General features: G+C 42.0%; 1 protein-coding gene across 5 annotated transcripts; it reads left to right on the top strand.

Annotated features, from left to right (window-relative positions):
* The first annotated feature begins 30,968 nt into the window (after positions 1 to 30,968).
* On the top strand, positions 30,969 to 64,801 carry HMGN3 (high mobility group nucleosomal binding domain 3). Of its 5 annotated transcripts, none has more exons than XM_040239073.1 (7): positions 30,969 to 31,166; positions 52,078 to 52,128; positions 58,201 to 58,230; positions 61,476 to 61,526; positions 63,656 to 63,772; positions 63,891 to 63,977; positions 64,316 to 64,801. In XM_040239073.1, exons 1-7 carry the CDS (start codon positions 31,152 to 31,154, stop codon positions 64,352 to 64,354), a joined length of 390 nt encoding a protein of 129 aa, XP_040095007.1. In that variant the 5' UTR covers positions 30,969 to 31,151; the 3' UTR covers positions 64,355 to 64,801. The 5 variants fall into 5 exon arrangements, 3 of the variants coding, with proteins under 3 accessions (XP_040095007.1, XP_040095008.1, XP_040095009.1); XM_040239074.1 differs by having other exon boundaries at positions 63,891 to 63,990; XR_005720879.1 differs by having other exon boundaries at positions 30,974 to 31,166; positions 63,359 to 63,772; positions 63,891 to 63,990.
* The last annotated feature ends 7,288 nt before the right edge of the window (positions 64,802 to 72,089 follow it).

Raw genomic sequence — 72,089 nt, 5'->3', positions numbered from 1 at the left:
GTTAGTTTGATACAGGCTAAACTCTGGAGGAGGAAATGACAACCTGCTCCAGTATTCTTGCCTGGAAAATCCCACGGACAGAGAAGCCTGGCGGCTACAGTCCATAGGGTCATAAAGAGACACGCAACCGAGCTCACACACATGTCTAAAATCAAGGGGAAGGTAAGGCTAATTTCCTTTATGGAAGCCCAAGAAGGAAATCTGTTTCCCTGCCTTTGCCAGCTTCCAAAGTCTACCACCTGTATTCCTTGGGTCACGGTCCTCTCTCCATCTGCAAAGCCAGCAACACTGCAGCTCTTTCTCTGACTCTCTTCGGCCTCCTTCTTCACTTATTAAAAAAAATTGAGATGTACTTCTATATTATTAAATTCACTATTTTAAAATAGAAAAGTCAGTGGTTGTTAGTACATTTACAAAGTTGTATAAGTATTACCCCTAATTCCAAAATTTCTCCATCACCCCCAAAAGATGCCCTACCGCTCTTAGCAGAGATTCTTTATTTCTCCCTTCCGCAGCACTGAACACCACTAATTTACTCTGGACTAGTAGTAGCTAATCTATGGATTTGCCTAGTATGAATATTTCACATAAATGAAAGCATACAATATATGGCTTTTTTGATTCTGGCTTTTCACTTAGTTCATTCATATGGTAACGTGTATCAGTCTTTTACCATGAACTATAATATTAGCTGTAGCTTATTCACAGATGCCTTTTCCTAGTTGGAGGAAATTCCTTTCTGCCCCTAGTTTGTTTTGTATTTTTGTCATGAAAAATATTTTGGTTAAATGCTTTCGGGTTTTTCTTTTTTTCTTTTTCTTTTTGCTTCTGTTGAAATGATCATGGGAGGTTTTTTTCTTCTATGTATATTTCATCAAGTCATTTTTATATATTGAAATAACTTTGGATTCCTAGAATAAATCCCCTTTGGTCATGGTGTATATTCCTTTTTATATATTGTTGACTTGGTTTACTACTAGTATTTTATTGAATATTCATAAGAGATATTGGTCTGTAATTTTCTTACAATGTTCTTATTTGGCTTTGGTATCAAGGTAATATTGGCCTTATAGAATGAGGCCTTATAAATGGCCTTTCTCTTCTATTTTTGGGAAGAGTTTGTAATGGATTGGTGCTGCTGCTGCTGCTGCTGCTAAGTCGCTTCAGTCGTATTCGACTCTGTGCGACCCCAGAGACGGCAGCGCACCAGGTTCCCCCGTCCCTGGGGTTCTCTCCAGGCAAGAACACTGGAGTGGGTTGCCATTTCCTTCTCCAATGCATGAAAGTGAAAAGTGAAAGTGAAGTCACTGAGTCGTGTCCAACTCTCAGAGACCCAGTGAACTGCAGCCTACCAGGCTCCTCCGTCCATGGGACTTTCCAGGCAAGAGCACTGGAGTGGGTTGCCATCGCCTTCTCCGGGATTGGTGCTAATTATTGTTAAACACTTGGTGGAATTCACAGGTGAAGCTATCTGTTCCCGGGCTTTTCTCTGATGAAAGGTTTACTGATTCAATCGCCTTGTTACAAATCATACATATTTTCTATTTCTGATTGAGTCAGTGTTGGTAATTTATGTCTTCACATAATGAAATGTGTCCATTTCATCTAGATGATCTAATTTATAGTGTTATTTATACTATTTCATTATAAGCTTTTTTATTTCTATAAGGTTGGTAATAATGATCCCTTTTTTTCATTCCCCCTATTAGTAACTGAATCTTCTCTCTTTTTTACCATATTTAATCTACCTAAAATTTTGTCAATTTTGTTGATCTCTTCAGAGAACCAATTTCTGGTCAGTTTCATTTCCTGTATTATTTTTCTACTCTCTATTTTGATGATTTCACCTTTAATCTTTATTACTTGCACCCCTCTGACTGCTTTGGGTTTAATTTTTTCTTTTTATTTTTTTCTCTTATATCCTAAAGCAGAAGTTTAGGTTATTGATTTGAGATATTCCTTCTTTTCTAAATGTAGATACTTCAAGCTATAAATTTCCTTAGTGTAACAGGGATACAAAGGATTCACTACTTTTGTATCCTACAAGTTTTGGTATGCTGTGTTTTCACTTTCATCCATATCAAAGTATTTTCTAATTTCCCTTGTGGTGTCTTCTTTGTATCATTGGTTCTTTAGATGTGGGTTGTTTAATTCTCCCATATGTGTGAATTTTCAAAATTTCCTTTTGTTTTTTATTTCCTTCTATTGTGGTTGAAAGGACATATTTTATACGACTTCAATCCTTTTAAATTTATTGAGACTTAATGGCTTAACATATGGTTTATCCTGGTGAACATTTCCTGAGTACTTGAGAAGAATGCATGTTTCGTTGTTTTTGCACGGCGTGCTCTACAGATGTCTATTAGATCTAATTGGTTGATAGTGTTGTTCAAATCTATTTCCTTGCTCACCTTAGATCTAGTCCATTATTCATTATGGCAAGTAGGACATTAAAGTCTTATTATCAAAGTGTTATTAAAGTGTTAAATTAAAATATTACTGTGTTGACTATTTCCCTGTTTAACTTTGTCAGCTTTTGCTTCGTATATATTGAGTTTCTGTGAGGTACGTGTATGTTTGCATTTATGATATCTTCCTGGTAGACTGACCTCTTTCACTATAAGATATCCATCTTTGTCTCTAGTAATACTTTTTGTCTTTGAGTCTGTTTTGTCTAGTTTTAGTCTCAGTTGATTACTGTTTGCAGTTATCTCTTGTCCTCCCTTTTATTTTCAACCTATTTAATATCTGGATCTAAAGGGAGTCTCTTTAGGCAACATATGGTTGGTTTATGTCTTTTAAAAATTTATCTGCCAATGTCTGCCTTTAAATTAAATGAAAGCTTTTAATTAATTTACATAATGCAATTATTGCTAATATAGAATTTATTATCTATAGGTGTCTAATACTCTATGCATAATAAAATCTTTCTGTTTTGCTATTTGTTTTCTATATGTCTTATGTCTTTGGCATTTCTCAATTCCTCCATTACTGCCTTCTTTTGTGCCAAATAGATATTTGCTAGTGTAGGAGAAGGTGATGGCACCCCACTCCAGTACTCTTGCCTGGAAAATCCCATGGACGGAGGAGCCTGGTAGGCTGCAGTCCATGGGGTCACGAAGAGTTGGACACGACTGAACGACTTCCCTTTCACTTTTCACTTTCATGCATTGGAGAAGGAAATGGCAACCCACTTCAGTGTTCTTGCCTGGAGAATCCCAGGGATGGGGGAGCCTGGTGGGCTGCCGTCTATGGGGTCACACAGAGTCGGACACGACTGAAGTGACTTAGCAGCAGTGTAGTATTAAAATCTCCTTGTGGTATTTATCTTTTACTATATATTTCTGAGTTTTCTTAGTGGTTTTTCTGGGGATTATCACTGATATCTTTTTGGTTTTGTTTGTTTGCTTTTTGTTATCTGCCCATCCTATGCTGCACAGCATGTGAGATCTTAGATCCCCAGCCAGGAACTGAACCTATGCCCCCTGAAGAGGAAGCACAGAGGTGTAACCGCTGGACAACTAGGGAAGTCCCTACCATTAATATCTTAAGATCAGCTAATTAACAACCTTAATTCCACCTGTAACTTTAATTCCTCTTTGCCTTGTAACATCATTTATTCACAGGTTCCAGAGGTTTGAATGTGGAAATTTTGAGAAGACCATTAGTCTATCTACCACTGAAAGTCAATATATCCAGACCTTTTCATTAAATGTATGCCCACAAACATATACACTAATAGACTCCACAAAATAAACAACTAGATGACAAATCCCTGGGTTCTTCCAGTGCTTCCCAATCAAGTGGCTAGCTGAATCACCTATGTTGTTGTGTAAACTAGACCTTCCCCTCGCTCCCTCTTCAAATCCCATTTATCATTGGACCCTAGAGATTCCCCATCCCTCAATTTTCTGTATTTCTGCATTTCTACTTTCATCACCATAATCTAAACCACTTTTATTCATCTTTATCTTATTATTATGTTTCAAGAAGACCTTTTAGACACTTTTTCTAATTTTTTCCTATTGTTCCACCCATGAAATGTAAATACCACAAGTATACTGGACAGCTGTGATTTATATATAAAAAGAGTAATTATAAAGCTTACTCTTTATATTCAGTAGAGGATTAAGAATGGCTAAGAAAAATGCCCAAGTAAAAAGGTCAGAAGGGCTATCATCCAAAAATCAACAAACCAAAAAGTTTGCAAATAATAAATGCTGTAGAGAGTGTGGAGAAAAGGGAATCCCCCTACATAGTTGACGGGAATGTAAACTGGTGCACCCACAATGGAGAACAGTATGGAGGTTCCTTAAAAAACTAAAAATAGAACTACCAAGTGACCCACCAATCCCACTCATGGACATATACCCAGAGAAAACCATAATTCAAAGAGACACATATATCCCAATGTTCATAGCAGCATTATTTTCAAAGGTTAGGACATGAAAGCAATGTGAGTGTCCATCAAGAGATGGATGAATAAAAAGGATGTGAGATTACACATACACAAACACACACACACACACACATATATATAGGGGAATATTACTCAGTCATAAAAAGGAATGAAATAATGTCATTTGAAGCAACATGAATGGACCTAGAGATTATCATACTAAGTAAAGTCAGTCAGACAAATATCCTATGATATCACTTATATGTGGAATCTAAAAAAAATGAGACAAATGAACTTATTTACAAAACAGGAATAGACTCACAAACATAGAAAATGAACTTATAGATAGTCTCTGATTGTGCCTAATTTATAAATTAATCTTTATCATAGGTATGTATATATAGGAAAAACCTTAGCATATATAGGGCTCAGTACAATCTTAGATTTCAGGTATCCACTGGGGGTCTTGGAATGTAGTCCCCATCAATAAGCGGGGGGGGCGGGTGGTCTACTGTACCTCCTTCTTGCCTCTCCGATCTGTTCTCTCCTCACAGTATAGAATGATTTTCCAAAACATAAACCTAGATCACACCACCTCCTTCAATGCCTTCAACAGCCCTCAGAATAAAGCCAAGATGCCTAACACTGCCTATAAATCATTCATGACCTGGTCTTAATTCACATCAATCTCATCTAACAGCTTCCAAACTTGTCTGCACTTCAGCAACACTGATCTTCATTTCACTGAACCACCCTCTCGCCACAGGGCCTTTGCACATACTGTGCTGCCTGAAAGCCCCTTCTCTGCTTTTTTCACTTACTTAAAGGCTATTTTTTCAGACTTTTGTTTAATCATCGCTTCCTCAAGACACCCTTTTCTGTTATCCCCAGTTTCATCAAATCTGCCTTTAATAAACTGTGATATCACCATATCCTCCCTTAAGAAGCACTCATCAATGCATAATTTTATACTTACTTGTAATATAAGTTCTATAGTCTTTACAATTTATGTCTTTTTTTGCCACTATCTAGCATAAATCTGGCCCATAGTAAATGCTCCATGAACATATTAAATGAATGCATAAATGATGAATATTTTCATGAACTCAGTAATTCAAAGAAGTAAAAAAAAAAAAAAAAAATCAAGGAAAGCCATACCATAATAGTCAACAAAGGCTTGATGAAGCAAAAGTAAAACTATTATAACAAGTATAAACTATAAAAACAAGCATTATGACTCTAGGCCTTTAGTCTTCATTTAAATTGTATTCCAGAAGTCTTCAAGTCCGATTAAACAACTGTGTTTGGTTGCTGAGTTGCCATATTGTCACCTTAGAATGCTATCATATGCAGTAAATGCTGTGAGTGTTCCAAATATAATAACTCGTTGATCCTGCATATTGTATCCTGGAGACCTGCAGTGCCTTGGGGACATCATTTGCAAACCACTATCATCACAGCACAACTCAGCAGTCACGGACAACGCCAGCTTTTTACCAGGGATCTGTGAAAAATGCTGCAGCAGTATTTTGCTTTGCAGTCTTCTGCTGTGTCTGGGCTGACGACTGTGCCCTGGAGTACGAGCTCAAGCTCTCACATGCCTTAGGCGGTGAAGACAGCCACGAACCTCCACCCACAGAAAATGACCTTCGTGCCATTTACGGCACAGCATTTAATGCTGTCCACTCTGAGGACAGCACTAATGAAAAGCATGGCAGGTTTTAGTTAGAAATTGGGAACAGTCCTGCCTCTGTCATTAACCAGTTGCATGACCTTGGAAAATGCATTTGACCTCTTTAGACCTCTGTAGAATGTTAAACCAGATAAACAGTTGAAACATTTTCACTACTGAGCTCTTCTGCTAATAATTTTTAACCATGAATTTTGTGTTCCAAAATATTGTATCTAGAAAAATCACTTAGTGAACAATAATTAAATGTTTCATTTTCTGTTTGTTTGTTTGTTTTAATTCTGACAAATCTCTAAGGGGAATTAGAAATGGTGGTGACACAAAAATGGGTGAAATAGTAAAAGGCACAGGGTAAGGTAGGTAATTGGGCCAGAAGGACATGTCAATTTCATCAGGTAATTAAGCAACAATTCGATGTCCTGTTTTTATGGAAGAAAGACCTATAAAACTGTGCACATTGTGGGGAGGGAAAGCCCAGCAATAGTATGATTGCATTTTGCAATATCGAAAATAGCTCCTGACATCCATTAACTACTTTTGTAATTATTTAAAGATCAAAGGCTAGATAGACCTCACTGCACAAGGTGATCCCCAAAGTCCCCAGGAAAAGCGTGCTCCAAAATGAAATTTTATTAAATGAGTTTTTGGATCACTGACTTTTGTAATCAACTTAGGGAAAACTTTTTTAGAGGGGGGCAATTTATCCCTTGTGCATATAAAACTACATATAAGAAGTCAAAATATTTTAAATTATACAATTCAAGGGGAAATATGTCTTTCTTGCAAATATTCACTTTGTAAATATTTTCTATGAGTGGTATAAGGGCTTCTCAAGTGGCATAGCTGTTTATGTTTGTTCCTCATGCTCTTGTATGTGAGTTGGACTTTCAGAACTAAGTAAAAATACTTTCTCTTTCATTATTTAACTTGACAAAAATTGTGTGATACAATTTTAATGATGTCAAGTGCTGAAAAGAAAAATGTCAACAATCTTGGCATGAATATCCAGCAACTAAATTAAAAGTTATATTTTCATATCAAGCAAAAGTCTAAGCTTAATTTTAAACAGCACAGGGAAATACAGTCCAAGCAAGAATACTGGAGTGGGTTGCCATTTCCTTCTCCACATTATTTTATAATAACATTAAATGGAGGATAATCTATAAAAGTGGTGAATCACTACACTGTATACCTGAAACTAATGTAATATGTAAAATCAACTATATTTCAATAACAAACTTAAATATTAGAAAACATTAAGTTAATGGGGGGAAGGGATAGTTAGGGAGTTTGGGATGGACATGTACAAACTGCTATACTGAAAATGAATAACCAGTAAGGACCTACTATATAGTACATGGAATTCTGCTCAATGTTAGGTGGCAGCCTGGATGAGAGGGGAGTCTGGGAGAGAATAGATATATATACATGTATATGGATGAGTCCCTTCTCTGTTCACCTGAAGTCGTCACAACATTGTCTGTTCATCAGCTATACCCCAATACAAAATAAAAAGTTAAAAAAAAGCTTACTAAATAATTAAGAAATAATTTTTCAATAGCTTTTTTTTGCTAGAAAAATAACACTTTTGAGTGATTAAAAAATATTCAGTTACATTGCTATTATCATTATGTACATATAATATATATTATTACATATATATATATATACACACACACACGTATGGGCTTCCTGGGTGGCACAGTGGTGAAAAGTTTACTCGCCAGTGCAGGAGACACAGGAGATGTGGGTTCAGTCCCTGGGTTGAGAAGATCCCCTGGAGAAGGGAATGACTACCTGCTCCAGTATTCTGGCCTGGAGAATCCCAGGGACCGAGGAGCCTAGCAGGCTACAGCCCATGGGGTTACAAAGAGTCAGACACAAGTGAGCCACCAAGCAAGCACATGCACACACACACGTACACACAGACACACACATATACACACACACAGACACACACGTATACACACACACACATGTACACACACATATACACACACGTATGTATACATTATGTATACATATTTAGGATCTGTCCCCTCTATGGAATTTAGTTTGTTTAAACTTCTTTGCACTCAACAACCATTTATCTTTTTAAAATGATTTTCTTAGTTTATCTAATTTTTTTTTCTTTAAAGATCAAAGTGATTTTTGTCACAACTTTCTACATCCTATCTGAGGCAAAATGCCATTTATTTTAATTTTGCCAAGGAAAAGGGAAAAAAATAAGTGGTATCCAGGGATTGGCTGGATGGCATCACTGACTCGATGGATGTGAGTCTGAGTGAACTCCGGGAGATGGTGATGAACAGGGAGGCCTGGCGCGCTGCGATTCATGGGGTTGTAAAGAGTAGGACACGACTGAGCGACTGAACTGAACTGAACTGATCCAGGGATTTTATGTTCAATTTAAGCCTTCAGAGCATTGGTGGTTCAGTGGTAGAATTCTCACCTCCTATGAGGGAGACCCAGGTTCAATTCCCAGCCAATGCATAGTCTACAAGTACTTTTGGACTTCCCTGGTGGCTCAGAAGGTAAAGCGTCTGCCCGCAATGCAGGAGACCTGGGTTCGATTCCTGGGTCGGGAAGATCCCCTGGAGAAGGAAACTGCAATCCACTCCAGCACTCTTGCCTGGAAAATCCCATGGACGGAGGAGCCTGATAGGCTACAGTCCATGGGGTCGCAAAGAGTAGGACACGACTGAGCGACTTCACTTAAGCCTTTAAGGCAGGAGGGGCATGCCAGCATCTGAGATGAGGATTACTTCTCCAGCCTAGTAACACACTAGGAAGGTTACTCTGAAAGGGGTCTTAGGACATGGAAGTATCCAAAATGAAATATTTATAAATGGGTTACAGAGGGAGGGGAAGGCAATGGCACCCCACTCCAGTACTCTTGCCTGGAAAATCCCATGGATGGAGGAGCCTGGAAGGCTGCAGTCCACGGGATCGCTAAGAGTCGGACACGCCTGAAGCGACTTCACTTTCACTTTTCACTTTCATGCATTGGAGAAGGAAATGGCAACCCACTCCAGTGTTCTTGCCTGGAGAATCCCAGGGATGGGGGAGCCTGGTGGGCTGCCGTCTATGGGGTGGCACAGAGTCGGACACGACTGATGCGACTTAGCAGCAGCAGCAGCATAGCTGATTCCCGGATGGCGCTAGTGGTAAAGTCTCTGTCTGCCAGTGCAGGAGATATGAGATGCAGGTTCAATCCAAGGGTCAGGAAGATCCCCTGGAGAAGAAAATGGCAACCCACACGAATACTCTTGCCTGGGAAATCCCATGGACAGAGGATCCTGGAAAGCTACAGTTCATAGGGTCACAAAGAGTCAGATACAACTGAAGCAATTTAGCATGCACGCATAGATAATTCACCTTGTTGTACAGCAGAAACTAATACAACATTGTAAAGCAATTATGAAAAGTGAAAGTGAAAGTCACTCAGTCCTGTCCGACTCTTTGTGATCGGCCAGAATACTGGCGTGGGGAGCCTTTCCCTTCTCCAGGGGATCTTCTCAACCCAGGGATTGCATTGCAGGCAGATTATATTATACCCCAATAAAAATACTAAATGAAATAATAAATGAAAACAAAATGGGTTACAACACTGGGAACCACCGTGATGCTCAGACTGTGGGGCAAAAGCTCTTCAAATCCTTCTTACATAAAGTCACTTGATCCTCAGCTTATAACTAACATTTCCCCTGGTTTCCTCTTAGGGCAACATGAAGCCTTTTGAGAGCCTTTTCTCTTTGGTCTAGTAAGAGATGTTGGTCAAAAGAGTATAAAATGTCAGAGTAGATTAAAGACCTCAAAAGGGGTTTCTAATGTCCCTACTGGGTGGCCCTGTGTGGAGCACAGGTTATAAAGGCCCAGAGTTAGGCAGAGGAGACTTGGGAAGTGGTGTGATCATTTCCCTGAACTGATACATTCTTGTACTCCAAATAAAGTGATGAGTTAGCTGAAAACTGAGTTTAAAAAACTCTGAATAGGAAAAAAAATACATAATCATTTTGCTATATAAGTAAGATTTGATTTATTTATAACCTCATTCACACTAGAGCTTTAAAAATTTTGTTGGGAACCGCTGTTCATTTCTCAAAGCTTCCCTTCAAGACCAGTGGCATAAGTAAAGTTCTATAAGCTCCTATCCCCAATACTTTGGGAAACGGAGGCCGAATGAAACTCCGATTTTGTTTAGGGTCCAAAATACAAAAAGTCCTTCTCAGTTCAGTCCCTCAGTCCTGTCCAACTCTTATGATCCCAGGGACTGTAGCACACCAGGCTTCCCTGTCCATCACCAACACCCAGAGCTTGCTCAAACTCATGTCCATTGAGTTGGTGATGCCATCCAACCATCTCGTCCTCTGTCGTCCCCTTCTCCTCCTGCCTTCAATCTTTCCCAGCATCAGGGTCTTTTCAAATGAGTCAGTTCTTTGTTCACATCAGGTGGCCAAAGTATTGGAGCTTCAGCTTCAGCATCAGTCCTTCCAATGAATATTCAGGACTAATTTCCTTTAGGATTGACTGGCTTGATCTCCTTGCTGTCCAAGGGACTCTCAAGAGTCTTCTCTAACACCACAGTTCAAAATCATCAGTTCCTCAGCACTCAGCTCTCTTTATGGTCCAACTCTCACATCCATACATGACTACTGGAAAAACCGTAGCTTTGACTAGACGGACCTTTGTTGGTAAGTTAATGTCTCTGCTTTATAATATGCTGTCTATGTTTGTCATAGCTTTCCTTTCAAGGAGCCACCGTCTTTTAATTTCATGGCTGCAGTCACCATCTGCAGTAATTTTGGAGCCCAAGAAAATAAAGTCTTTCCATTGTTTCCCCATCTATTTGCCATGAAGTGATGGGACAGGATGCCATGATCTTTGTTTTAAATCAGGTTTTTCACTTTCATCAAGAGGCTCTTTAGTTCCTCTTTGCTCTTTGCCATAAGAGTGGTGTCATCAGCATATCTGAGGTTATTGATATTTCTCCCGGCAATCCTGATTACAGCTTGTGCTTCATCCAGCCCAGCATTTCACATGATGTACTCTGTATATAAGTTAAATAAGCAAGGTGACAATATACAGCTTTGATGTACTCCTTTCACAATTTGGAAACAGTCCACTGTTCCATGTCTGGTTCTAACTGTTGTTTCTTGACCTGCATACAGATTTCTCAGGAGGCAGCTAAGGTGGTCTGGTATTCCCATCTCGAAGAATTGTCCACAGTTTGTTGTGATCCACACAGTCAAAGGCTTTAGCATAGTCAATGAAGCAGAAGTAGATGTTTTTCTGAAATTCTCTTGCCTTTTTATGATCCAGTGGATGTTGGCAACTTGATCCCTGTTTCCTCTGCCTTTTCTAAATCCAGTTTGAATATCTGGAAGTTCTTGGTTCACATACTGTTGAAGCCTGGCTTGGAGAATTTTGAGCATTACTTTGCTAGTATGTGAGATGAGCGCAACTGTGAGGTACTTTGAACATTCTTTGGCATTGCCATTCTTTGGGATTGGAATGAAAAATTGACCTTTTCCAGTCCTGTGGCCACTGCTGAGTTTTCCGAATTTGCTGGCATATTGAGTGCAGCACTTTCACAGCATCATCTTTCTGGATCTGAAATAGCTCAGCTGGAATTCCATCACCTCCCCTAGCTTTATTTGTAGTGATGCTTTCTAAGGCCCACTTGACTTTGCACTTCAGGATGTGTGGCTCTGAGTGATCACACCATCGTGGTTATCTGAGTCATTGAGATCTCTGTATAGTTCTCTGTATTCTTGCCACCTCTTCTTAATATCTTCTGCTTCTGTTAAGTCCATACCATTTCTGTCCTTTATTGTGCCCATCTTTGCATGAAATTCCTGTGAGATCTCTAGTCTTTCTTATTCTATTGTTTTCCTCTATTTCTTTGCATTGTTCACTGAGAAAGGCTTTCTTATATTTCCTTGCTATTCTTTGGAACTCTACATTCAGATGGATATATCTTTCCTTTTCTCCTTTGCCTTTCATTTGTCTTTCCTCAGCTATTTTTGAGGCCTCCTCAGACAACCATTTTGCTTTTTTGCATTTCTTCTTCTTGGGAATGGTTTTGATCACTGCCTATGGGCTTCACTGATAGCTCAGTTAGTAAAGAATCCACCTGCAGTGCCCGAGAAAGTGAAAGTTGCTTGGTTGCATCCAACTCTTTGCGACCCCATGGAACTCTCCAGGCCAGAATACTGGAGTGGGTAGCCTTTCCCTTCTCCAGGGGCTCTTCCCACCCCAGGTCTCCCACATTGCAGGCGGATTCTTTACCAGCTGAGCCATAAGGGAAGCCCAAGAATACTGAAGTGGGTAGCCTATCCCTTCTTCAGCGGATCTTCCAGACCCAGGGATCAAACTGGGGTCTCCTGCATTTCAGGCAGATTCTTTACCAACTGATCTACCAGTGAAGGATCCACTCCAGTATTCTGGTCTGGAGAATTCCATGAACTGTATAGTCCATGGGGTCGCAAAGAGTCGGACACGACTGAGCGACTTTCACTGTCACTTTCTTTCACTTTCCTGTACAATGTTATGCACCTCAGTCTATAGTTCTTCAGGTACTCCGTCTAGCAGATCTAATCCCTTGAATCTATTTGTCACTTCCACTGTATAATCGTAAGAGATTTGATTTAGGTCATACCTGAATGTCTAGTGGATTTCCCTACTTTCTTCAATTTAAGTTTGAATTTTGCAATAAGGAGCTCATGGTCTGAGCTACAGATCATGTTTTTGCTAACTGTAAAGAGCTTTTCCATCTTTGGCTGCAAAAAATATAATCAATCTGTTTTTGGTATTGACCATCTGGTGATGTCCATGTGTAGAGTCATCTCTTGTGTTGTTGGAAGAGGGTGTTTGCTATGACCAGTTCCTTCTCTTGGCAAAACTCTGTTAGCCTTTGCCCTGCTTCATTTTGTACTCCAAGGCCAAACTTGCCTGTTACTACAGGTATCACAATTAGGCGTAATTTTTTGCTTTGGCTCATCCTCTTCATTCTTTCTGGAGGTATTTCTCCATAGCGACTTCCCTGGTGGCTCAGATGGTAAAGCGTCTGTCTACAATGTGGGAGACCCGGGTTCAATCCCTGGGTTGGGAAGATACCCTGGAGAAGGAAATGGCAATCCACTCCAGTACTGTTGCTTGGAAAATCCCGTGGAAGGAGGAGCCTGGTAGGCTACAGTCCATGGGGTTGCAGAGAGTCGGACAGAACTGAGCAACTTCACTTCACTTCTCCATAGCATATTGGGCACTTACCAACCTGGGGAGTTCGTCTTTCAGTGTTCTATCTTTTTGCCTTTTCATACGGTTCATGGGGTTCTCAAGGGAAGAATGCTGAAGTGGTTTACCATTCCCTTCTCCAGTGGACTATGTTTTCTCAGAACCCTCCACCATGATTCGTTCATCTTGGGTGGCCCTACACAGCATGGCTTATAGTTTCATTGAATTAGACAAGGCTGTGATCCAAGTGATCAGTTTGGTTAGTTTTCTATAATTGTGGTTTCCATTCTGTTCTCCCTCTGATGAATAAGGATAAGAGGCCTGTGAAAGCTTCCTCATGGGAGGGACTGGCAGTGAGGGAAAGTGGGTCTTTGATGGGTGGGGTCATGCTCAGTAAATCTTTAATCCCATTTTCTGTTGATGGGTGGGGCTGTGTCCTCACCCATAGTTTTGGCCTGAGGCCAAACTATGGTAGGGGTAATGGCAGTAACAGGGAGCTCCTTCAAAAGGGCTTATGCCAGGATGGTTGTATTCAGTGCCTCTGACCCCACTGCAGGCCACTGCCAACCCACAACTCTGCTGGAGACTCTTGGACACTCAGAGGCAAGTCTGGCTCAGCCTCTTGTGGGATCACTGTTCCTTTCTCCTGGGTCCTGGCACACACAAACTTTTGCTTGTGCCCTCCAAGAGTGTTTCCCCAGTGCTGTGGAAGGTCTGTAATCAAATCCCATCAGCCTTCAAAGTCAAATTCCCTGGTGGTTCTCAGTACTTTTGCCAGATCCCCGGTTGGGGAATCATTGTGGACCATAGAACTTTTGCAACAGTGGAAGAACTTCCTTGGTATAGCTGTTCTCCAGTTTGTGGGTTGTCTACTCGACCACTCTATGGTGGGTAACACCATGTGACCCAGGTCTGCTGCAGCCAGAGCCCCTGTCCCCGTGGCAGGCCACTGCTGCCCCATGCCTCTGTAGGAGACACTCAAACACTCAAAGGCAGGTCTGGTTCAGTCTCTTGTGGGGTCCCTAGGGCCTGGTGAGCACAGGGTTTGTTTGAGCCCTGCGAGCATTTCTGAACAGTATGGAGTTTGATTCTAAACGTGATTTTGCCCCTTGTACTGTCTTATTGGGGCTTCTCCTTTGCCTCATGGGGTATCTTTCTTTGGTGGAATCCAATGGTTGTACAGTGGTTAGTTGTAATTTTGGAGAAGAAGAGTGCACATCCTTCTACTCTGCCATCTTGAATGGATTACAAAAGTCCTTCGAATGGATTACAAAAGTCCTTCTGAACTTGACCAAAGTGCTCAAGGCTTTCTCCATGTTAAGAGAAGCCAAAAACTTGTTATACTGTATCTAGTATTACATGGTTGGACCTGATATTAAGGAACTCTCCTGGCATCTGGTCCCCTGGGCAGTCAGAATGATGTGTGTGACAGTTGGCCATGGTGAAGGTCACTGTGGCTCTTATACCTCAGTTTTGGAGAATTTGTAAACTAGGAAGCACACTGTCTAGCTTCCATGAGGTCAACAATTAAAGCAAAACCCATCAGGGTCTTTGGGAAGCTGCCACGCACAGCCCAACACCTCTGTTTCTATATGCCCAGTGAATTAATAATCTTAAGGTTTGAAGAAAAATCTTAGTAGTAGTTTAGTGGCTAAGTCATGTCTGACTCTTGCGACTTCATGTACTGTAGCCTGCCAGGCTCCTCTGTCCATGGGATTCTCCAGGCAAGAATACTAGAGAGGGTTGCCATTTCCTTCTTCAGGGGATCTTCCTGACCCAGGGATCGAACGTGGGTCTCCTGCATTGCAGGCAGATTCTTTATCCACTGAGCTACAATGGTAGCCCTAAAGAATAACCTAGAGGCTTAATAATTATATCTAGACACATATGGCTATTATTAATTGCCAATGGAATTAACTGAAAGTAAATAAATGCCTATCAAGCATTTGGGAGAAATAGATTGTCAAAGAAAGAGCAAACTTAGAAAACCTCAAACTGTTTAATCTGCAGAGCAATCCTTGGGCACTCAAACCCATGTCAAGAAAAGGTGGGATACCAAAGTTTATTGTTGTTGTTGTTCACTCACTAAGTCATGTCTGACTCTTGTGATACCATGGAATTCAGCACACAGGCTTCCCTGTCCTACACTAGTTCTCAAAGTTTGCCAAAGTTCATGTCCTTTGAGTCGATGATGCCATCCAACCATCTCATCCTCTGTTGCCACTTGACCTCCTGTCCTCTATCTTTCCCAGCCTCAGAGTCTTTTCCAGTGAGTCAGTTCTTTGCATCAGGTGGCCAAAGTATTGGAGCTTCAGCATCAGTTCTTCCAATGAATATTCAGGGCCGATTTCCTAAGGAAATCAACTGGTTTGATCTCCTTGCTGTTCAAGAGACTCTCAAGAGTCTTCTCCAGCACCGCAGTTCAAAAGCATCAATTCCTTCCTGCTCAGCCTTCTTAATGGTCCAACACTCACATCCATACATGACTAGTGGAAAGACTATAGCTTTGAATATACAGCCCTTTGTCAGCAAAGTGATGTCTTTGCTTTTATACTAAAGTTTAGCGGCTTTCAAATGGTACGAGCTTTTCAATGCCCACATAATATCGGCCCTGGAAGACGTAGCACAAGGAAGACCTTTTCAGAGTGCAGAGTCAGGGAGTATGTAGAGAAAGTGGGCATGGGAGATCCTTCTGGATATAAGACTTTGCCATCAAGGCTGCCAGATGAGTCAAAGAACTTAGGTGCTAGAGAATGAGCCTTGTCTACCAGTAGCAATATATCAGGTGTTTGGGAAGCAGGTAACTTGGCTACATCCAGACTTGATGGAGAGGACTGAATAGCTCCAGGAGTCTTGGACTTTGAGCTGGACAATGTAAATGGAAGAGATGGATGGAATTTGAGAGGTTTCTCCCAGAAAGTGAATCTGTTCTGTGTGTGAAGAAAAGACTGGACATGGGTGTTTGGGTGGCCCATGGAGGGCATTGTGGCTGAGATGCTAATGTGTTCAATTTCTACTGTTGCTGTGACAAAGTACCATAAGTTTAGTGGCTTAAGACAAGGAGATTATGATCCTACAGTCAGGTCAGAAGTCCAACTTTCTTGCCACTGCACTAACGTTAAGGTGTTCCTTTTGAAGGCTCTGGGGGAAAATCTGTTCCCTTGCTTTTTCCAGTTTCTAGAGGCCACCTACATTCCCTAGCTCGTGGTATCCTTCTTCTTCAAAGCCTGTATGGAATCTCTGACCTGCCTTCTGACCACAGCCAGGAAAAGTTCTCTGCCTCTTAAAAAAATTTTTTTTTACCTACTTATTTATTTTTTGACAGTGCGGGGTCTTCATTGCTGCAGGGCTTTTCTCTAGTTGTGGCGAGCAGGGCTGCCCTCTAGGTGCTGTGCACAGGCATCTCATTGCGGTGGCTTCTCTCGTTGCAGAGTGTGGGCTCAAGGGCAGTCAGGCTTCAGTAGCTGTGGCATGTGGCTCAGTAGCTATGGCTCCCACGCTCTAGAGCACAGGCTCAGTAGTTACCGCTCACAGGCTTAGCTGCTCCGTGGCATGCGGGGTCGTCTTGGGTCAGGGATAGGACCCGTGTCTCCTGCATTGGCAGGCAGACTCTTTACCATTGGGCCATCAGGGAAGCCCAAGCTCTCCACTTTTAAGAGTCTATGTGATTATATTGGGCCCTCTTGGATGATCCAGGAGAATCTCCCCATCTTAAGGTTCCTACTGAAAGGTCATTTCTCCATAAACAGTAACATATGCACAGGAACACCCTGAGAACTAGGATATGGGTAACTTTGGGGGATAATTATTCTGTCTACCACAGGCATATATCTCAATATCTATTTTCCACTTCTTCAGAAGTAAGACCTCCATGTTATTTACCAAAAGCAGGGACTATCACTGCCCAGAGCAGAGATCACGTTGCCCAGTTTCCTCTGATATGTTTAACATGACTGAATTCTACCATGTGATGGAAGTGGAAGTGATATGTGCAACTTCTGGAAGCTGCCTTAAAGAGAGAGGGCGTATCTTTCCCTTTCTTTTTATCCTTTCTGCTGGCCAAAACACACACTTAAAGAATGACGCTGGATCAGGCATTGTGGAATACGACAGAGGAGGTGCATAATGAGGATGAGAGAGTCATGGGAGACTGCATCCTAGTGGATTGTGAGCTATCACATTGACCCTATGTCATTAATGCAAGCGGCAGGGCGGGGGGAGGAATTAACATCTATCTTCTTAGCTTCTCTTATCAGGGGGTTTGGATGCTCAATCAAACCTGCTCCTATCAAATACACAGGATGCAAAGATGCTGCCAATCCAAAGTATAGGAGACGAGGTAAATGAAAAGGAAATGAGAAAAAGGGATTTGAAATTTCTCCAGTCTTAGGCCAGCTGAAGAAAAAGTCATGAGTATGACAAAAACAAAACAAAATCTCAAGAGCAAAGTGTAACTGAAGAGATACAACAGAAGAACAGGGTTCAAATGAAGCTACATTGGGGGAACCTCTGATCAATGTCTCTCTCTGCAAACTTTGCAGGAGTTAAATTATCATTTTAAAAGTTAAAACCTTACCAGTTTTCACTGGGGGAAAAAGGACCCCAAGATCTTAGTGCCTTAAAACAACAAAGGCTTATTTCTTGTTCACTGCACATGTTCAGTGTGGGCCAGCATGGAGCACCACTCATTTTAATAATTCAGGGACTCAGGCTGAGAAACGCTCATCTTAACATGTGCCTTTTTGCTTGTCACAGCAGGAAAAGGGGCTCTTAAAAATGGTGCTCAGCAAATCAGAACTATTCACAATAGTCAAGAGGTGGAAGCAACCCACATACCCACTGATGGATGAATGAATAAACAAAATGCGAGAGACACACACAGTGGAATACTATTCAGCCTTTAAAAGGGAGGCTATCTTATCACATGCAACAATGTGGATGAACCATGAGGACATTATGCCAAGTAAAAGAAGCAGTCACAAAAGACAAATACTGTATGCTTGATTCCAGTTACGTGAGTTAGCCAGAGCAGTCAAATTTATACAGATGGAAAGCAGAATGGTGGCTATATGGGGCTGAGGGGAGGGGAGGATGAGGAGTCGCTGTTTAATGGGCATAGAGTTTCAGTTCTGCAAGATGGAAAAGTTCTGGAGACCTGTTTTGCCAACATTCCCATGAGTATTCTTCACACTACAGACATGTACACTTCAAAACGGCTATGATGGTAAACTATACACTACCGGGTTTTTAACCACAACTTAAAAAATGTTGCTTAGGAAAAGTGTGGCTTCTGTTCACAATTAATTAGCAAAGTAAGTTACAGTAGCTGCGCCTGACTTTAACAGTAGGGGGAGGGGCGGTATAAACCTAGCATGGGGCCATTAGCGGTAACGCAAATCCATTTGGTGAACAGTTATTTTTAAAATAATTTTATTTAGTTTTGGCTGTGCTGGGTCTTCGTTGCTTCACAGGCTCTTCTCTAGTTAGAGCAAGCAGGGGCTACTGTGGTTGCGTGCACGGCTTCTCCCGGGGCACAGGCTCTAGGGTGCTGAGCCTCGGCAGCTGCAGCTCCAGTTTTCTACAGTACAGGCTCAATAGGTGCTCAATACACCCTAACCCTAACCCTAACTAAGCACATGGGCTTAGCTGCTCCGAAGCATGTGGGATCTTCCCGGACCAGGGATCGAACCTATGTCTCCTGCATTAGCAGGCAGATTCTTCACTACTGAGACACCAGGGAAGCACTGGTGAACGGTATTATTATCACAAGCTCTTCTTCTGCGAATGAAATAATTCTTCTACCCTCCTTCCAGCATGTAAGATGCATTCATTCACTCGCTTTCCAGGAAGTCCCAGTGATGGCATCAAGCTCAAAGCCCAGGGTCTCTGGGTGATGCCTGGGAGTTTGTATCAGAGGGGACTGTGCAACCAGCCTTTCTCACAGGGCCAAGTGCAGCTCCTCTTGATCCACAGACCCAAGCCTCCCCTAACACACACACACACCCCAGTGGTAGAGCAGCATCAGGATAACTGTAATAAACTTTACTGACACTTCGCTGGTGGTCCAGCGGCTAAGAGAACTAGATCCGGTGAGCCACTACTAAGACCTGGTGCAGCCAAATAAACAAACAACGTTTCAAAAACTAAAAGTAAAAATAAGACAGATGGAAAACACACGGCAGTCACTGGCCTATGACAATCCTGATATTAGTCTGCACCGAAGGTGTAGGACCCCCCTGGCAGGGTGAGGAGCTTTCCCTGAAGAGGCTTCATTTGAGTTTCCTAGGAGACAGTCCCCTGTCTGTTGATCTCCGTGGGGCCTTGGATTTTCCTTTTGGGAGGCTCTTCCCTTTCCATAATTATTCTTCTTGGCCTTGTCTGAAGTAGGTATTGAGAAATACAGTCAGCCCTCCATATCTGGGGGTTCCGCTTCTGAGGGCTATAGGTACCGCAACATTTTATACAAGGGATTTGATCACTGTGGAGTTTGGTATCCACGGGAGTTGTGGAACCAGTCACCCAGTGGATACCCAGGGACAATGATTTTATCTATTGTAGAGGTTGAGCTGTCTTGTCAGCATACTTCTTACCCATTCTGATAGGAATCAAGGATCATTTTAAGTTTCAAGAGGCTCCAACTGCCTTTAATCCAAGTTGGTACCTCTTTTAACAGTAAAAGTTTTTCAGATTAAACCTTGTTTGACTTCTTACTTACCGCCATGTTTCCTTTCTAGACATATTTCTTTGCCATATTTCCCTGCTCTCTCTCCCTCTTTCTCTGCCTCCCTCCCTAATTGTGGGTTCCTTGAGCTCAGCAGTGAGAGCAATATGTCTTCCCCTGAACCTTGTTTAAGTCATTTTGAGCCATTTCGTCCAACTGAAGGGGATATCAGCCACCACGCCCTAATCCAATTTCACTGTTCTGATCCTCACTGCAATGCTGGGTTTTAATAGACTTCATAGCTCAAAGTATCAGTTTTATCTTTTATTGTTTGGGTTGAGAAGCCAGTTGCCTTTCCAACCTTGTAAGTCCTGCAAACTTTGTCTCTTTTAGGCATCTTTACCAAAACTGACCAATCTCCTCCTCATATCTCTTTCTTGCAATATCTTGTCAAATGCAGTCAATAGCAAGCAAATAAACAGTAATGATGATAATTTGCTTTCAGTCTCTTCCCTAAAGTTAGGTATGCCTTTTACTTTCCAGTTGACCGCTGGCAACACTTTACCGACTTTTTGCCCACTAGAGAACATGGATTTCCAGGGATTTCCGTGGTGGCCCAGTGGTTAGGACTCCATGCATTCACTGCAGGGGGCATGGGAAAAACTTATTTAAAAAAATAACATGGATAGACTTTCAGTCCTTCAAGAATAGTTACCTTGATTCCTTTGACCAGTGGTTAAGCCAAATGCCACATATTTTAGGGTTTATTATTAAAGTAGCAGCTCACTCTTTCAAATTCTGTGTCATTTCAGGATAATATAATTCCATGGTGACAAACTTCCCTCCCAATATCAACAGCTTAAATAAGAGGTTTCTTTTCTATTGTGTCCCAGGTCCATTGGAGGGGTCTTGAGATGATTCTGTTCAAGGTGGTCACTCGGGAAAACACAGCCAGTTTCTGTCTCAACAACTGCTCTGTTAAGCAGAGCTCTGGAGGAAGAGAGGGTGCCTCTTAGAGCTGGAAATATTTGGTAAGCAGCAATCCGCCTGCCAGTGCAGGAGGTGCAAGTGACACGGGTTCAATCCCTGGGTCAGGAAGATCCCTTGGAGTGGGAAATGGCAACCCACTCCAGTATTCTTGCCTGGGAAATCCTATGGACAGAGGAGCCTGGAGGGCTACAGTCCATGGAGTCACAAAAAAATGGGACACAACTGAGCACACATACACAAGAATAGAAGCTCTATCGCTCTGAGTTCAGATGCAGGGAACAGAACCCACTGTATCTAATTCAAGGAGGAAGAGAGGGATTTGAAGGTTCAGTGCTTTGTGGACAATTGGGAGGAATAAAGAAATAGATTGTAGGTTGAGCTTTCAGAAAAGTCTCCCAAAGTCACACCCCAGAACCAGGTCATCAATGGAGCTGTGTCTCCCCTGCAATCAGGAGTCCACTAGCATCAGGACTCCCTGAGGATGAAAACTCTCCCTCTCCATCAGGAAAGCAGCATTGCCACTAGTTCCAGACCACACCACACCACACCTGGCACCATCTAGGTCCACAGGCTGGGTGCCGGGAAGCCCGCCTCTCAGAACCCACAGAGCTGGTGCCTGGTATCTCTGCTGATACTGTCACAGGACAAGAGAAAGTAGCAGACAGGACAGACAGACGCAAGCATGGCCTTCTAGTCTCGATTTTCTAAACCCATGCTCAGTTCAGTTCAGTCGCTCAGTCGTGTCCGACTCTTTGCAACCCCATGAATCGCAGCACGCCAGGCCTCCCTGTCCATCACCAACTCCCAGAGTTCACTCAGACTCACGTCCATCGAGTCCGTGATGCCATCCAGCCGTCTCATCCTCTGTCGCCCTCTTCTCCTCCTGCCCCCAATCCCTCCCAGCATCAGAGTCTTTTCCAATGAGTCAACTCTTCGCATGAGGTGGCCAAAGTATTGGAGTTTCAGCCTCAGCATCAGTCCTTCCAAAGATATCCCAAGGTTGATCTTGTTCAGAATAGACTGGTTGGATCTCCTTGCAGTCCAAGGGACTCTCAAGAGTCTTCTCCAACACCACAGTTCAAAAGCATCAATTCTTCGGTGCTCAGCCTTCTTCACAGTATAACTCTCACATCCATACATGACCACAGGAAAAACCATAGCCTTGACTAGACGGACCTTAGTCGGCAAAGTAATGTCTCTGCTTTTGAATATACTATCTAGGTTGGTCATAACTTTTCTTCCAAGGAGTAAGCGTCTTTTAATTTCATGGCTGCAGTTACCATCTGCAGTGATTTTGGAGCCCCCCAAAATGAAGTCTGACACTGTTTCCACTGTTTCCCCATCTATTTCCCATGAGGTGATGGGACCGGATGCTATGATCTTCGTTTTCTGAATGTTGAGCTTTAAGCCAACTTTTTCACTCTCCTCTTTCACTTTCATCAAGAGGCTTTTTAGCTCCTCTTTACTTTCTGCCATAAGGGTGGTGTCATCTGCATATCTGAGGTTATTGATATTTCTCCCAGCAATCTTGATTCCAGCTTGTGTTTCTTCCAGTCCAGCGTTTCTCAGGATGTACTCTGCATATAAGTTAAATAAGCAGGGTGACAATATACAGCCTTGATGTACTCCTTTTCCTATTTGGAACCAGTCTGTTGTTCCATGTTCAGTTCTAACTGTTGCTTCCTGACCTGCATACAGATTTCTCAAGAGGCAGGTTAGGTGGTCTGGTATTCCCATCTCTTTCAGAATTTTCCACAGTTTATTGTGATCCACAGAGTCAAAGGCTTTGGCATAGTCAATAAAGCAGAAATAATCTGATTGGCCAGATTCAAAGCACACCCAGAACTCGAGCTGCAGTGGGCTCTGGGATTTGGTTTTTAGTCTCTAGCATCTATATACATGGGGGCCCACCACAGTGAAGATGAGGTTGTTAGGCAACACATCCATCCTTTACGACTCGGCAGCAGGCCACAGGTAGGGCAGCAGGTGCTATAGCAACAAAAAGCTTGTTTATAATTTTCGCATACCCCCAGGCCCCAACTACTTTAAGAGGTTTACACTGAACATCCAAAGTCAGGCCCTTAGGGATTCTGGAAAAATTAAAATTTTTTTGTGTTATCTTTTACAGTCTATGGGGGAAGATAATATACTTTTAAAAAAACAGATTTTTGTTTTGATGTAATGTCTTTATTGAATTTGTTACAATATTGCTTCTATTTTTGTTCTGGCTTTTTGGGCACGTGGGATCTTATCTCCCCAACCAAACATCAAACTGTTGTCCTCCCCCATCTTTGGAAGACAAAGTCGTAACCACTGGGCAAGGGAAGACCTGATAATACAGTTTCATCAAACACAACATGTTAAGGACTGTGCTTCAGGCTTTTATGCATTCTCATAGTTTAGTCTCCAATTCTGACACCAATTCTATGAGGTCGTGCATCAGTGAGGGACTGTGTTTAGCTGTATGTCACAGGCACCCAGCTGCAGCAGCTTGAACAAGCAAAGTGTTAATTTTCCATATGTAATAAGCAGTCTCTATGTGTGTATGCTCAGTGATGTCTGACTCTTTGGCACCCTGTGGATTATACAGCCCACCAGGCTCCTCTGTCCATGGGATTATCCCAGGCAAGAATACTGGAGTGGGTTGCCATTTCCTCCTCCAGGGGATCTTCCTGATGCAGAGATTGAACCCTCATCTCCCATGTCTCCTGCATTGGTGGATTCTTTACCACTGAGCCACTTGGGAAGTCCCAGTAAGCAGTCTACAGGGGAATAAGCCAGGACTAATATAGAGAGCTAGCTGCCTTTCTTTTCTTTAGTTCCAATCTTCTGGCCCTGATCCTCACGGATATAAGACCACCTCCAGACATTACTAGCAACTTCCAGAATGGAAAGGGGAGGTTCAAAGGCAGAAGGCAGCAGTGGGGCTAGGTCCACCCAGTTACAGGTGGTGTTTACACTACGACCTCTTGACTTCTGCACACATCTTATTTCCAAAATAGTGTTACATAGCAACCTCTCTCTTCTGGGGAATTGGGGGACTAAAGGTTTTGTTTTGGTGACAGCTATTACCAAATCAGAATTCTGTTAGTAAGAAAGAAAACCACTTTGAATATTGGTCAGGTAACTGGTAGTGTCTGGCTCAGATAAACATTATTTTCATTCGACAACAAGGAAACCAAGGTTCAAAGAGGTTGAGTAACGTGATCATAGCTCAATGACTTGGGAATTCAAGCTCTGTCAAGTGCAAATTCAGGGCTTTCTGATAAGAATTTATTTATTTGGCAGGAGGAATTTTTTTTTATTGAAGTATAGTAAATCCAATGGACAGAGAAGCCTGGCGGGCTATACAGTCCATGGGATCAAAAAAGAGTTGGACACAACTTGACTGAACAATTAACACAGTTAATTTACAATGTTGTGTTAGTTTCAAGTGTACAGCAAAGTGATTCAGTTGTACATATACATACATATTTTCTTTTTCAGATTATTTTCCATTATACTTTATTACAAGATACGGAGAATAGTTCCCTGTGCTGTACAGTAGGACCTTGTTGTTTATTTATTTTCTATTTAGTAGGGTGTATCTGTTAACCTCAAACTCCTGATTTATCTATCCCCTCCCCCACAATTTCTTTGGTAACTATAAATTTGTTTTCCATGTCTGTGAAAGAATTTACTTTTAAAATAGTTAAATCAAAAATATTTTGACCTATAAAGGGATAAACTGAATTATTCAGAAAACAAACAAACAAAAAAGAAACCATTTGCTAAATATTCTGGAGAAGTAAAAGTAGGAATGAGAAAGGGGGAAAGGATGAGATTTTTGGTGGGAATAGCACAATCTCATGCTTAAACAATAAAAACAACGATAAAAACCCTCCATGCTTAAAAGCAACCTTAAAGATTACGGCATATTTTCAGGCTAGTTTCCCACTGTGGGTAAAAAATTCATTGCCTTGTGGCTAGAACTCATTCTGACCTGGCAGTCATTTTATTGCCTCTATTAATTCTAAACTAATGCCTGAGAATTAGAGCAGTTCTTAACCAAGCTAACCTGAAGACCTTCTCCAGTTGATATATGTGTTTTCCAGAATGATTCATTTGATTCTCATTTCCCTAAACCTAGATATTTTTATTTCTTGGTTGGTTTGTTGTGTTTTGTTTTGTTTTTGCTACCATTGAGGAAAGGAAATGGTTTGATCTGCCCTGAAAGACGGGAGCCCTGTGAGTAGTGACGGGGGTGGAGCTATTGGATGTTTTGTACAAGTTTGCAAGGATACTGAGGTTTGAAGAAAATGCAGGAGACATCAGAAATGGGTACCAAGATCCCAGCTGGGAGGACAGAGGTGGGTCTGCTTGTGAGTACATTACCCTGGCCATAGTTTGCAAGAATGTGCAACTCAGGGTACTTCCCTGGCAGCCCAGGGGGTAAGACTCTGCAATCGCAATGCAGGGGGACCCGGGCTGGATCCTTGGTTGGGAACCAAGACCCTGCACGCTTCACAGTGAGGCCAAAACAATAAATAAATAAAAATTAAGACACCAATTAAAAAAAAAAAAAGTACAGCTCTGCCTGGGAGCCTGACAACAACCCCTAGCTGGCCTTGGGCACCTGGCAGGCTGTGGCTTCTGCCTTAAAGGGATAGGATGTGTCCTGACTTGGCTGTGTCCTTGCCTTGAACCTTGGGATTCCCCCACTTTCACCAACTTGAACTTGGCTGGCTCCTGGCACAGGACACAGGGATCATCCAAGCCGAAAGGGACGGCTGAACAAATGCAGTCCAATCCCTGGTTCTAGTTACAGAGCATGGCTAATTTCTGCCCAAATAGTCTTTGGAGAACTACAAAGAGCAAATTAATTACACTCCTGTGAGTTTAAGCAGCAGCAAGAAGGAGGAGAGGTAAATAACACAGAGATTGAACCTGAAAAGGACCAGGGGGTGGGGGGAGGTTGGGAAAACTGTGTAAACCACATTTGTTGAAGGCTGGGAAAACAAAAAGGGGGTTACTGTTGGAAGATCACAGAACACACTGGGCCTCCTCGTTAATGCAGTTACAAGGTATGCTTGTCCAGTTGCTGAAATAATAGAGCCTTGGAGGCATGGCTTGTGGGGTTTTGCTCGGGTTGGGTACCCTGTGAGGGTGCGAGGCCACGGAATTTAACCTTGCCAGAGGCTGAGGAGCTGCCTGGGAAGCTGGGATGAGACGCTTTTCTAAGATCTCAAGGTGGGACATTTTTACTCTCCTTGCAGAGAAGGTGGTAGGTAGTGCCTGGCAAAACTGGAACTGAGCAGGGATGAAGCCCAAGCACAAGATGAGGTCTGGGGCGGGGATTTCACCCACAGAATGAAGGTCCTACTTTGGAAGTTAACTTTAGAGGCTTTCACAGATATACAGTCTAAGTACCAGCATTGAGGCCCAGACTAGAATTCTCAAATTCTAGTATTAAAAACACACGAGAAGCTTATTTGAAACGTATGTTCCCAAATCTAGCCATATAAGATTCTGATTCAGTAAACTGGAGTTAGAGTGACAGAACCCCACAAACATCACAAAGAACTCCAACTCTTTGTGACCCAGGCTCCTCTGTCCATGGAATTTTCCAGGCAAGAATATTGGAGCGGGTTGCCCTTTCCTCCTCCAGGGGATCCTCCCGACCCAGGGATCAAGCCTGAGTCTCTTGCACCACCTGCATTGGCAGGTGGGTTCTTTACCACTGCGTACCTGGGAAGCCATGGACTGTTCTAGTTACCTTGTAAAAACTATGGTCTCTTCCAAAAAAAGCACTCAGTCCAATTAGAGACTTGACTGATAACAATACCACCACCAACAACAAAGGAGTACTCTTCTGCTGCCTCTTGTTCATTTACTTCTGGAGTTCTTTGGCCTATTCACTGAAGAACAGTAACTTATCCAGGAATTACAGATCTATCAGGAGCAACAAAATATGATTCTACTTCTGATTTCTCCACAGTTGCCATTACTTCAAGCAAAACCTGTCTATGCCTGCCTGAAAGAGGGAAGGAGGGACAGAAAAAGGAGGTGACCTCTCCCTTTCAAATTTTCTTTCCAAGACTTGAAGATGAAGCATCTTCCCTCCATAGGAAGAAACTGCCGGAGGCCCCAAAACCACAAAATTTATTAGGGCTATTATTGTGCATCACTCAGCTGTGCCCAGCTCTTTGCGACCCCATGGCCTGCAGCACGCCAGGCTTCCCTGTCCTTCACCATCTCCCGGAGTTTGCTCAAACTCATGTCCATTGAGTCAGTGGTGCCATCCAACCATCTCATCCTCTGTCATCCCATTCTCCTTCTCCCTTTAATCCTTCCCAGCATCAGGGTCTTTTCCAATGAGTTGGCTCTTCACATCAGGCGGCCAAAGTATTGGAACTTCAGCTTCAGCATCAGTCCTTCCAGTGAATATTTATTAGGGCTGTGCAGTAGCTTCAAGATTTTTCACCAAGACCCCTCCTAAAAATAAATTTCAAGTCACAACCTAGAACACACACACACAGACACACTCCACAGATGTGTATCTAAGTGTGGCATGTGTTTACATGGAAACATATGGAAAATGGAAACACTTTCTAAAACATGGCTTGCCTTTATCATGTGATGTGCACTCTAGTATTTTCTACCCTCTGCCCTTTTTTCTTTTCCCTTCTCCCTCCCCTATTTTCTTTAATGACAGTCATGGTACCACATATGGTTTCACCCTGGTGTTTGAAAAGTGCTGGGGTCCATGTAAGATTCCAACCATTATGGGAAGGAAAGAAGGCGAGAGGAGCTGGAATTGGAAAAGAGGTCTGTTCACTCATTTTTCCTTCTTCCTTCCTCAGGCAGTAACCCTCTTAATTTATCCTTTGTCTATCTTGGCTAAAACAGCATCCACAACCCACAGAGAAGACTTTACAGTCTTAGAGGTTGATCGGTCAAAGTAAGTGAAACACTCAGAGGAATTTACTGATAAACCAAGGAGTCTTCTTACCAGGTTGGCCTTCTCGCTGACTTGCAGAGGGCATGCTCACTTCTGCTTGGCTGTCTTTACCTCCTAATCTGGAATTGCAGCTACCTGCAAAATCATTCTCCTTGCCCGCCTCCTCACGCCTAGGGCTGCCAGTGAAGGCTATTGAAGGCACAGGGAGAGCCCTTCCTTCCCTAACATCCTGCTCAGGCAGGTACAAGTGCCTTCAAAGTAAAAAGAACCAATGCTGTTATTTATTTTTACAACTAAAGCCATTATTCTCATCACTTGTAAATGAATTCTCAAAGGACCCAAGGTCCCCACAATCAACCCTCTTTATCCAATTAGCAATGCTCATTTTCAGTGAATGGCTATCCACTCCAGTACTGGAAGAATTCCATAAACCAGTGCCACTATTTAATTATATGCAGTAAAAACAGTCACAGTTGTGTTTGCTGTTGTTGGTTGAGTGGTTAGTCTCGACAAACATCAGCTAAAGCAGCCAACTTCATGAATCACTTTTCATCACAGAGGGGGAAAAATCACTCCAGTCCCACCTTTGTTGTGACATCATTTTATCTCCATAAAGAAAAACAATTCAACTCAGATTTCAAGTGCTACTCAGCATCCTTCCCACACATACCTTATTTTAAAATGTTTTCATTGGTTTAAAATACACTCTGCAAGGACTTCCCTGACAGTACAGTGGATAAGACTCTGTGCTTCCAATGCAGAGTTTGATCCCTGGTCAGGGAACTGAGACCCTACATGCTGTGCGGTTCAGCCAAAACAAAAATTTTTAACTGAAAAAATAAAAATCAAAAGCACTTTGCAAGTTAACTGTCTTTCAAAACAATTTCATTATAAGTTAATTACCATGGTAAAATTATAAACAAATTCCATCCAGTGTTGAAGCAAAGAACTGGTTTTAACCCAGTTCTTTTGAGTGTATTGTGATCCACTTAACACCTGAAAATAAGGAGTTTATCAAAAACAATTGGGATCATGTCAAAAGTATACAAGCACTAATTTGAAAAAAGTCTCTCACATTGGAGCAATATGAGTATCAAAAAAAGTAATAATGGCAACAGGTTGAAGCATGCCAAAAAAATATCCATGCCAAAAAATCCATGCATTCCTAAAGATATTACAAAAAAGAAAGTCATTGATCACTTCTGTAGTTTTCTAGGATACTAATGCATTATTGTGAAAATTAACAAAGAAAAATGTCAAACATTAAAATTAATTACTTGATGATGCTATTTAATACATATTTGTAGCCTTTGGGTAACTAAAGTGGATTTGGCCATATTTGTAGCGTAAGGTCTCATTCGTGTTTTCCTATAATGTGAACTTTTGCCTTCCAACATGATTATAAAACTAACTATGTGTAATTTTGCTTTAAAAATTTTTATGTAAGTGGAATTATTCAGTATGGTCTTTTATACTTGCCTTCTTTCACAAAGCATTTTGTTTTTGACATTCATCCAGGGAGGAATATTTTATTCCTCTTCATCAGGTTGAGTAGATTCTATTGTAGTTACTAAAGTTTGTTTAACCATTCACTAGTGCTTTTCCTGTATCTATTGAAAAACTGTGTTTTTTTTTTCCTTTATTCTATTAATATGTTGAACTACTTTGATTGACTTTCAGATGTTAAACCAATTTTGCATTCCCAGGATAAACTTCACCGGTCATGAAGTCTTATCCTATTAAGTGTTGCTGGATTTGACTTCCTAAAAAGAACTTTTTTAATTGAGGTAGAGCTAATGTAGAATATTATATAGATTCCAAGTATTCAACATAAAGGTAATTCACAATTTTTAAAATTTACATTTCATTTACAGTTAATTTACTAAAATATTATTCAAGATTTCACGTCTGTGTTTATGAAGGAATGTGATCTTTAGTTCTCTCTACTTTTGAGGTTTTATCACTGGTTATGGTATCAGGTATCAGAGTAAGAATGATTTCATAAAATAAATCCAGAGTGTTTATTTTATATTAAAATACTTTATATTTTATTTTATATATTTTATATTTATATTTAATCCAGGCATCCAATGCTTATTGAATGCCTTGCAGAACTTTGAGAAACATTAAATTGTGCATATTTGAATTGTCATTTAAATATGTTCCAAAAAATAAAATAATCCTATCTGACCTTGTTCAGTCTTTTCTAATTTCCATAGTGCTGCTTCTGCTGCTAAGTCGCTTCAGTCGTGTCCGACTCTGTGCGACCCCAGAGACAGCTGCCCACCAGGCTCCCCGGTCCCTGGGATTCTCCAGGCAAGAACACTGGAGTGGGTTGCCATTTCCTTCTCCAATGCATGAAAGTGAAAAGTGAAAGTGAAGTCCTCAGTCGTGTCTGACTCCTAGAGACCCATGGACTGCAGCCTACCAGGCTCCTCCATCCATGGGATTTTCCAGGCAAGAGGACTGAGTGGGGTGCCATTGCCTTCTCCGAATTTCCATAGTAAACACACCCTATTCACCTTCAAGCCTAGTTTGCTGGTGACTGAATTAGCGATATGAAATCAGATTTTAGGAAATTAATTATTCCTTAGCAGTTTTAGAGTTTACTGTCACTAGAAATCTAGAAGGGGAAACTGAGACCCTTAGAGACTGCCAGACTGTCTCAGAACAGAGTACCTTCCCACTTTCAAAGCTCTGCACCATATAGCACTCATTACAAGCTTTTACAGGAAACATAAAATGCTTGCTGCGTATACATTTACCTTATAAAGTTAATGTGTCCATCCTTACTCTTTTTCCTTCTTATGAAGGCCCACACTTCCTACTGATAACAATCCAAATACGGAGCAGCAAAACAATGAAACTCCAGGATCCCGTGGCTTGCGAGGGTTACTAGTTGAACTGGGCATGCTCAGTCGCCAGGCAGATTTTTCGGTGAAGTGGAAACTACAACAGCGCGTACCGTGCGCGCGGAGGTGGGCGTGCCCTCGTGGAATTTAGAACGTTGCCGCAGCCAATGGGGCCTCGCGGCCGGCTGCCGGGGCTCCTCATTGGAGGAGCGGGGAGACCAGCGAGTAGAGGGCCCCTGGAGGGAGCCGCCGAGGTTGAGGTCCCGGAGGCCGGGCTACGCCAAGACCTGCGCGTGAGCAGCTGCGGCGGCGGCAGCATCCAGCGGCGGTGCCAGTAGTTCCAGCCCGTTGCTTTACTTTTAAGCTGCACGAATACAGTCATTATGCCGAAGAGAAAGGTAAGTCTTACCCAAAAAGATTTCAAAGGCCTTCAGACTGTGAGAAGAGCAAATCTTGCCACTGCTATGGATGGCGCGGAATGCACTCGGTAGTAACTCGGGGGCGGCGATTCTCTTTGCTCCTTCAGGCTTGTTTTCAGGTGCCTGTTGCAGATCTTGCTCCCCTCCTCTGTCCTCATCGATCTCTGGATGTTACTTTCTTTCCGGCAACGCGACTTCCCTTCTTTTCGAACTCATTCTAGCCGGAATGGTTTCTACCTCGAACAAGAAGCAAAAGCGCTTTGCACCCCCCCACCCCCCACCCCCGCTTTCAGAAGGGGAGTTTTCTCTTTCCAAAACTGCCAGGTTGAGGTCAGTGTGCAGGAAAAAGCAGCGAGACCGGGGGCGGGGCGGGGCGGGCGGGGGCGCGGAGGGGAAGGGAGGGTTAACAAGTAACACGCAGAGGGAGATCGAAAATGAATCCAGTAAATCGGGCAGATGTCGGGGTTATTCCCTTGTGGGCCGTGCCCACGCCGGTGCGCCGCGAAGGCGCTCAGGCCACGGGAGAGGGAAAGCCATGTTTTAACAGAGCGCTCACCCCGCTGCCGCCCCCGCTGCAGACCCGTATGTACCCACTCCAGTGTCGGGCAGGGCAGGGCGGCTGGACCTGCGTGCAGTTGGCGGCGGGGACTCGCGGAGTTGGCCCTGCGCAGGAACGGGACGCCTCCGGGGGCGCGCGCAACTGTGTTTGCAAAGGGCAGGGGTCACTGGGTCCGATTCGGCGACCTGAACCCACACTCGGTCCGGGAAAGCGGGCTCCGCGTGCTCTCGCGCCCCTGGGTGCGGAGGGGGGACCTGGGGTCCCTCCTGGAGGACTATTATGTGTCCCCTTCCGCGCAGGCCCCGGACACCCAAGTGACTCGCACCGGGACGCACGTTTCCCTAGGAGTCCGGTTGCGACTTGTCATTGTCCCAGGGAAGGAAGGGAAGGCTTTCTTCCACCCCGAGGAGAAACTGCAGTGTGGCGGCTGTTGCTGAGAAAATACTTTGCACCCTCCCACCGCCTGGCCTCGCGTGTCCAACAGTGTTAAGCCTTGAGGGTATTAAATTGGAAGCAAAAGGGCAAATAGTATGTTGCTATATCAATTAAAGATGGTGGAATGATTTGTGTTTGTAAGTGATCTCATTGTTTTCAAAATCTTGCAGCTTTAAAAATACAGAGGCTTTTGCCTTTTTATCTGTCCTTATTTAGAAGTTGATGGAAACTTGTCTCCTCCATTTGGAAAAAGAAATATTATAATTAAAAGTTTTTTTTTAAAAAGGAGTTTATTGTGCACATACTATATGCCTCATACTGTGGGCGGAGTTTGATTTTACGTCGCATTTAAACCGCAGAACCCCTTGAGAGATGGTGGTATTGCCATTGAACTGGGGCTTTAAGACAGGAATTACCCAAGAATCTCAGATACCAATAACTAGTACCAAAGGTTTAATTAGATGCTGTAGGTTAAGGCCTTTCTTTCAGACATTGTTTACTCATTCTCTTTATTTACTCATTCATGGGTGGTGAAGAGGAATTTGAAATGCAAAGAAACACCCAGCCTGAGAAGATGGATGGCATATTAAGAGTAGTAATAGTTCAGATTCATTAGTTAAACTTAATTATTATGAAAGTACGGTTTTTCCAGTACTACAATGAGGATATTAGAATGATGCCACCATTTTCGGCATTTTAACCTTGGTTTAATGATGAGGTTGGGAATTCTAGTAGAGTCACCAAGAACTGGGTTCCAGAGTGAGTTGATATCATCTCCATTCTGGGAATTATTAACACATGTAGACAAATAGTTAGATTGTACAAATTCTTTATTATAAGAGATCCTGATGTGCTGGAATCCTGTTGTCCAGGAGTCAAAGTTGGTGAAACCATTACTCTTACTTTTTCTCACTACCCTCCTCTCTCAAGAGAACAGAAGGGAAGAACAGAAGAGCAGTAGAGAAACTGGCTTTTGATTATTGTTTTATTTCCCTAGAAAGCAGAGAAGAAGCTAGCCAGGCATCCTGGGGCTAAGGGCGGACCTGTGTGCAGGCACCTGTGTGTCAGTCTTCTTCGGAGATAGGAAACCTCTCCTTGATTAATAGAAATTCTTTTCATTTATACATACAGCTCAAAGACCTGGGTTGTTACTTGGATAGGAGCAACCACAAATTAAACGTGGCTCCCATGGCCATCCTGTTCACCTTGATGCTGCCCCATAGAACCCTGGAACTGCCTCATGCAACCCTGGGGGGTCCCTGAAACTTACATTGGAAACTATAGTCATTAGATAAAGCCCGCCTAGGTGCAAAGAAGAGAACTGGAGACAATCTGTGCTTTGCTCTTCCAGATCTGTAAAGCTGGGGTATCTGCCAAAGCATTTACATACTACTCCGTGGTATTTTTCTTAGCTAAAGCACTGCCTGTTTTACATTGTAAGTTTTCAAAGTGCCCTCACAATACTTTTTTTTTACCTTCTTGACCCTTTTTTTTTTCAACTTTTTCCAGAAATCAAGAAATGTTATTTAATGAGCACTGTTGAGGCTGCAGAGGAAGAACTGGCACTAACAAAGTCATTAGAAGCATCTGGAATCCTAGCACTGCTTGAATGCCATAGGAATACAAATTTTGCCCTCATGGAGCTTATATTTAATTTGATGAGTAATGGGCACAAAATAATTAAATAATATTAAACCTGTATATAGGTCCCAGAATATATAGTATAGATTCCAAAAACTGTAGGATAGATAAGGAAAGAGGTTGAATTAGGGCCAGTCTTGAAAGTGTATGTGTGTGGGGGAGACTCATATACAAAGAAAAAAAAAATCAGTCATTTTCTGTTTTCAGGCATTAGAATGCCTCTTCTGATTGTGTCGAACATGACTGGGTCTCAGGTATATGCCTTAAAGGCCATAGTGTCCACATTAATATAAAACGGTTTTATGGCATTTCTTTTTTAAAAATACTGTATTATTTTAAAAAAATTTTTTATCCAGTTATAAAGGTTATGTTCCATTTACAGTTAATGCAAAATATTATCTGTAGCCCCTGTGTTGTACAATACATCCTTGAGCCTCTCTTACCTTTGAGTTTTCTCTGTATCTTTGTGTGGTAGTCATAGCTACATGAAAGCAAGTGGTTTTTGGAACTGCAGTAGTATTTTTCGATGAGTATATCACTCAGTAGTGACGAGTTCTTCAGTTGGTGTTACGTCTCTTCCTGAGTCGGTGAGATTTAAATAAAGTTGTGTTTCCGGTATTTATTACCTAATGGGTAGTGAGTGACCACCCACTAATCGTGAATGGAGCAGCAGGGAAAATGATAATATTCGTGGACTCAGGTGGTGGTGGGACAGTGAGTGACTGAGTTCTAGACTGTTCCGGTCAGACATCCACGAATGCCTGATCCCATTGAATGCAGTGATCACGTTGTTATGGAATGACCTGATGGTCTACAAAGAGGCCTCAGCCAGTGAGCCCTCTAGCCATGGTCCTGGCGTGACTAGCAGCAGCGGGCACATTTTCACATCCTTCTTTTTATGTTTTCAGTCCCTCATCACCGGAACTATTGGCACTGTCCGGTGTGACACATCAGAAGTGTTCTCTAATGAGACAAGTTTCCAGGAATTTGGGATGTCAACACTAGTCCCTCTTTACCCATAAAGGTTAAAGGCGGAAAAGTCCGTCTGCCTCCAGCTTGGAGATTTGAAATTATGTTTTACCTCTTCATAAAATGGAAAGGCCCAGTAACGCTGGGCTTGGGACAGGGGATGCTTACCTAATAATACTCAAGGTTTCTGATTAATCTTTCAAAAGGAGATTGCATATTGTAACACCAGAGACAGACTCTGTAAATGAAAATACAGATAAATTTGACTACATGAAAATGAATATGTCAGTATGGCAAAGAAAAAGAAAACCATGTTAACAAAATTTTAAACCTCATGAAAAACTGGGAAAAAAGATTTCTACCACATACCACTGAAAAAAGCGGGCTACTTTAAAAAAGATGTCCTTATGAAATAGATGTATATCCTTATAAGAAAATAACAGACCCAATAGATGAAAATGTTTAACTAGAAGCCAAATAAATGTATATTATTAAGAATAATGAGATGTGAATATTTTAAAAGTCTTGTTTTTTAAAAAAAAGATTGTGTCACTGTGCAGGGTTGAGTGGCGCTGACATTTCAGCAACTCCCAAGCAATATGGATGGGGCCATAATTTCCTTAAAAAAAAAGCTTTATTGAGGTATGATGTACTTACCGTAGAGTCCATTTATCTATACAAAGTATACAAATCAGTGACTCTTAATACATTTATAGAGTTGTGTAACATTTCTATAGTCCAGTTTTAAGCCACTTCCATCACTCCAGAAAGGTCTTCTCCATTGTTTGCAGACAGTCCCTACTCCCCCCGCCCCAGTCCTAGGCAGCCACTGATTACTATCTCTACAGATTTGCTTTTTCTGGAAATTTTATATAAAAGGAATCAAACAATATGTAGTCTAATTGTGTCTGGTTCCTCTCACTCAGCACAATGATTTTGAGGTCCATCCACAGAGTAGCTTGTATCTGTACTCCATTCTTTTTTACTGCCGAATAGTAGTCCGTTGTATGAATTTTTGACTTTTTGTTTATCCTTTCACAGGTCAGTAAGACATCTGAATTGCTTTCATTTTGAATTGTTATAAATAATGCTGTCATGAATATTTATATGTAAGTCTTTGCATGGACATATTTCCATTTTCTCTTGGGCAGTTTCCTAAGGGTGGAACTGACAGGTGGTATGAAAGTCTATCTTTAATGTTTTAATAAACTTCCAAACTGATTTTGATGGTAATTGTATCATCACTGCATGAGGGTTCCAGTTTTCTCTGCATCTGTGCTCATAGCTAATATTGTTGGGGTTTTTTGCTTATAGCTTTTTAATTAGCCTAATTTACATTTCCATAATAAGTAATGATGGTGAGCATCTTTTCATGTGTTTACTAGCATAATAGATACCTTAGGTGAAACGTCTATTCCAATGTTTTGCCCATTTTTAAATTGGATTTTCGTCTTATTATTGATTTGTAAGAGTTCTTTACATATTCTGGATACAAGTCCTTTATTATAAATGATTTATAGATCTTTCCTTCCAATCTGTGGCTTTTAAAAAAGTCTTGTCCTGATGTCTTTGGAAGAACAGAAGTTTTTTTAATGTTGATGAAATCTGTTTAACGTCCTATCTAATATATCTTTGCCTAATCTAAGGTCACAGATATTTACTTCTAGAAGTTTTATAATTTTAGCTCTGATATTTAGGTCTATGATCCATTTTGAGTTAAATTTGTTAATAGTGTGAGGTAAGGGTTTCAGTTTTATATTATTTTTGGTTTGGTGTATGTGGATACCCACTGTCACAGCCCCAATTGTTAAAAAGACCACCCTTTTTCACTGAATTGCCTAGGCACCTTTGTCGAAAATCAGTTCATCATAAATGTAAAGGTTTGATGTCTGTGCTCTTGAATTGTGTTCATAATCTATATATTTATTCATATATTAATACCACATTATCTTGATTGCTATGGTATAGTAAGATTTGATACTGGTAATGTCAGTTTCTATGTCCTTTTTCAAAATTGTTTTGGCTTTCATACAGATTTTTGAATAAGCTTGTCAATTCCTACAGCATGCCTGCCATGATTTTGATAGGGCTTGAACTGAATCTGTAAATTGGTTTGGGCTTCCCTGGTGGCTCAGTGGTTAAGAATCTGCCTGCAGTGCAGGAAATGCAAGAGACATGGGTTCGATCCCTGGGTTGGGAAGACATCCTGGAGGAGGAAGTGGCAACCCACTCCAGTGTTTTTGCCTGGAAAATCCCGTGGACAGAGGAGCCTGGCAGGGTACAGTCCATGTGGTCACCCAGAGTCAGGCACGACGGAAGCGACTGAGCATGCATGCATGCCGTTCTGAGCTACCCAGTCTGAATGTGAAAGGGCCTGGCACGGAGTATGCCATCCATAAATACCTGCTGAGTTTAATTGAGTGGATACTTACATGAAACCTATATTTGAGTAAAGGCTCCAAAATGTCAGGGTTATACATTTTATTCAGCCCTTGACTCACTTCATGTGACATAAACATTTATCAAGCATCACCTTAATGCAGAGTACCATTACCTTGGGAAAGTAAGTGAATTATTGACATTACAAACTCTTTCTGAAATGAATGAGTAAAGGCCCTTGTTTTTAAGGATCTTTCAGTCTGAGAGGGTAATATAAATATGACAGTATTTATAATTCATGGCAAGAAATGATAATGAGCCACAAGAAAAACCATGAGCTCTAAACATTCAAAAGTTTGGCCAGACTGCATGTCCAAAGGAAAAACACTGACAAAAAGTTGTTTGGTTAAAAGGGTTGGGGGTTACTTTTTTTTTTTTTTTTTTAATCTCAAGGGGATCGTTGCTAGTTTGTTAATAGAGGTGGTCTCTGAAGTTCTTGGCTTTCTTTGAAGTAGAAGAAAGTTAAATTCAATGCCTGTTATATTAATAGCAGTTGAGGTTAGATTGTGCACAGTAGGTACCCTCATTGGTGAAGATTCTGTGACTTCCTGGCCCCATGCTTTTCTTGTAACCACCCTCTGATGTTTAAAAGGTGAGGACCATGTTTCTAAATTGACATATATTATTTGATTGATTACCTAATTTTGAATTAATTTTGTAGTCCTTCTAATTTCACTTGACCATGAAGTGTTTGAGGGCTCTGGTCTTTTTTTTAATCCCTGCCGCAGCACCTAGCACAGGTACTACAACTGTTGAACAAGTTCATGAATGAATCGTTTTCAAAAAAAGAAAGCAGTAACTTGAATTACTTCATGTCTTTGTTGGGGAGATCGTCCAGTTTGACCTGGCTTTACTGTTTACTAGCTGTATGTTTTAGGGTAGGTTGCTTAACTCTGTAAGCCTCTCAGGTCTCTGAGACTCAGATTCCTCATCTGCAAAACTGGCCTAAAAATATATTCTACCTTGTTGGGTCATTGGAGACATTAAATGAGATGGTGAATGCAAAGTTCTTAGCACAGCGCCTAGCATGTGTGAAACTGTCAGTAGGATGTTCCATATTGCGAGACAGGTATTTTTTTTTTTTAATTGATGTATAGTTGATTTACAGTGTTGTGTTAATTTCTCTGTATAGCAAAGTGATTCAGTTTTATGTGTATATATCTATCTTTACACATAGAAATATATATATATTTTTCCATTATAGTTTATCATAGGATACTGAATGATAATTTTTAATTGTTGAGAGAATTGCAGTGAAATAATAGTCTTGTAGTAATCCAAGCTTTCATTTTACAGGAGGACCGGTGGCACATAGATCTCACCTGTGTGTCCAATTAACTGCAATTATAGGAGTCAGTGTTCAACAACCAGATAACAAATGTAGTGTTTTTAAGAGAACACAAGCTTTCATCTGGTGCATTTTTACATGGTTGATTTTTCTCACAGAAAAAATTATGCTTACAAGGAGCAAGCATCTTTTAATTTCATGGCTGCAATAAAAAAAAAAAAAAAGAAAGAAAAAATTATGCTTAAAAATAATGCCATGTACCATTAAAATTCCCTTGGCAAATCAGTTATCAAGTGATCCACTTCTCTATTTTTTCCCCCTAAACCACTGCCTTTGTTTACACCAAATTTAAATATATTCCACTTTCCTGCAGGTTACAGTTTGGAAATGGCGACTGACATAAACACCATTTAAGCTGTCTGCTTTCAGAGTACCTAGTGTGTTGAAATACGATGTTAGTCTCCTGAGTAATTTAAAAATCAGTGTTGAAGATAACAAACCAAATAAAAATGTTGAATTTCTCCCCCGACTGGCTGCTCCTTTATTGTGCATTTCACTGCCTTCTTAGAAGAGTTCATGTATTGGTCGCTGATCAAGGTGTTTATTGAGTCCAATATTTTTATATCTTGTGGGCATATCCAGAAAACAGGGCCATTTAGATCTGCCCAAAGCAAATGCTTGTTCAGTCACAGAAAGTAAATGATACGCATAATCAGAAGTAGGGAAGTAGAGAAAAAATGTTTTAAATCTCAAAATTGGTTCCAAAATTTAATATTTTAAGAGAAACTTACCAGTAACAACATATGCATATATTTATTACCATTAAAAGTTAAATAGCTACCATTTATTGAATGCCTGGCTGACCTTTGTGCTTTATAGTCATTAGGCACCTTCTTTTAAATAAAAATATGTGAAGTTGTTAGAAAAAAACCTGGGTGGGAAGCATTATGGAGTAATTTCATATTATTTCATTTTATTCTCCCTGCAGTTCTGCAAGGCTGGCCTCGTCTCACAGAGTATGATATTGACAGCCACAATAAATAACATTTAGGTAGCTTTCTATGACTTGGGCACTGTTCCCAGCACTTTGCATTAATAACCTGAACGCACCGGTCAGGTGTGTTGTCCACAATGACATCTTCTGAGGTAGGGGGTGGCCGAGATGAGTCTCCTTCCAGAACCATGGAGCCTGCAGCTGGTCTCAGCCCCAGACACAGTGAAGGCATTTCCCCTGGGTCACACAGCTGGGAAGTGACACAACTAGGAATTCCACCCCAGCCCTCAAGCATTTTGCTCCTAACTGTGACACCACAGTATTTTGCATACATGTTCATTTCTAATAATCTCAGTGGTTGTCGTTGCTCAGTTTCTAAGTTGTGTCCGACTCTTTGCGACTCCATGGACTGCAGCAAAGACAGGTTTCCCTGCCCCTTCACTAGCTCCCTTGAGCTAGTGAATTTTTATTTAAATTCCTGTCCATTGAGTCAGCGATAGGTATTTAAATAAAGGCGCCCAATGAATGAAACAAGAAGGACTCAAGCTATGTAAATATGTGTGTCCATCTGTTTAAAATGTTCTCTTTACTAAGATATAGGCTGATGCCATGGCTTCTAGGCACCAGTCGGAGGAAGGTACCCCACAAGTCATTATTATCTGTGATCACACCCTAAGGCTGCCCTCAGGGTCCAGACCTCTGGCTTCTGAAAGATGCCCATTATCATGAAGCCTTCTGGGTATTTCAGGAACTAATGGACTGCAGGCTCCTATGCAAGGTATTTATGTGAAGTTTCCATCCCTAAGCATTGGCATCTTCGAGTACTGAAAGTCTAGAACTTCATATTTTCTCAAATTCCACCATGAACTGGTGGATTTAAAAACAAGCAGGTGCTTTTGTGTGTGGAACTCATCAAATAAAGAATAAAAGCCTCATAGCTTGGAAAAGCTGTTGGACCTAGAACTGAATGGATTTTTATTTCAGAGTTCTGGATTACCAGCTGATTAATGTTTAATTACAAAAGTTATTTTTATAAGGTATGAAGTGACATTATTTTAAAATTATATCTTTATTATTTTGATCCCATCCAAAGATAAATACAAAGTTTACCCCAAAAGATAGGTTTTTTTTTTTTTTCTTTTCTATCTTTCTCGTTTTGGGTATAAACTGTGGCTTTTTACAATACTGGACACAATTAGTTAAATTCTACTTTGTGGGAAGTTGCTGTGAGTCCTAGACCCAGTGTGTGTGGGAGGTAAACCCACCAAAGACTTAAGTGTGAAGCTTGAAAGACTTCTGACGTTCCATATATATGCCATAGAATACATTTTTGAACTGTATCTTTTATGTCTAGTCTTCATTGCTTTCCTTTATCTCTTATTTACAGTTTCTAATTTTACTGTTCCCCCTTTTAATGGTCACACATCCATCACATCAGAGCCAGCTTGATTCATTTTGCAAAAATATAAGGAGCATCATAACTTGTTTACCATTTAGTAGAAGTAAACTCGTTTCTGAGCAAATAGGAAAAATTAAGGGATTTGGTAACATCCCTCTAAAATCCCTGGTGTAAAAGTTGAAAGACTGGGGTCTAAGGTGGTGTCCCCTACTCTTTAATGGGGGAAAGTCACTTGACGTCTTTGAGCCTCTATTCTTCATCTGTAAAAATGGGAATATTGAGACAGTCCTGTGTATCTCAGTGCTGTTGAGATGATCAAATAGAGCAACAAGTTGAATGTACATAGAGAAACATAAAGTGCTATGAAAATGATAGAAATGATTTGGTGTTTTGTCTTTTAATAGTAAGATGAAAGTACTTGTAGCCATGTGTATGAACATTTAAAAACCTAGAATAGTAAATTTATATGCATCTCAACATGTAATATTTTTATTTTTTCAGAATTATCTTAAGTTTTATTTTATGATAGGTTTAGTCTTTTTAAAATTTTTATTTTTTTATTTGCAGTATAGGTTATGTTTCAGTATAGTTGATTTACAATATTATGTTTCAGGTATCCAGGAAGGTGATTCAGTTATACATGTACATATATCTATTGTTTTTCAGATTCTTTTCCTATATAGCTTATTACAAAACACTGAATAAAGTTCCTGTGCTATATAGTAGGTCCTTGTTGATTATGTTTTATTAATGTATATAATAGCATGTATATGTTAATCCCAAACTCCTGATTCATCCCACCCTCACCTTTCCCCTTTGTTTACTGTAAATTTGTTTTTGAGTCTGTTTCTGTTTTGTAAATAAGTTCATTTGTATCATTTTTACAGAGTCCACATCTAAATGATATCATATGATATTTTTCTCTGCCTGACATTTCACTTAATGTAATAATCTCTGAGTCTGTCGATGTTTCTGCAAGTGTTATTGTTTCATTCTTGTTATGTCTGAGAAATATTCCATCGTATATATATGTACCACATCTTCTCTTTTTTTAAGTCTTTATTTATTTGGCTCTGCGGGTCTTGGTTGTGACATGCAGGATTTCTAATTAGGGCCTGTGAACTCTTAGTTGCAGTATGCGGGATCTTGTTCCCAGACCAGGAATCAAATCTGGGCCCTCTGCACTGGGAAAGAGGAATCTTAGCCACTGGACCACTAGGGAAGTCCCCACATGTTTATCCATTCAAATGGACATTTAGTTCCTTAAAAAACTAAGCAGAGCTACCATATGATCCGGCAGTCCCGCTCTTGGTCATATATCCAGGGAAAACTGTAATTTGGGAAGATACATGCACCCCATTGTTCACTGCAAATAGCCAGAACTTGGAAGCAATTAACATGTTATATTTCTAATGGGAAATTGTTTTTTGTTATTCTAAAAGTTAAGTCGCTCAGTCATGTCTGACTCTTTGCGACCCCATGGACCATCGCCTACCAGGCTCCTCCATCCATGGGATTTTCCAGGCAAGAGTACTGGAGTGGGGTGCCATTTCCTTCTCCATGTTATTCTAAGAGGCTCACAAATGAGGCGGAGAAGGCAATGGCGACTCACTCCAGTACTCTTGCCTGGAAAATCCCATGGATGGAGGAGCCTGGTAGGCTGCAGTCCATGGGGTTGCTAAGAGTCGGACACGACTGAGCGACTTCACTTTCACTTTTCACTTTCATGCAGTGGAGAAGGAACTGGCACCCCACTCCAGTACTCTTGCCTGGAGAATCCCAGGGACGGGGGAGCATGGTGGGCTGCCATCTATGGCGTCACACAGGGTCGGACACGACTGATGCGACTTAGCAGCAGCAGCAGCACAAATGAGGCAGAGGAGGAAACACTCCGTTACATATTATGTGCTGCTTGCTCAGGTCTACAGGTTAAGATACTTCCCAGACTGGAACCCTCCTGCTGCCCTAATGTCCCAGATACGCACCCAGTTTTGAATCTAGCAAAGCCAGAAGAAAGCACTTAGAGGCTGTAGTGGATGAGAGGGTGAACTCTGAGCCTGTCCCCCCGGGTCTGAATCCCAGCTCTTACCCTTACCAGCGAGATTACCAGCTGTGTTGTTTCGGGCCAGTTACCTAAACCTCTCTGGCTTCAGTTCCTCATTCATACAATGGGTATGATGCTGTTTACCCGCCTCACAGGATCGCGGTGGAGGAGATTAACTCATTTAGATCACTGCCTTGCACGTGACTGCAGTACAGAGTCCATGTTTGTTGAGATGATGATGGTTGCTCTGGGTCTCTTCTCATATCCCTTTCCAAGGCTTCAGTACCTGACATCTCTGTGATACATATTCCATAGTGTGATTAGTATATATTCAAGTATCTCACTAAGTCAGGCAGGTGAGATCTTTGGATCCGGCCTCTTAGTCTTCCTCAAGAAGAAACTCAGGCCCAGGGACATAAGATACAAGCCAGGTTGGGGTCAGGTTTCCAGCCTCAGCCAGGAGCTTCCTGTACCATCCCATTCACCCAACATGGGAAGAGGTGACTCTCCTGAAAAAGGCAGCTCGGGCCAAAGAGCTGCGTAAAATTTTTAAGTTATTTCGTATTAATGATATATTTCCATTTTTAAATTATGTACATTTGTACGAAGAAAGGATTTCCCTGGTGGCTCAGATGGTAAAGCGTCTGTCTACAATGCGGGAGACCCGGGTTCGATCCCTGGGTCAGGAAAATCCGCTGGAGAAGGAAATGGCAATCCACTCCAGTACTATTGCCTGAAAAATCCCATGGACAGAGGAGCCTGGTAGGCTACAGTCCATGGGGTCGCAAAGAGTCGGACACGACTGAGCGACTTCACTTTACTTCACTTCATACGAAGAAAATTTTGCTGAGCATACTTAAACACCGCTTTTTCTTTGCTTTCAGTTATCTTCTGTAATGGAATCCGTGAGATACCTTCTTTAAAAGTATCCCTCAGAAAAGAAAATCCCATGGATGGAGGAGCCTGGTGGGCTGCAGTCCATGGGGTCGCTAAGAGTCAGACACGACTGAAGCGACTTAGCAGCAGCAGAAAAGAGAGAATTGCTGTTTATTTCAGTTCATTGAGAGTCTTTTTAAAGCAGAGTCCTTACTCCGTTACTTTTATCGTGAACAACAAGATTTTATTTTGGGAAGACATACTAGCCTCGTGGCCTTAATAAGCTATTTGGGTTTATAGAAGTTGATGAAATTAATAGACGTAAGCCAAGGAGGAAGTAAGAAAAAATTTTGACATTGGTTTCATTATTAAAGAAGGTCATTTGCATGTGACCTCTCATTCCCAAATAACTGGATTTTTTAAGGGTTATTTTAACAAGGAAGGCAGTATTGGACTTCCCTGGTGGCTCAGACAGTAAACGTCTGCCTACATCGCAGGAAACCCAGGTTCAATCCGTGGGTTGGGAAGATCTGGAGAAGGAAATGACCATATTGGAAGATCCCAAACACACACTTGGAGAATGAACCAAAAACTGCCATAGTGATGTTAAACAGTGGTCCTTATGGCTTTGAATAAAATTGTCAGAGTCTGTTTCATATGTCCAATTCAAATATGTGCATATTTGAGTTTAAGGGAAATATGTGTTGTTTGGAAAACTTCATGAGAATTTCATGGACAGTGCCCTCATTTGTGGAGGGAAATTAATGCTGCCTTAAATAATTTCATTATGTGTCAGTTTTAGCAGAAGCGTGAAAGCTTAGTTACAGACACATTTCAGTCTTTCTCTGGGTGCGTTATTTGGATTTTTGTCATCAAATGGTTTCCCTCTGCTAACCAGCTTACTACTGGACTGCTTTATTTTCTCCAGCTTTAGATTTGTAACAGAAAAGGTAAATTCGTTTCAAAAGAAAATGTTTAAAAATTAATTTTAAAAGAGAAATGCTACTAATTTAAATATACTGACCAGCAAGTTAAGTAAGAGTCCACTCAAAGACATTCCCCCAGGTGAAAAGAAGTGATTTTGTTTATTTGCAGTGTTATATCTGCTCCCAACTTTCCTGCATCAGCACAGATAATCTGGCAGTTGAGTCTGGATTTGTTCTATGGCAGCTGGCTAATGGGTTACTTGAATTGTGTACACACTCTAAGATCTCACTGAATTCACTTAAGTTAGAAAACAATAACCCTTGTCACTTAATGTCTTGGAAGGAAAACTCCGAGAGCTTGCTCTTACCGGTAAAGACTATTTGGAACTTTACCACAGGGTCCAGCACTCGTTGCTAAGAATCCCGAGCTCTTGTCTTTCTTCTGCATCTGAAAAAGATGGCACCAGGAGGTACTATTCTTCCCAGCTTCCTGCCACACCCTCAGTATTTTTGTCAGAAGTGACAAATTTGGAGGCTAGGACCATCCAGCGCTGTTCCCAAGCAACTGTTGAGGGGCTAATGATTCTCTCATCTCTGCAGATACCTTCCTGAGTTTGGAGAGAGAAAGCTGGGCTGATGGTCCCCATAAGAACCCCTAAGTAAAGTGGTAACTGCTATTTATTCAATGAGAATCTCAGTAAATGGGCATTTGTTCTGTTGATTCCTATGGATGGTCTGCAGCATGAAAATTCCAAATTTCATTTCCTTCGCTTCCCAAGAAGGACTCCTCGTCCTGATGCAGTCTTAAGGAAGTACGATTTTGTCCCCTTCGGTGCATTTTCGTGTCCTCAGATGCAGGACTGCGGCATCGTTGTAAGATGGGAGAGTGGAGAAAGTGAAGTTGGTCAGCTGCTGAAGAAACCCTGGCTTGCTTCACCAGCTCTCCTCCCACGCCCGCTCAAGAGGACAGCTCTGAATCCGTGTTTCTGATGATCTTGGCTTCCCATCTTGCCCGACTCCAGATTCCTTCATATCAGCACAAATGAAATGACTGTGAATTATATGTTTTGGCCAGAAGAGGAAGAGGTGGTGTCTGCCCAGACTTGTAAGAAACGCAAGAAACGCTAATAGTTGTGGAATTTGTGTTGGCAGGAGATGTGGCACTGCCAACTGGGCTTTACTTCCACCCCTGTTCCCCCTGAATGTTGGTAATACTTTGGGAGTTTTAAATACAGAAAAGTTCAGAAAATAATATGACATGCCTATTTACCCATCATTCAGAATTCACACATTTGACCATTTTTTATCCTCTTTGCTTCAGATCTTTCTAAGAGTAAAATGTTACAAAGTTTAAGTTCAAAACACCTCCTTGATTCCCTTGATCATGAATTGCTTGTATATCTTTGCAGGTCATGATTGTAGATGTTTATGATGTGTGTGTTATATGTAAATGCATAATATTGATTTGTGCATGTTTTGAAATTTATAAGTAATCATGTATTGCATTCTCTTTCTTTTGTTATCTGACATTATAATGAATGAGTGTAACTTGTTTAGGTATATTATGATGACTAATACATGTGGACTTTTTCCAGTGACTTGTTTCGTGGTTTATGTTTATCATATGTTTTCCTCTTTGCTTCCTTGCCTTTGATTTGTAAAACTTGCTTTATTTCACTCCTCCTGATCTGTTAAGTGTATGGATTCTTTTTATTTTCTTAAAAAACCTAATGCCTGTCTTTAAATTTTTGTTTTAGTATGATCTAAAATGATTCTGTGTCTGTATAATCCTCCAGAACAAAACCAGGGCCCTCCCATGCTGGAGGTGGAGATGCTCTGTTCCCCCCTCTTCTCATCTTTTATGGCTGTTATTGTCTAGACTGTGCCACCCAGGATGGCAGCCACTAACTACACGAGGCTGCACTGAGAAAGAATGAGCCAAGGTTAAAAAATTTTAATTTCATCCATTTAAATTTAAAAGCTGATATTCGATTCAGTTACTGGGAGGTTTTAAACATGTTTGCAACAACCTGGATATGTGAAAATACAGTACAGTTTATGACCTCTAAATATGGGTCAGGTATTCCTAGTGAAAACTTGGCATGTGAGTGGAAGTGTGCTGTAAATGTGAAATACATGCCAAGTTTTGAGGATTTAGTGTGAGGAACGTTTGTCACGTATCTGATTAATAATTTGAATCTTGATAGCATGTTGAAATGATAAAGTTTTAGTTATCTTCAGCTAAATATATTATCAAAATTAGTTTCACCCTTGTCTTTTTACTTTCTTCATGTGGCTATTAGAAAATCTAAAATTACATTTTATAATTCTATAGGGCAACACTAGTCTGTGACTTGCTGTTGAAATATTTCAAACACACAAAAAATAGATATTAGTATCTACAATTAATAGATTTGCCAATATATTTTATACTTTTTTCTTATACATTTTTCTTTCATGTCAATTCTCTTTTCTTCTTGCTGAATTTGATCCTTTAGTTTTAGATCCTTGTTGAAAGAAAGACTGTGTTGGCAGTAAACTCTCTTAGTATTTATATTATGACATATCTTCATTTCACCTTTACTCTTGAATGATAGCTGGGTGTAAAATTTTAGGCTGACAGTTTTCCTCAACTCCTTGAACATTTCTCTGGAGTTTCCTGTTGACAGATTCTGGTGAGAAGTTAATTCTTTGAAAATAATCCATCTCTTAATTCTGGAAACTTTTAACGACTTTCTTCATTTTCTTTGACCTTCTGTAGTTTCATTATGTCTCATTGTATATGTTTACTTTGCTTTGTTTCCAGTTTGTTCCTTGGTGTGAGTTTTTCACCTGGAGACTCACGACTTCAGTTTGGGAAAATTCTCACCCGTTATGCCTTTGCCTTCCTACCAGTGTCTCTGTTCTCTGCTTCTGAAAGTCTGTTAAACATATGTGGATCCTTGCAGTTAAGCACCGTGTCTCCTAACCTCTCTTTCATACTGTTTATCTCCTTATTGCTGTTTGTTGCGTTCTGGGCTAGTTCCTCAGCACTCCGTGACAATTCATTATTTCTTCTGCTGTACCTGGTCTAGACTTTACGTTTTGAGTTCTTTTTAATTTCAGGGAGCCTGCTTTCATTTTCAGAACTTGCAGTTTTTAAAAGTTCAACTACCTGTTGAATTTTGCCATGCACAGTTTGTGCTCTGGGCTGATTCTCCTTTTCCATTGGGTTACCAGGTGTTCAGTAATCCAGCTGCCTGCTGACTTGCGCCACCTGCCACCCAGTGACTCCCCCAGAATCCCCACCGCGCCTTCCATCAGGCCACCCCATGTATATGTCCCCTCCCCCTTCCTGGTTCTTAGTTCAGCCCCCATCTACCTGGATGCTGAAGGAGCCTCAGGTGTGTGAATGAGATCTTTTTTTGTTAGACCGTGGTTCTCTGCCTTCTTGGCCATTCTGCGTTCAAACTAGATTAGCGTGAGTCTGCCCTACCTAGGGGAGTGGGCAAGAACCTGTCTGCCTTGGAACCCCCTGCATCCTGTCTCACTCACTTCATCCTTCCCTTCTGCTCACAAGGTGGTTGAAGTATATCTGAGATCATCTATGTACACCCCCGAGCCTTATTTCTCCCTTTTCTTCATTTTTATTCCTCAAAATCTTGGACTAAAGCTTCGGGCTTTTCTTTTGATTCCTTTATACCATGACCTCCTGCTCTCTCCAGCCTCGTGGCTAAGTGTTAGCAGTGTGTGATAAGACAGCCTGAAAGGTGGTAGGTCTTTCTGAAATTGTATACCTGTTACTCTGTGTAACAGAAGCAGATTGCAAGGTTGCAGGGAATCTGGATGTAAGGAATTGCGTTCAACCTCAAGGCTCTATTGAATTTAATATATTTGATAATTTGCAGACTCAATAATAATCACAAATATGGCTTAATAGATATTAGTCACAAATATGGAAGTCTAGAATTTCAGGATTAAAAGGTGGTTCTTTATTTTACCTCTATACTCAAAAATTGTTGCTATTAAAAAAGACTCATTAAGGTCTTATATGTTTTATTATTTTTTAATATAAATTTATTTATTTTAATTGGAGGTTAATTACTTTACAATATTGTGTTGGTTTTGCCATACATCAACATGAATCCGCCACAGCTATACACGTGTTCCCCATCCTGACCCCCCCCGCCTCCTCCCTCCCGTACCATCCGTCTGGGTCGTCACAGTGCACCAGCCCCGAGCATCCAGTATCCTGCTATATGTTTTGTTGTATAACATCTGTATAGCCATTCGGTCTATGAAATGTTCTCCCCAGTATATTGCTTGATCGTAAAGGTGACCCTTTGAGTTAGGTGTCACTATCATCGATCAGAGAAAGAGACGGAGTCACATGATCAGGTCACTGTCCCAGATCACACGGCTCTGAGCTAGGGAGCCAAGAGTGAGCTAGGGAGCCACTGGACCTGCATGTGTGCCGCAGAACCCCACTGATCCCAGGGTGAAGATCATTTGGGTTGTTCCTGCCTACCAGTTTGCTGTGTGCATGTTTATAGAGTGATCTAGTGGAGTAGTTGCCAGAGAAACCAGCTTTGCTACAGTTGTCTCTCTTCCCGTCTCCAGTCTTAGGCTCATTCATTCATCTGGAAGTATTAACATATTTAGTTATACCTGCCTTTTTGGAGGGGTGGAGGGGTGGTTTCCAGGTTTCTCTTTTTCAATAATTTGCATCCAATACAAACAATATTAGGTCAGTTTAGAGAGTGATCAGTCATATTGCTGTCACAAATCCACTGCCTGGAAGCATATTGAACATAATGTCATTAATATCAGTTTAAGGAAAAAAAATTTTACTGTCATTTAACGTCAGTAGAAGCTGTGTGGAGACTTCCCTGGAAGTCCAGTGGTTAAGACTCTGCGCTTACAATACAGGGAGGGTGGATTCAATCCCTGGTCAAGAAACTTAACATCCCACATGGCAAAAAAACAAATAAGTAGTAGCTGTGTGCTGCTTCTTTAAAAGCCTGTCAGTTACAGGTAGAGGGTAGCCCAGATGAGATCTACTGAGTGGCCTGATAAGAATGAGAGCCCAGCACTTGAGACAACACAGCATTTGGTTTATGGCCAGAAGGGTCACATTGGTAACTGGGGAAATGGGCAAAGCCAAATGGCTCACCTGTTAGATTTTCTTAAGATTTTTCTGTCTCTAACTCAGCCGGCTGATACAGCACAAGACCTATGAGCCAGACATTCCTGTGCCAGAGAGTGGGGAGAGAAAAGAGAAGCTGTTTTCTTTGATGATAGAGAGGATTGCATGGATGAGGGGGAAAATGGTTGGTGTGGAAACAGGAGCGAACTCCAGGGATCTGGGAGGTTCTGAAGAGAGAGAAATCTGTAAACTGGCTAACAGGCAGCCCCAGGGAAGAAGAGGCTTACTGTGTTGTTTGCATTGAAGAAAAGGTTTTGTCTTTCTCAAAGACTTTATCTACTTCTGACCTGACTTTTACATATTACTTTATAATCCAAGCGTTTATTTATTAATATTTTTTTTGGCCGCACTGTGCAGCTCACGTGATCTTTAGTTCCCATACCCGAGATTGAACGCAGGCCCTCAGCAGTGAAAGTGTAGAGTCCTAACCACTGGTCTGCCAGGGATTTTCCTGTAACCTAAGTGTTTAAATATAATCTTACTTTATGTGGACTTTTCCATATGTTCACATAGCTTAACTATTTTTAATCCCATAACATTAATAATTACATTGTTTATCTAAACATTTGTCTGTTATTTACTGATCCTGTGAGTGGTTTCCAATTATTTCATATTAGAGTACAAATAAAACGGTATTTTTACAAAGCTTCTTGTTTCTTTCTCTGAGTCTTGCTTCCAAAATCAGAATTACTCCGTCATTACATGATTAGTCCTCTGTGTCTTTTTTATATTGCCAGATTATTCTTTGAAAATATATTGATTTACAGTGTCACCAACCCCAGCAAACAGTGGGTTTGAGGAGCTTTTAAATGTTTTTCTCATTTTATCAGACTAGGCATTACCACATAGCTGTTTTCTTTTCCTAAGCCATGCATTGCGTCAAATGTCAGTTTGCTATTTGTATTTTTTTTGTCCTGGGAACTCTTCCTGGGTGTGTGTTAGTCTCTCAGTTGTGTCCGACTCCTTGTGACCCTTTGGAGTGTAGCCCCACCAGGCTTCTCTGTCCATGGAATTCTCCAGACAAGAGTACTGAAGTGGGTAGCCCTTCCATTCTCCAGGAGATCCTCCCGACTCAAGGATCAAACCTGGTTCTCCTGCATCACAAGCAGATTCTTTAGCGTCTGAGCCACTCCTCTGTTCCTGCATGCTTTTCTGCTGAGTCACTTCAGTTGTGTCCAACTCTTTGCGACCCTATGGACCGTAGCCCACTAGGCTTCTCTGTCCATGGGATTCTCCAGGCAAGAATACTGGAGGGGGTAGCCGTTCCCTTCTTCAGGGGATCTTCCCCACCCAGGGATTGAACCCACGTCCCTTAGGCCTCCAGCACTGGGAGGCAGGTTCTTTACCACTAGCACCACTTGGGAAGCCCACTCTATTCCTATGTTGTGTCAAATAGTTTTAATTTTCTGATTATTTGAAGTGTTTTCATCTTATTGTCTAGCCAATAAAAATATATTGACATAATTGATTTGTCTTAAAAATCTAAGTGTATTTATGGAGTCTGGAAAGGAGTCAGGTTTGAGCTGTCACAAGAGTGGGCAGATGCTTCCCCGGGGGGATGGATCAAACTCTGGAAAGAAATCAGCTAGCGTGACTGGGTGCTGGGCTGTTCCACTGGGTCTGGGAGTGTGGGAGAGACCCTGGAGTTACTGATGGAAAAAAGGGAATTCATGATAAAAGTGTCAAGTCTTATCAGGAAATGGGCTAGAAATCAAAGCTAGCTGAGTATGGGGTGAAAATAACAGTTTTGCGCTTGGCCTGGGCTTTTCCTGCTCTCATCTTAGGGAACAAAGTGACTGTTGGCTCCCTGTTCTTTCCCCCGGTGGCAAGAGAAATCAATGAAAATTGCTTCAAGTGAATGTACATTGAGAACAGGGGCTCAGATCAGTTCTTGCAACAATTCTGGTGTAATATTAGAGCAGTTATGCAGATCAATGCTGTGTGTGTGTGTGTGTGGAAAACGTATCCTTTTACAAATTTACTTTGTGTGTGTATGTGTGTGTGTGTGTATGTGTGTGTGGAAAACGTATCCTTTTACAAATTTACTTTTCCCTGGAAATTATCATTGGCTTATGTAGTCTTTTAATATGCATTTTCCAACTTAAATACAATTCACCCAAATATTTTCTTTTTAGTCTCCAGAGAATACAGAGGGCAAGGATGGATCCAAAGTAACTAAACAGGAGGTAAGTGTATCTTTGACATCCTGTATTTAATTATTAACTGGAATTTCTAGTATTGTTACGATTGTATCTGAATGACTGCTCTTCTAAACTGGATTGTTGAGACTAAACCAGAGATAGAAGTGTGGCTGTGTCTCTGCCCTTGGCCCGGGCAGATTTCAGTTTAGGGGCACTCAGGAGGTGTTTTCCACTTACCATGTTTATGTTTCTACTTGTCTGTTAAAGCAGATACTGAGAATTCCTTCTGGGCAAACAGTGAGATAATAGGTAAATTCATCAAGGAGAACAAAGTCCGCCTTTCACAGTAAGGAAATGAAAGACTGTTGATTTAATAAATTCTCCACTCCAGTGAGTGAACTATAAATTACCGTTTGGGCTCTGAATATTTGCCTAAAAGCAGTCGTCTTTTAAAGTCAAAAACTACAAAAGATATGTAAAATGTCAGAATTTTAAAGTTTTTTACTTCTAACCAGGAAAATTCTTAGCTTTTGGGATAATTAGATAATAAGTCAAAGAAGCTCTGTGTGAAAATACAGAAAACTCCAAAAGGCTAGGAACTTGGAAGAGATACTTGCCTTTGACCTTCCATGGCAATATCATGAACTTCTAAAAGGAGACGAGCTAGAAAAGTAGCGAGTGAGATGGTAACTGTGATGACAGCCATTCCCTTTCACACAGAGCTTTACAGTGTGTGGAAACACTGCAGCTCTTAACCCTTGAACTTATAGACTCAAAGGGGTCAGGAGAGAGACGAAAACAATATCTAGTTACAGAGTCTTTGATTGGGTGACTCATGTTGTGTTAATAATTCAGAGGTTGTCATGAGAGCAAAACCCCTACAACATGATTTGTAAAAGGAAGTTCGTTCTGCCGAGTGGAAAATCTTCAACAGAATCTGTAAAGAAATACTTCAAAAGCAGAACAAACAGAACTGCTGCTTATAGCCAAGTCCCCGCCATGCATTTACCCAGTTTTCAGTGTCTAGCAGAGCTTGGGAGGTAAAACTGGCAATCCAAGGTCAAGTCACTAAACAAATGGTGAAAGTGAAAGTGAAGTCATGTCCGAGGCTTTGCGACCCCGTGGACTGTAGCCTGTCAGCCTCCTCCGTCCATGGGATTTTCCAGGCAAGAGTGCTGGAGTGGATTGCCATATGAAAGTCGCTCAGTAGTATTCAACTCTTTGCAACCCCATGGACTGTACAGTCCATGGAATTCTCTAGGCCAGAATACTGGAGTGGGTAGCCTTTCCCTTCTCCAGGGGAACTTCCCAACCCAGGGACCAAACCCAGGTCTCCCACATTGCAGGCAGATTCTTTACCAGCTGAGCCACAAGGGAAGCCCAAACAAATGGTAGAACCAAACAAAAAAATGTTATACCAAAGTTCCAATGCTTGAATTTTCTGGAAAATGGTGAAATATAATCTGTAGGACAGTTGACTAAGTGTAATACGCCTTAATGTTTTTAGGTTTCAGCACAAATGCATTTGGGTTTCTCCCTGGGGACTGCTATTTAAATTGATCTGTTAGAAAACCTAGAAACCATTAACAGATCATGGGTAGTGAGAACAACTTTTCCCTCCTTTCAACACTAAAAGCAAGCTGGTTAGAATATATGAACAAGATTCTTGCTCATATAGTTGTCTTATGCATATTCTTTTAGCCTCAGAATTTTTACTACTTATATTTTTACATTATTATTTTTAATGTTTTATCTGATTGCATATATTTTACTGCTATCAGAAATCTTTCCTAGAAAAGACTCTTCCTATCATTTAAATCAGGATCAGATTAAAACTTATGACTTGTCTTCAGGACACCAACACAATTGTTTAAAAAGTGAAAAGGTAGGTTAATTAGAAGTGCTTTGGGATAAGAACTGTTTGATCATATATTGATTGATTTTTCCCTGCTGAATTGATGGGGTTTTCTAGTTATGTCACTGAGTGTGCCCAACCTAGTCTACAGTCAATAAATATCAGTTACAAAGGAGGATCCCCTTTTGAAAATCTTCTCCGTGATATTTGAACGGCATAGTGCAGAGTATAGTATCTGGACAATAAATGACCAAAGTGATAGGCTACAGTCATTACACTGGGCAGATTCCTAAGCCCTTTCACCTCCATTGTTTGAGCTGACCCTTAATTTAACCCTGGAACAAGGGGAGAGAGCACTTCGGGATTTCCATAGAGCTAGTTGGCCACGCACAGAGCCGACTCATTGTAAAAGATCCTGATGCTGGGGGAGATTGAGGGCAGGCGGGGAAGGGGACGACAGAGGATGAGGTGGCTGAATGGCATCACTGACTGAGTGGACATGAGTTTGAGCAGACTCTGGGAGATGGTGAAGAATAGGGAAGCCTGATGTGCTGGAGTCCAGGGGGTTGCGAAGAGTCAGACACAACTGACTTAATGACTGAACAACAGCAAGAGCATTCCTACCAAAGCAACCAAAAGATGTATGGAGCACTTGAATGCACCAGGCTGTGCAGATTGCATAGTGAACAAAGGGGCAAAAGTCTCTGCCTTCATGGAACTTCCACTGTAGAAGGGAGAAAGAGAGAGTAAATAAAATGATCAGAAATCTGCTATGAAGAAAAAGAAAGCAATCAGAGGGAGCAATTTATGTCAGAGAAGCACTGTTTTGGTCAACAGAGGCACGAGTTATTATCCCCATTTAACAAGAGTGAGAAAGGTTCTCAGAGAAATAACATACTTTTCCCTCACCTTGTCAGTTGCAGCACCAGGAAAGCCATCTGAGTCTTCTGACTCAAAATCCCCTGTCCTCATGCCCCTTTTGAGGTCATCGTAAATCTGGTCATGGGACTTCGTGGTGGTCCAGTGGTTAAGACTCTGCACTCCCAGTGCAGGGGGCCCGGGTTCAATCCCTGGTCAGGAAGCTATAAGATCCCGCATGCCACACGTCATGGCCCAAAAAAATCGAATCTGGTCACCCAGTGCCTTTTCTCTGTCTTCTCCGTCCTCCAGTCCTGGAGTCCTCCGTGCTCCACTTCTCAATTCTGCAAATAAGGGAAATTCAACCTAGCTCTTCATTTGTTTTTGAAAGTTAAAAGCAACTTGACTTGTGGGCTTTGCTTGGAAGTGCATGGTGAAGCACAGAGGCATTAAGAAGTCTCATAAAAGTAAATATACTTCTGAATTCCACTGGAATGGCCCATATGTTTTGAGCAGTGTTCAGCTAAGTCCAGTGATTCTGCTTGTCCCTAGCTCTCCCAGGGAATTCTGTCATATTGAGATCAGACTTCTGTGTTGCTTTTGCAGGACATTAAAGACTCCGTATCTTTCATAGTAGCCCTCACTATAATTTTGTCCAGCCTAGGGAGTTTATCAGGTAAGCAATCAATGCCTACTGAATAATTCCATTTTGCCCAGCACCTGTGTACCGCAGTAACAAACCTTCACGTGGTTTCTATAACTCTTAACAACCCATCATTCCAAAAGCCTGCCTTTTTTCCCCTGAGAACTGCTCTTTCAGCCACTTTTCCTGCGGATTCACAATCAACAAATGGAGAGACATTTTTTTAAATTGACGTATAGTTGATTTACCATATTGTGTTTCAGGCACATAACAAAATGATTTGGTGATACACATATATGTGTACATCTATATTCTTTTTTAAAATTCTTTCCACTATATTACAAGATATTGAATATAGTTCCTTGTGCTATACAGTAAACCCTTGTTTATTGAGAGAAATTCTTAAATCTTTTTTTAAAATAGTAGTTCTGCCCCACAGTGTGAGTCTCAAATGAATACTTTGAATTCTAGTGTTTAAAGAAGGGAGAAGAGCAGCCTGGTCTATTTTATATCCAGTAAATACAGTCCAGTCATTTATAGGAAGATTTGTGAAATGTGATGAAACTTTGCAGGAAGGTATACACACCTGCTGCAAAGTCAGTACTACTGACTGTGAGTGAAAGTTTGTTTGAGCCTCCCCTCTCTGCAGTGAGAAAGAGCATCTCTTAGGATGGTTTAAGAGGAATATTTAAGAGAAGTTTGGGTTTTTTTCCCCCCTCCCTGACATAGAAAGAAGAGCTGGTAAATTTTAGGCAGGAAGTCATAAAATCATTTTACTGTAAAATATATGCTTTTTAGATATGGCTCCATTTAGACAGCCTAGAAAGGCAGACTTTGTTTTGCATGCGTTTTGTAGGCTTTTCATTTTGAAACTCTTGTACTGGACCTGAATTATGAAAAGGTAGTGAGTCATTTGGATGGGAACAGCTGGCAGGCCAGTGCTCTGTTGGAACGCCTCTGGAAATCCCGGGGTGGGGGTGGGGTGTGACATCACTCTGCCTCTTCATGTGTTCCCTCTTGCCTGGAGAGGGAGGGGGCAGAGAACCGTCGAGTTGGGGAATTTTTCACAAGATCTGGCTTCCCTTCAATGACCTCTTACTCAGGACAGCTCGTTGGTTGATAGGGAGGCAGTTGTAAATAATGGTTAACCTGTTGGCCCCTTTTCAGGCTCCAGACTGGATCCTAAGTAGCCAGTGGCCTTGGCACCGCTCCCTGCAAGCTCACTCTTGCTGTGTGTCTGGTGCTCACCCAGTCCAGTCACTTCCATGTTTGCTGAGGGTCCCCGCGAGGCATCAGAGCTTCAGAAGTGCCAGAGAAGATGGTTCCGTGCAGAAGGGGCACAGACAAGGGGCGGGAGGGAAGGCCCACATTGTGTGTCGCACGCTGTGCACCCCCTGACCCTGGGCAGTGACGTGTCCGCACAGTCTCCTGGCTCGACACTTCTGCCTGCCCACCTGAAGTCCAGCTCTGACCTGTGCACACAAAACCAGGGTTAAAGTTATTCTCGGAGGCTCTGGCCCTGCATTTCCTTCTGTAGTTTAAAGAAAGACAGCTTTAGCTTCTTCTGGCTATTTTCAGCAAGAAAATTCTTCAATGTGGAGATGGCAAGAAACACTCCAAGGCCCTTTGGCCTTGACCAGCTCACCCAGACTGACTTGAGAATTCCATGATTCCTTGGAATTGTGACCCAGGTTCCTGCTGACCATTTGCGCTGACCGTCAAAAAGATTATTTGAGACCTTTAAGCTATTGTCATGAGGCAGAGTCTGCATAAGGCAGCGAATTAGAGAAAAGCTTGCGTTCCTTTTTTTTTTTTAATGAGTATTCTTGCATATCTCCTATATGTTAGGTGGTACACTGTTCTAGTAGAAATAGAGCTATGAACCAAAGAGAACGGGAGGAGTATTTGCTCCTGGAACACTTATAAAGAAAGGAAGTTGTAGAAAGTGAAATCCCTTGAGGCTCTGTCTTTGGCTGGTGAGGAGCAGAGTATCAGTTGTATGTGCATTTTTCTGAAATATGTAGAGCATTTCTGCTCTTAGTAATTTTCTTTGCCATCTCCTTTGCTGCGAAGTTGCACCATCCTTGAGGAAGATTTCCTTGAAAAATTCTAATCTCAAGAGATTCTCTAAATTTGTAAACTTCCAAATGAAAAGAGCTTTATACTCTATTTAAGTCTTTCAGCGATGTGCATTTCATGGATCGATCATTGTGTTTATTTTGTTACAGGTAAAAGGAAGCTGTGGTTGTTAACTGCCTAAGATTTGTAGTCATTCTCTATTCTAACATAGTAACCAGGGAGGGGACTCTTGCTATTTCGGTTTCTGCACAATTATATAAGTCCCTTTCTGTATAAATGTATAAGCTTCGGTTCCGTTTGTAAGGAATGCGCGTCAGACTGGACTGGTTCTGAAATAGCGCCTCAGTGCTGCTGCTGCCCATTTTATCACACAGTAGATGGTGGTTTGGGTGGCAGCATAAACGCGTCTTCCCGGCCTTGCCCATGGTGCCCTCTCCTGTGAGAGGCCATTTCTTTGAACAGTGCACCTGCACCTCTTTACAGACACTTCTGGAATGTTCCAGTGCTCAGGGCACTTGGGGTATGTTTAACTGTGCTCACGGGGGTTGAGGTGGGGGATTAATGGGACTCATGCGTACTGTTCTTTCAACAAACTAAGACAGTAAGGATGAATTTTTTTTCAAATCAGCTTGATTGTGCAAAATCACGAAGAATTATGTTTTGTGTTGCTTTTCCTTTGCAGCCCACCAGACGGTCAGCCAGGTTGTCAGCGGTGAGTACTTTGGGCCCCACTGTTGTTAGCTCTTACACACACATTCCTTCTGTCCACGGCAGCAGAATGAAGACTAAGGTGGTGTTTCCTTTGAGCTTTGTTTAATTTCCTTTTTGGAAATTACCTGGGTCAGAATTTCAAGCAGGTTTGACAAGTGTTGCCAAGCAATTCACTTAATCAAATATACTGGTGAAGAACAGTGGCCAGCCCAGCAAGCAAGCATACGAAGCCCAGGAAGTTGTTTGATATGGCTGGAGCCGGGCGATGAAGAGTGACGTTATTAGCAAAGCCCTCATCTCTTATTCTACACCTGATGTACCAAAGGAGACGAGAAGTCTTGATTCTATCTCCACGAGAAAGAGAAAATCCATACCTTAGTCAGAATGTTCTGGAAGTCCTCTGAATCCATAGACTGCCACCTTACTTCAGAAGCAGAGAATCTTTTTTCAAAAAGGGAACCATTTCCAGTCTGCCACCTGGGGTCTCCCTCGCCAGGCCAAGCCCAAGGAAGGGTCGTGGGTTAAGAGCATTGAAGCTGGGATGGGCAGTGATCAAGCCTTGGCAAGACTGTGCCCCAGCCCTCCTCACCCCGTCGTGCTCCTGGCTGAATCTGGTGCTCCTCCCACCCAGCCTGCTGGTGTGCCCTGCCTCCTCCTGCTGAGACCGGTCAGCCTGGCTCTCTGGAGGGGGACGTGCACTGCCCACTGAGATGTAGGGCATTGACCTCTTGGCTCACAGCCCGTACTAGATGGCACTGGGACCTTCAAGGGAGCCTGGCTTTCTTCTCAGCCCACACCTGTGCCTGGCACGATGCAGGGAATCCAAGCAGAAATGGATATTGGAAACTTTTCACAAATTAAAAAAATATATATCAGTTTCTGGCTTTTCTTCTCAATATATTTTTGCTAAACTTGTTTCCCAAATTTAAAAGAAAAGGAAAGGAATAGGTATTGGAACCATTCTCAAGTTCGGAAGTATAGCCGGGTTTAGGTTGGGTTGAGCCAGTGTTCCGCATGTGTGCGTGCTAAGTCGCTTCGGGCGTGTCTGACTCCTTGTGACCGCGTGGACTGCAGCCTGCCAGGCTCCTCTGTCCCTGGGTGCTCCAGACAAGAACACTGGAGTAGGTTGCCATTTTCTCCTCCAAGGGATCTTCCTGACCCAAGGATCCCGTCCCCTCTGTCTCCTGTGTTGGTAGGCAGGTTCTTCACCGCTAGCGCCACATGAGGCCCAACCTAAGAAGCAACATCAGAGTCACCTGGAAGGTTGTACCTGGGAGGTGTGTTTGTGTGTGTACGTAGTTAATCCAGGTTCTGCTACAATACCAAACAGTACACCAACACAGAAGGTGTTACGCTTGTCCGATGGTGTGATTTTCACTGTGGTTGAAAAGCTATGTCTTAACTCTTTTCCATTTCACTGCAGATTATACTGAAAGCTATTGTATTGCATGGATATCTAGCTTATCAAGGGCGAGGGGGGTAGACCTTTAAGTTAAAAACCAAAATATAAAACAAGGCCTTTCCTGAGCACCGGGGTCCAGCAATAGAATACCTTCCACTGACATCATGCCCCGCGGTGCTGACACAGAGCCTCAGAAGCCAGTGGGATTACAGACTACAAAAACATCACCATTTCCTGTCCCATTAAAACACCAGTACTGGGTTTAGGGGGAAAAGGTCCGTCTTGCTGTAAATTGAGAAAACAAGGACATGTTAGTACAATGTATCAAAGCCTGAAGTAAAATGTTTTATATCCTGAAAATTTAGGAGCTATGCAAGCTGATAGATTTGGGGAGCAAATTTATGGTGGTCAGAAGATTAAGGAAAACAGCCCCTGCTTTTCAAGCTCAATTTCCTTTTCTTATTTGAGAGGTTATGTCCAACGACCAGTCTTCCGGAATTGAAGTGATTATAATTTCAGTTTATGACCTTGATGGAAAGAGCCAGATTCGGTATGGTCCTGGACACTTGGAGGCACTAGGGAAACAAGTGTTTTTCTCCATGGGGGGGAGGGGGTGGGGTAGGGGAGTGGAGGAGGTACTTTGGGCAGTGTTTTCTATTTAAAAACCATGCTCCCTGGTGCCAGGAGAGAGGTATAATTTTTTCCTAGCTCCATGAGAGAGAAATATTTGCCCTAAGATAGCTTTAGAAAAACCACAGGTTTAAACGTCCCCCGTGTCTCTTTGTACCCATCTCAGGTCCTTAGGAAGCAGCCAGGCTGAAGGCTTGTGTGCAGGGGCCTGGGGCCACAGGACAGGGGGCCAATGCTTCCAGGAGTGGGGAGAAACACACAAGGCAAGAAAAAAAAGAAGTCACCGGGTGGGCCGTTTAGCTAATAAGGTCTGTGAAAGATCTTGAACTTTGGGAGCTAACAGTATACCTTGTGGGCTTCCCAGGTGGCGCTAGTGGTAAAGAACCCGCCTGCCAGTGCAGGAGATAAAAGAGACACAGGTTCGATCCCTGGGTCGGGAAGATCCCCTGGAGGAGGGCGCAGCAACCCACTCCAGTATTCTCGCCTGGAGAATTCCACGAACAGAGGAGTCTGGTGGGCTACAGTCCATAGGGTCACAAAGAGTCGGACACGGCTGAAGTGACTGAGCGCGTGCACACGCAGTGGACATTGCATCGTTATAATTGTGTTCCTAATAACAGACTCGAGGGAGCCCAGGGTCTGGGTGGCCAGGAGATGCAGTTCACCTTGAACTGGCCTTGGAAGAGAAAAGTAGGAAGAAGCTCAAGCTCAGACAGGCATTTGAAACCCACATCAGAGGTGGGAGAATTTGGAACTGGTTCTGGAATACTTCACGGGCAGCTCTCTCCATTCCCACATGGGCTTCGCCTGTGACGGTGCTAGGATTTCTAGACTGTTCGGAAGGCCGGTGTGAACCAGATTCCCAGAGTCATTTGGCTGAGGGCCTGAGTTGTTCCTCTTGCTGCAATGCTGTGATAAAAGGAAATAGAGAGACATCAGACAGAAGCCTAAATGTGTTCCCAGAGAGTTATTCTGGCCCAGGGAATAGTGAGTTGACTTCCAGACCTCACCTGTCGTCGACTTGAGAACCCGGGATGAAAATAGTCGTGAAATGCGGAGGTCTTTTTGCTGGTGCTGAAAATAGGGCATTTTTTTCTTTTGAAATGAACGTCATAGTCAAAATGGACTGTTGTCTTTGGCGGTCTTGTTGCTGTTTCTTTTGGTGCTGAGGGTTGTCTTTTTCAGTATTTGTATAACTTCATTTATCTTTGCAGAAACCTGCTCCCCCCAAACCTGAACCTAAACCAAGAAAAACATCTGCTAAGGTAAGAGGTGCTCCCTCCCCCGCTTTGGCTTTTTCAACAGTGAATGAATTATAATTCCATATCCCAGAGTCATCCAAGGAAAGATCACATTTAATGATTCAGGCTCAGTGCCTGGACCAGAAAACTCACCCGAGCTGGAGACAGGCTTTCTCAAAAAGCAGAGAGCACAGTTTTTACACTTTACTGGGAGTCTGTTTTCCTTTGGTCCATGCAGCAAAGGAAGTCAGAGCATATGCTGCTCTGAGAAGCCTCACGTCCAAGGTGGAGTTTGGTAGCTGCCTCATGAGACACACAGTTCAGATGGTTCTCTGGAACAGTGAGCCTGGGCCTGCTGCCAACAGCTGGTGAAGGACTTGTGGGGGCTTCTGGCTTCCTAGAACTGGTCTTAGGAGGCCAGTCTGCTGACTAATAATTAATCAATACTACCAAATAATTAAGGCTTCCTTGGTAGCTCAGACGGTAAAGAGTCTGCCTGCTGTGCAGGTAAGTGTCAGTGAAAGGCGCTCAGTCGTGTCTGACTCTTTGTGACCCCATGGACTATACAGTCCATGGAATTCTTCAGCCCAGAATATGGAGTGGGTTGCCTTTCCCTTCTCCCAGGGATCTTCCCAACCCAGGGATCGAACCCAGGCCTCCTGCATTGCAGATGGATTGTTTACTAGCTGTGCCACCAAGGAAGCAGGAGACCTGGGTTTGATCCCTGGGTTGGGAAGATCCCCTGGAGAAGGAAATGGCAGCCCACTCGAGTATTCTTGCCTGGAGAATCCCATGGACAGAGGAGCCTGGCAGGCAACACCCCACGGGGTCATATAGAGTCAGACATGACTGAGCGACTAACACACACAGTAATAACAACACACAGCAAATAATGAATACAAGCAAACAGTTACATAGCCCTTGTCCTATGTGCGTGTGTGGTCAGTCGCTTCAGTCATATCCAACTCTTTGTGACCCCATGAACTGTAGCCTGCCAGACTCCTCTGTCCATGGGATTCTCCAGGCAAGAATACTGGAGTGGGTTGCCATTTCCTTCTCCAAGGGATCCTCCTGACCCAGGGATTGAATCCATATTCTCCAGCTCCTGCATTGCAGGCAGATTCTTCACCCACTAAGCCACCTGGAAAGCCTCTTGTCCTATGTCAGACCCTCATCCTATGCATGGGCCTCCCTGGTGGCTCAGCGGGTAAAGAATCCGCCTGCAATGCAAGAGGCCTGGGTTCAATCCCTGGGTTGGGAAGATCCCCTGGAGAAGGGAAAGGCTACCCACTCCGGTATTCTGGCCTGGAGAACTCCATAGACTGTGTAGTCCATGGGGTCACAAAGAGTCAGACACGACTGAGTGCCTTTCACTTTCATCTTATGGATAGACACTCACATCAGTCCTACTAAGGTAGGGATACATTGCAGAATTATTGGGGGTAGGAAGTTTACCCCCAAATGGCCTTTCTTTACTTTGCCCTTCAGAGTGGCATCCCTTGTTGTGTGTGCATTGTTTGAAATGATGTGTATTGAGGTGTGAAAAGGCGATTGTGAAGCGGAACTCATTTTTGTGGCTTTGGTCTTTTTGGGGGGGGGTATCCACACCTCATGGCCTGTGGGATCTGGAATCTTAGTTCCCAAACCAGGGATGGACCCTGGGCCCCCTGCTTTGGGAGCACATTAGAGTCTTAACCACTGGACCAGCAGGGCGGTCCCGGCTTGGTCTTAAAATCAGGAATTTTGCTTCCTCTCGCCTGCCTTCTCAGGGGCTCTCCCAGCTTTCAGCCCCAGGCCCTCACATGCAGCGTTTCCTCTTGCTGGGTCTGCCCTGACTTCACTGCGTGCCTCTGCAGCTCTTCTCCCCACGTCAGGACCGCTTCTCCCTGTATCAAGAGAGGATGCTCACCAGACACACACTTGAGGAGAGGTCAAAGTCCAGTGGATTTCCCGAGATGCCTGTTACATTTTCATGGGAGCCTCCATGTAACCCACTCAAAGCTCAGCAGAACCGGGTTCCCTCTTTCCCCTGAGAGCCACCCCTCACCCTTGTTTGTGCTTCCCCTTGTGTTTGGATGGAGGCTGGCTGAGTTTACACAACCTCCCACCCTGTCTCACACACTCTGTCCCCCTGTGCTTTGATCCTCTGTTAGAAAGAACCGGCAGCAAAGGTTAGCAAAGGTGTTAAAGGGAAGAAGGAGGAGAAGCAGGAAGCTGGAAAGGAAGGTACCGCAGCACCGTCTGAAAATGGTGACACTCAAGCTGAAGAGGTACTTTCCCCAGACACCTCCCGCTGATTGAATCTGTCATGAAAGCAATTGCTGGATCCTTCAGCCACTGACCGCACGTTCATAATGTGTCTCTTTATTGCCCGTAATGTGATTGCAGATCCACATCTCTCGCTCAACTGTTAATGTCTCAGCCTCCAGAGGTACCCCACCCAGCACACTGTCAGTAAAGGGGCAGATTGAAACAGTGAGAGTTAAGGGTACAGTAGACAATTCTGCACGTTTGCAGTGCCTAGCATCAGATAGTAGTGTGGTGTTCTTTTTCTTTCATCGTGAACCGCAGGAGCCCCGCAGGCAGAGCTTTTGTGGTCGTTTGCAAAGCAGAAAGCAACAAACGCAGCCAAGTGTTTGTGTCATATATCCCTGCCTTGTCTGTTTTGACACCCAGAGTTGAACTTGGTTTTGCAGTAGAGCCGCTAAAAGCAGATGTTCCAAACTGCATGTTGCTCGGGTGGAGTCTTCTTTGGCTTATGGTAGTTTTAATAGTAACTCTTGTCTTTTTTGTCTTCCTTTCTTTTTTCACAGGCACAGAAAACTGAATCTGTAGCTAACGAGGGAGAATGAATGGTCATGAAAATTGGGGTTGATTTTATGTACCTCTTGGGACAACTTTTAAAAGCTATTTTTACCGAGTATTTTGTAAATGCTAATTTTTTAGGACTCTACTAGTTGGCATACAAAAATATATAAGGATGGACATTTTACCTTCTCATAGTCGTGCTTTTTGGAAATTTCCTTCATCCTTGAGTAAAATAAATACCAGTTTAATATTGGAAGCTGTCTATAAAATTGATTTCAGTATTCCATGCTCTCGCTTTAAAAATTTAGTCCTGTGCATACTGTGGTGCTTTTACTGTGCGTATTTGAATTTTTTCATGCCGTTTTTCTAGAGCAATAATCAGTGGTGCTTTTGTACCTAGGTTTTATGTGATTTTAATGAAACATGGATAGTTGTGGCCACCTGCTGATTATTTGTGGTTTAAAATAAAAGGTTTTCCTGCCTGCAAAATACCTGCCTTAGTAGTGTCTTTGCTAAATTTAGGCATTGTTTCATTTTCTTGTTGCAGAAGATGGAAAGAATTTGTACAGGCTGTCCCATGCTGGTCCCTCTAATAATTCATATAGGATTGTTTCTTAATTTTCTGGCCTCTAAAAATGTTATTTTAATAGAATCATCTGTGAGTGCCAGTGTAGAATTATTTCTAATATCCTTAATACCAGAAGTGGCCAGCAATAGTCAACCATATAATAACACTTCATGCAACATTATTTTGTTGAAATCCTTATAAACAGAATGGCATTCTGCTAAACCAGAACTAGTGAAAAACCGTAAACTCAGCCTCATCCTTGAAAATGTTCCCACTTTCAAAATCATGCTAAGTCATGCTGTGTTGTGCTAAGTCACTTCAGTCGTGTCCGACTCTGTGACCCTAGGGACAGTAGCCCACCGGGCTCCTCTGTCCCTATGGATTCTCCAGGCAAGAACACTGGAATGGGTTGTCATTTTCTGCTCCAGGGGATCTTCCTAACCCAGAAATGGAACCCACGTCACTTAGATATCCTGCATTGACAGGCAGGCTCTTTACCACTAGTGCCACCTGGGAAGCCAATACTAAGTTACATTCATATTAAAATACTTCCCTATTCGTTGAGAATTTCACAGTTTTGGACGCTCTTTACCCAAGTGACCACTTCTGGGAAAGGAGTTGAATGTGATCTTTTGAATAGCATCTGTCTTAGTCTGTTCAAGCTGCTGTAACAAAATACCACTGACTGGGTGGCTTATAAACAGCAGAAATTTCTTTCTCACAGTTCTGGAGGCTGGAAGTCAGATCAAATGCCAGCAGGACTGAGTGAGGCCCCCTCAGATCTTAGACTTCTCACTGTGTCCACACATGGGGCAAGGGGCTGGGGATCTGATGCCATTCACAGGGGCTCCAGCCTCATGAATTAAGCCTCACCTCCTACTCCCAGCATCTTTGAGAGTTGAAACTTCAGCATAGGAACTTGAGGGGGACCCAAGCATTCAGGCCATAGCAATGTCTTTTTGTTTCTGGAAGGACAGAGGGGCAGAAGAGCTGTTTTCTAAATGCAAATTTGTTTGTTTGCATTCCTGAGAAGTTGGGTAACTGCATGAACACCCCCAGAAAGGCTGAAATCTGCAGATTCCTATTGGATGAAGAAATGGAGAATAGTTATTGCCTGTGCTGCTCTGGGACTCTTGCACAAAGGCTGTTGTTCCTAGGGCCTTCCATGCTTTTCTCTTATCAACAAAAACAAGCTCTCTCCTCCAAGGTGTAATTTCAGGACTCAGAATTTACACCTATGTCCTTGTCCCAAGTTTGGCCTTAATCTCCTGCAGGTAGAAACCGTATTATATGGAGGATAATCTCATGTATAGTTTTTTTGGTTTCTGATTATGAAATGTACCTTGACTGATGAGTGTTAGATATGCCAAGAACTTTTACCCCAAAGGAAGATAGCTGGTATCCTATGATCACTTGACAGAAATATTTTCATCAGGCAGTTAATACACCGTTGAAGTACTTCCAGTTCCAAAGTGAAGTAGAAACTTCATAGGTTTACATTTACTTTCTAAAGTGCTGCTGGTGATCTTTCTTTAAAAAAAAGAAGATTACAAAGATACATAAAGTCAAACTCCTCCTTTTTCCCCTTCATACCTCCCAGAGATAATCACTGTCCCATCGTTTTCTCTATTTTACTCTGTGTATATGTGCACTTGTGTGGACATGTGTACATATGTGCATATAATTTTAAAAGAAGGAATCATACTATGCATTCTATTTGGAATTTAATTCAACCAATAAATTGTATTGGGTATAAAGATTATCTCTAACAGTGCAGTGTTGCCAGTAGTACTGCAGTAAACATTCTTGTACACAAAGTTTTGCCTACTTACATATTTCAACTCAAATAATTTCCTAGGAGTGGAATGTCTGAATCAAAGGGAATATGCATTTGATGTTCCCTATCCACTTCCATCAACAGGGTATAAATGCCGTTTCTTCCTGCATTTGTCAACACCCTTATTTTGGTTAGTCTCATTAATGAAACATATGCTGTACTGTTTTAGTTTTTAAATTTATTCCCAGTAAAACTGAGCTTTTCCTATGTTTAGTGTCACGTTAATTTCTTCTATGAATTGTGATGTTTTTCTGTGGGGGAATCAGTGTGTTTTAAGTCCTTATTTGCCATAGCCACTGCTGTCATTACTTTTTATTCAAACACACAAAGATCGGGGTTCTGTAGGCCCCTGGTTTACGTCTCTTAAAGTTATGGGTATTATTACTGCCACTTTGACAAAGCAAGCGAATACTGTAGAGCAGACAGCTACCAAAATCACATAGGAAGTCCGCATTGCTCCCCAAGAACTTGACCAAAGGATATGCTGCCAAGGGTATGAGTGCGCTGCCAGCAAATGCAATGAAGGTTTGGGAATCCCATCCACTGCCACATTGCTTACCCCTTCAGCAAATGTACACAAGTTAGAAAAATGTATGTTGTCCAAAATACTTGTCTGCTTGTGTTCTGCTGTGCTATGCTCAGTTGTGTCCAGCTCTTTGCTACCCCGTGGACTCTCACCAGCCTCCCCTGTCCATGGGAGTTCCCAGGAAAGAGCACTGGAGTGGGTCACCAGTTCCTACTCCAGGGAGAATGGCAACTGGAGCGGGTTGCCATTTCCCGATCAAGGTATTGAACCTCTGTCTCTTCCATCTCCTGCATTGGCAGGCAGATTCTTTACCACTGAACCACCTGGAAAGCCCTCTTGTCTGCCTAACCTGTTGGAAAATCATAACTCTTTGGATCTACAGTGACTTTGAGTCAAATGGCATGGCCTTAAGGTTGAGCAGTGCACTGCTTGTCCAGTCGTAAGTGGTAGTCCTAAAATTCTCCCTGAGGCCGGCCCATGGATTGTGGTGGAATAAGAGTGGGCTTTGAGAAGCAAGTGGTTCTATAATTCTCATTTTTATGTTCTATGAAAAGATCGTGTGAACTGAAAAGATACATCAGATACATCAGCCTGACAGTAGGTGAACTGTTCTATAACATCTTTGGTGGACATCAAAATGATTAAGAAGTTTGAATCAAGTTTATGAAACGAAAGTTTTTTTCCCCTCTCCTCAAATTTTAGGAGATGTTTTTCTCAGCTAGAGGTACAAGTGCTGTCCTTCAGGTTTCCAATCCCAGCAGATATAAGGAGGCCATCTCAATTTTTAGCTGTCACCTATGCTAATGTATCTCTTTGAATACCTCTTATCTTAACTGTGAGCTCTGAACTTTTATTATTTTCTTTTATTTTATCCAGAACACTGATATAAAATATCTTGCAATAATTATAATGATTAAGATAATTATAAGTAGCCACAATTTATTTACTACCGTGTAATAAGCACTTTTCATAAATTAATTTGGGAGAAAATTTGTGAATTCTTTAAATATATTAATATGATGCTCCTATGCCTCAGTAGAAATGAGCCTTTTTTTCCAGTGCCAGGTAGAGGTTCAGGCTCTTTTAAAACTGCAAAGGGAATTGGGGATTATACATCTCTCCCTTGTATGAGAAGAGAAAGCGAAAGCCGATTTTAGGATTATATTTATGAGTAAGCTTCATGACCTTGGTTAGGCAGCAGTTTCTTAACTATGAGATCCAAAGCACAGCAACCAAATAAAAAACTAGATAAATTGTACATCAAAATTTAAAGCGTCAAGAAAGTAAAGGTACAGTCCACAGAATGGGTGAATATTTTTACAAATAATATATCTGATAAGGACCTATTATCCAGAACATACAACAAAAATGTAAAACCCAACAATAAACCATTTAAAAATTTTAAATGGGCAAAGGATTTGAATAGACACTTCTCCAGCTTGTATCAATAGCCAATATTTAAATGAAGGAATGCTCAAAATAGGGAAATGCAAGTCAAACTCATAAGGAGACAATACTTTACAGTCACTAGGATAACTTTTTAAAAATTGAAGATAAGTGTTGGAGAGAAATTGGTGAAATTGAAGCCTTCATTTGTTGCTGGTGGGAACATAAAATGGTGCAGCATCTTTGGGGAACAGTTTGGAAGCTCCTCAGAAAATGAAAGAGTTACCAAATGACCCAGGAGTGCTATATATACCCAAGAAAACTGAAAACATACTCAAAAACTGATGCATGATATATTTATAGCAGTATTTTTTTTTCCCACAAAGTGGAAGCAGTGTAGATGCCCATTCACTGATGAATGAACAAAATGTGCCTCGTGGTGGAATATTATTCAACCACATAAAAGGATGAAGTTCTGATACATACTTTCACAAGGACGAACCTTGAAAACATCCTGCTCAGTGAAAGAAGGCTGTCACAAAAAAACAATTATATGATTTCATGCATGCAAAATGTCCAAAACTGACAAATTTATAATGACAGAAAATAGACTCATGGTAGGTAGTGGGAGGGGAGAGTGGGAACTGACTAATAGTGGAAACAGTTTCCTTTGGGGGAGATGATGAAACGGTTCTGGAATTTAAAAATGGTTGTACATCCTTGTAACTATACTAAAATCCACTGACTGTACACCATTAAAAATGACATTTATGAGGCTACTAAAAGCACGGGACTTCAGGAGGTCACCATTGCTCACCTATGTTAAGCCAGCCAGGTCATTTAACTTCTGCTTCTCAGCTTCTCATCCCTAAAATAGAATATCTGTTCGACAAAGCTGTTGGTGGTGAATGAGGTAGTTACTATGAAATCACGTAATGCAGTGCCCAAAATGCAGTGGATTTTCCATAAACGCCAACTGAATGGAAATTGGATGAATACGAATGGGCCTTGTAGGTGTGGGCTGGTGCATACATCAGGTATGTCTGTCATAGGTGGTCAGTCTTGGTGTGCGAAAGGAAAAACAATGCTTCATATCAAAGGCAATATAATATAGTGGTTAAACTTGTAAACTCTGAAACCAGACTCCCTAGGTTCAAGTCCTGTCTTTATTTCTTACTCTCCACATAGCCATGGACAGGTTACTTAGTCTCTCTATACTCTGCATATGTTAGAGTTCCTGTCTATAAACGCGAATAAAAATAGTACGCTTTATTGGGTGTTAAAAGTGTGAAATGATATAAAATAGGTGTTCAGGAAGTAGTATGAGTCAAACCATGCAGCAGGTGAGATGTTAGTCCCTGGGGACCAGTGATCATTGTCTCTTTCACCTTTGTGACAGATGGTAAAAGCAGGGTAAATACTTGTTGAACTCAGTGTGGTCTTCAGTAAACAAGAGAAGAACCAAGCTCAGGATTTTATTATTGCTCTATGTGTCTCCAAATTAAGCTAATTGGACAGTGTAACCCAAACATGTGAACCACAATTCAGGCTCATATTCCTTGGAATTAGTGCAAAAATTAAATCATCTTTATTTTGTGTGAAAGTCGCTCAGTCGTGACCCCATGGACTGTAGAGTCCATGGAATTCTCCAGGCCAGAATACTAGAGGAGGTAGCCTTTCCCTTCTCCAGGAGATCTTCCCAACCCAAGGGTTGAACCCAGGTCTCCCGCATTGCAGGTAGATTCTTTACCAGCTGAGCCACCAGGGAAGCCCAAGAATACTGGAGTGGGTCGCCTATCTCTTCTCCAGCAGATCTTCCCGACCCAGGAATTGAACTGAGGTCTGAGTTGCAGGCGGGTTGTTTGTATTTAAACTAAAATCCAGTTTGGGGCTTCCCAGGTGACGCTAATGGTAAAGAACCTGTCTGCCAACGCAGGAGACATGGGAGACGTGGGTTCAGTCTCTGGGTTGGGGAGATCCCCTGGAGGAGGGCATGGCAGCCCACTCCAGTGTTCTTGCCTGGAGAATCCCATGGACAGAGGAGCCTGGCAGGCTACAGTCCATGGGGTTGCAAAGAGTCAGACACGACTGAAGCAACATAGCATGCATGCACACAGGCACATCGTAACTTAAGGAACATCTTTTTTGGTTGTGGTACTATTCTTGGGACAATACTAGTTTGACCTGTGTGCTCACATTTTCTTTTTTAATTTAGACCCAACTTCACTTTTCTACAAAAATTACACCATGTTTGTTCTCTGTAATATCTTTCTTTCTAGATTACAAATTGCTTAACAATTTAACAGAAAATGTTCACATAGAGATAAATACACCTAGACCTAGGTTGCGGAGAAGGCAATGGCAACCTACTCCAGTGTTTTTGCCAGGAGAATCCCAGGGACGGGGGAGGCTGGTGGGCTGCCGTCTATGGGGTCGCACAGAGTTGGACACGACTGAAGTGACTGATAAGCAGCAGCAGCAGACCTAGGTTGATGGGTCTCATTGAGTTGCTTGAAGCCAGGTTATCAACTCTGAAAACGGGAAGAACCCCTGAGATCATCTTACTCCCTTCCAAGGAGGTTTAAATCCCCTTTACAACACGACAAAGAGTTTCTTAGACTTTTGAGTTCCTTCAGTCTTGACATTATCACTCAAACAGCTCTGTTACAAAGTACTTTTTTATTGTTGAGCTAAGAACTGTATCCTTGTGGGTACCTGCTCAGTGGCTTCAGTTGTATCTGACTCTGCAATACTTTGGATTGTAGCCCGCTGGGCTCCTCTATCCTTGGGATTCTCTAGGCAAAAACACTGGAGTGAGTTGCCATGCCCTTCTCCAGGGGATCTTCCTAACCCAAAGATCGAACCCTCCGCCTTTAAGTCTCCTGCATTGCAGGCGGATTCTTTACCCAATGAGCCACCTGCCCTATCCTTGTACCTGCCAACTATTGATGTCAGGTGTCCCAGGACCAGGGATGTATAGAAGTAACATTCTTCATCCAGCGACCCTTCAAGTGTCTGAAGACACCTGTTACATCCCCCTGGAAACACTTCAGTTTCTCAAACTCCTCTATAAAGATAGGAAGAAAGATCTCTTTTTAAGATATAATGTACTTAAATTAGTCTCATAAATTCACCCTGATTGAGAAATGAGAGCAGAACATTTTTAAAACAATCACATTAGGCCCAACTGTATGAAATGCCTATCCTATTTTCTCTTTGGACCTTCAGAAACAGCGATTTCGCATGATTCAACTGATCCTTTTCCTCAGTCTTTCTCCTTTGTGGAAATTTGATTTAGTGTCTCCTGTGAATTCCTCCTGATTTGTAATAAGTATGTTTTCAGGACAAAGGACATATCAGGGTTGCACAAAAGTCTGTCTTCCACATTCATCTATTCATCAAAAACACACTGAACATCTAAACGCTGGGCATTTTGCAAGGTATTAGGAATGCAGTATTGAG

This window comes from Oryx dammah, unplaced genomic scaffold, assembly GCF_014754425.2.
Source record: "Oryx dammah isolate SB20612 unplaced genomic scaffold, SCBI_Odam_1.1 HiC_scaffold_4, whole genome shotgun sequence".
Classification (NCBI taxonomy): Eukaryota; Metazoa; Chordata; class Mammalia; order Artiodactyla; family Bovidae; genus Oryx; species Oryx dammah.
This window is presented reverse-complemented; position numbering and strand designations above follow the sequence as displayed.

Bases quoted from the DNA above. Each gene is read 5' to 3' on its own strand.
- HMGN3 (XM_040239073.1), top strand. The intron at 52,129-58,200 runs GTAAGTGTATCT...TTTCCTTTGCAG, and splicing joins CCAAAGTAACTAAACAGGAG to CCCACCAGACGGTCAGCCAG. The intron at 61,527-63,655 runs GTAAGAGGTGCT...ATCCTCTGTTAG, and splicing joins CAAGAAAAACATCTGCTAAG to AAAGAACCGGCAGCAAAGGT.